General features: G+C 37.6%; 1 protein-coding gene across 1 annotated transcript; it reads left to right on the forward strand.

The window, feature by feature from the left end:
• The first annotated feature begins 29,676 nt into the window (after window positions 1-29,676).
• LOC110655866 (upstream activation factor subunit spp27-like) lies at window positions 29,677-57,353 on the forward strand. Its single transcript, XM_058149434.1, is given in 8 exon segments — window positions 29,677-29,889; window positions 52,177-52,475; window positions 54,596-54,710; window positions 54,789-54,963; window positions 55,270-55,326; window positions 55,872-56,041; window positions 56,910-56,934; window positions 56,937-57,353. Coding segments are annotated over 8 exon segments (1,146 nt in total). The 3' UTR covers window positions 57,029-57,353.
• Window positions 57,354-64,708: the final 7,355 nt, after the last annotated feature.

The following is a 64,708-nucleotide window of genomic DNA, read 5'->3' on the forward strand; positions in this document are numbered from 1 at the left end:
ACGATGACTCCACTCACCATCATGAGTCATAGTCACCCCATCTGAGCTGCACATCTATCCGATGCCTATGGCTGGCTTTCTGATCAAACACATCTTTTGATTCAGCCACAAGACTAGGCTTTGACATAGGTCCTTACTAGATAGGATGTAGCGCTGATCTTTAGAGATCGCCCAAATGATGTAATCTGACCTTTAAAGGTTCTTTTAATGATGTAATCCGATCTCTTGAGATCTCCCAAATGATGTAATCTGACCTTTTGGAAATGAAATGAAATTTTATTTGAAGGTTATTATTTAATTATCGCATTGGTTAATTTCTGATCTCTGATGTGCACATCCGATCTGATCTCTAACTAAATCGTCATTAGCCGATCTGCGGCTCTGAAAATTCGCACAACCTGATAACCCCAGCTAGCCGATCTCATTTTATTCGATTTTATTATTGTGTTTCTGGAATTTTCCCGTGACGTGTCAAGAAAGCGGGTCGATTCCGCTAACCAAAGCGCCGTTTGGGACTTCGTGAGCATTGAATGCTCAGACGGGTATAAATAGGGGGAGGGTCAGTCAGTTGCTCCCTTATGTTATTTTCAGCACTTTACAAGCGACTTCAAAATTCTCTCATTTCTTTAAGTTTTTCCGGCATCGATCACACTCCGGTAAGGGTTTTAATCCTTTTCTTAGTTAAACTTCTTTTATTTCACTGAAAATGAGCGGCGCCGAGGGTCAGGGAGCTGCGAGCCCGCCTTCTGTCCACGTTTTGTGGACCTCAGAAGAGGGCGACATAATCAAATCGGGTGGTCAAACCAAGACCCTCATTCGTGCAGGTCATTGCCGGTCGAGGTGAGGGGGATCTTTAAGGAGAGACAACTTGCCCATTGATGAGTTGCCTTCAGTTTTGAGGGAAAGCGATCTTCAAACTATAAGCCAAGAGTACAATCTGCGGATCAACTCATTTGAACTAATCAAATGCCACGGCGATCACCAAGCCGATCACTTCTTCGATGAGAACAATCTTATCATGGTGTACGAAAAGCAACTGAAGGCTCGGCTCCACTTCCCCTTGGATGACTTTTACAAGGCCGTCCTAATGTTTCACCATTTCTCGGTAGCCCAAGTACATCCGAACTCCTGGCGGACTCTAATAGCCTTCTGGGGCCTCTGCCGAGCTAAGGGACTGGAACCCACAGCTAAAGTCTTTGCTGAGCTACATAGGCTCGCCCACAGGAAGGATGATGAGTTCTGGTTCTTCCAAGCTAAGCCCAATTATTCTCTCTTTACCGATCTCCCCTCTTCATTGAAGAATTGGAAGAATCGGTTCTTCATTTTGAGGAGCAAGGTTCGGAATGGCTTTGAGGGCATTCCACGGAGTTAGCAACATCTGGCCACTTCGATCCCAAAAAAGATCGCTTTAAATAAGGACGAAGACGCCGTAGTGAAAGAGTTGAAGTCTCAGGCGTCCACCCAGAAGTTCTCTTGCTTTGACGCAGTGATGGCCGAACTGAAGTATTGGATGATGCGGCTAATCATCGACAAAGAATACGAGCTTCAGCTCTCTGACCTCGGCCCTACTACCTTCCATATCTCTGATCTCTGAACCTTAGTGAACTCACTGACTTTTCTTTGTGTAGGTATGGCAAGCGGCGATGCTTCAAAAGAGAGCCGAAAGCGAAAGAGGGAGGTCTCCAGGAAGGTACGAGAAATGAAGATCACCGCGGCATCACAGACGCTAAGGTGAGATTCAGGAGAAGCGCCAGGAGACTCGTCCTGTCCTTTGGGACAACCGGTCCTAGAAGTAGAGGTAGCTCCTTCTCCCCCTTGACAAGAGGAACCACCACCTCCACCTATTCCTTCTAGTGCGGAAGGTGGGCCTTCCCAACCTACTGTGAGGACCCTGTCTCGAGGTGCCCAGGTCCTCATTCATTTCCTAGAGAAGAACCGATCAGTTTGGGAGAATCTGGGCTTAGCCAAAGTTCTGGGAGCTTCCATCGACCTCCAGGATGATCGAAAAAGGCTGACCTCGGGTAGCATTGACGATCTCCTGGCTCTGACGATGAGTTTGAGCGTAGAGAGCCTGGTGAATCAGCATATAATCAGGGAAAAGGCTCATCTTCTGAGGCAAGAAATTCTAAAAGCGGTCTAGGACGCAGCTTCTGCCCAAGCCCAACTTTCATTTGCCCATGACTATGTTGCTGAAATCGAAGGTCAAATGAAATCCTATGAGGATAAGTTGGCCGAACAGGCTCGTGAACTTGGAGAAGCTCAGGCGCTCCGAACTGCCGATGTTGCTCGCCTTACCGAAGAAATCAAAGCGAAAGAAGAAGAGGCTGTGACGAGCGAAGCTGGTGCTTATGTGAACGCCCATAGCGATCTTCTAGCTGAGCTCAAGAGGCATTATCCTGGGGAAGACTTCTCGTGGATGGTGGATTTGGCTCCTCAAGACAAAGAGGAGAGCGAAGAGGAAACCGAGAGAGAGAGGGAGAATGAGCGAAATGTCAATGTACCTGGAGAATAGGCTGGGGGTGACCCTCCAGCCGAATGACTTGTAACCTTTTGTTTTAACATGAAATGAAATTCCTTTTGTTCAACTTCTTGATGAGATCGAAAAATATTCAAATTGTATGAGTGCTTGATTGTTTGAATGTATTAGGACATCAAACTTAAAAGAGATTATTAATCTAAGTATAAGAGGTCGAAAAAACATTGAACCATGAGATCGACCTAAGCTGAGACCAAACATTGGATAGAACTTTAGATCATTAAAATTGGAAACTTGATTTGAATACTTAAGATCGAAAACACCATTAAGTCGGACTGAAACCTTAACTTTATTAAACGATTTTCCACAATATTTATAAAGGAGAGATCGAAAATAAGACGGGATGGCATGAAGACATAATATTGGTTTGATCTCCTTTGATGAGAGATCAGAAATGAGATTGGATGGCATGAAGACCTGATATTGGTTTGATCTCCTTTGTCGAGAGATCGGCAAGCATTCGACTAGATGTGGGATCGGTTTATTTCCTGATCGAGTCACTTGTAACCGAAGAATATCGGTTGGGGGTTGATTTTCAAAGTTCATTGACTTCAGTGATCGGCCATAATATGGTATCGACAGCTGCCCCTCTTTAGATAATTTCTATTGAAGGGAATAAAATTTTCCGTATAGGAATTATGTAAAGATCCAGATTCATATTTTGGGCGATTGGGTATCAAAAATTAAAACGTTGAGACTCAAAATTCGACTTGGAAGTTAAAGTTGGAAACTAAAATCAACTTAGATTAAGGAACCAGAGGTTGATAGCAAGAAATTTAAATGCTAAAAATTAAAATCAACTTAGATCAAGGAACCAAAGGTTGATGGCAGGAAATTTAAATGCGAAAATAAAAATCAACTTGGATCAAGGAACCAGAGGTTGATGATAGGAAATTAAAATCAACTTGGATCAAAGAACCAGAAGTTGATAGCAAGAAATTTAAATGCTGAAAATTAAAATCAACTTGGATCAAGGAACCAGAGGTTGATGACAGGAAATTAAATCAACTTGGATCAAGGAACCAGAAGTTGATAGCAAGAAATTTAAATGCTAAAAATTAAAATCAACTTGGATCAAGGAACCAGAAGTTGATGCGAAAATAAAAATCAACTTTGATTAAGGAACTAGAGGTTGATGACAGAAAATTAAAATCAACTTGGATCAAGGAACCAGAGGTTGAAATTTAAATACTGAAAATTAAAATCAACTTGGATCAAGGAACCAGAGGTTGATGACAGAAAATTAAAATCAACTTGGATCAAGGAACTAGAGGTTGATAACAGGAAATTAAAATCAACTTGGATCAAGGAACCAGAGGTTGATAAGAAATTTAAATGCTGAAAATTAAAATCAACTTGGATCAAGGAACCAGAGGTTGATGACAGGAAATTAAAATCAACTTGGATCAAGGAACCAGAGGTTGATAGCAAGAAATTTAAATGTTGAAATTAAAATGCTTACAAAGCAAGCCTAACCTGACATGAGAAGTTCTTCAGCGACGAAGTGTACTTAACAGGATCCCGAAGATAAACGATTAATGGAGGACAAGTCTCAAGATTTAAACCCATAACTTTCCCTTTCTTACTCACTTCTCAGGATGCCCTTTTTGTTCTCGACTTTCTTATTTTGCGAAAAGCGTCCTTGCGGGATTTCACTTTCCCCTCTGCCCATCTAACTAGAAGCGCCCTTCCGAGTTTTCACCCCTAGTTTTTTATTTATTTATTTATTTATTTTTATAGATCATTTCCTGCAAATCTCTTAGCAAAGTACATGAGGTTATCCCCTTCCTTATTTCTCCATTTTCTGGTTCTAAGGGCACCTTTTCGGGTTTTTGCCCCTAGATTTTTTTTTTTTTAACTCTTTTTCAGGGTGCCTTTTCGAGTTTTCACCCTTCACTCATTTAACAGAAAGCGCCTTTCCGGGTTTTCGCCTTCTTTTGCACATTTTGCTAGGAGCGCCCTTTCGGGTTTTCACCCCTACCCCTTTTTTTTTTGTAGGCATAATATCTTTTGACAGTGTCGGCATTCACGGGTCTTGGGAATTCTTCGCCGTCCATATGGGTCAAGATCAGGGCCCCACTAGAAAATGCCTTTTTAACCACGTAGGGTCCCTCATAGGTTGGCGACCATTTGCCCCGGGCATCGTTTTGATTCGGAAGCATCTTTTTCAGGACCAGATCTCCTGGTTGGAATTCGCGCGGGCGAATGCCTTTGTTAAATGCCCTAGCCATTCTTCTCTGGTATAATTGCCCATGACACGCTGCTGCTAGCCTTTTCTCGTCCAGCAAATTCAATTGGTCTAACCTTGACTGGATCCATTCCGACTCATCGATTCCTAATTCTTTCAGAATTCTCAGGGAAGGAATTTCTACTTCAATAGGCAAAACAGCTTCCATTTCGTAAACCAGCGAGTATAGAGTTGCCCCAGTTGATGTCCTTACGGAGGTCCGGTATGCATATAGGGCATAGGGAAGCATATCATGCCAATCTCTATAGGTGACTGTCATTTTCCGGATGATTCTCTTGAGATGTTTGTTAGCGGCTTCCACTGCTCCATTCATTTAGGGATGGTATGGTGAGGAATTGAGATGTCGGATCCTGTATTGGTCACATAAACTTTGGACCTTCGGACCATTCAAATTCTTGGCGTTGTCAGTGATGATTTCGCTGGGGAGGTCGTGTCGGCAGATGACATTATTTCGGAGAAATTTGAGAAATGTGTTCTATGTGATGTGGGCATATGACGTCACTTTAACCCATTTAGAAAAATAGTCAATAGCTACCAAGATGAACTTATGCCCATTGGATGCCTTGGGATTAATGGGACTAATTATGTCAATGCCCCACATTGCGAAAGGCCATGGCGAGACGAGATTGAAAAATTGATGAGGCGGAACGTTTATCAGATCCGCATAGATTTGACATTTATGACATTTTCGAAAGTACTCGATGCAATCTTTCTCCATAGTAGTTCAGAAGTATCCTTGTCTCATGATTTGCTTGACCATCATATGTCCATTAGCATGGGTTGCACAATTTCCTTCATGAGTCTCAAAAAGGATTTTCCTTGCTTCTTTTGCATCCACGCATCTCAACAGTTCGCCATTGGAGCTCCTTTTGTACAGAATTTCACCACTGGGGAAGTATCCCAAAGCTAATCTCCTAATCATTCTTTTTTCGTTTTTGCTTACCCCTGGAGGGTATTCCCTGCTTTTGACGTAGACCTGGATATCATGGTACCAGGGTTTGCCATCAATTTCTTCCTCGGCCATGAAATAGTAAGCTGGCTCACTCCTTGCTTTGATTTGCAATATCTGATTTGTCTGCCCCTCTTCCATTTGAGCCATGATAGCCAGAGTGGCTAAGGCATCTGCGAATTGATTCTTATCCCGATTGAGGTGAGTGAAAGAAATCTCTTCAAATTTCTTGATTAATTCCAACAGGTACTTTTGATATGGGATCAGCTTCGGGTCCTTGGTTTTCCATTCTCCTTTGACTTGATAAATGATCAAGGCCGAATCTCCATATACCTCCAACTTCCTGACTTTTATTTCGATGGCAGCCTGTAAACCCATCACACAAGCATCGTATTCTGCGATGTTGTTGGTGCAGTCAAATCTTAACTTGATAGCTATCGGGAAGTGTTTTCCGTCAGGGGATACTAGCACAGCTCCGATTCCATTACCAGACAAATTGACAGCTTCGTCAAAATACATTTCCCACACATCAGCTGGTTCCCTACGCTCGCTGCCGACCTCGTTGACATGCTCATCAGGGAACTCGAAATCCAGGGCTTCATAATCTTGAATAGGGTTTTCTGCAAGGAGATCAGCGATTACGCTACCTTTTATGTAACACCCCTGATTTTTTATATATTATTATTGGGCTTCGTGTAGGTATCCTCAATTCGCGGAAATTCGACAGTTGTCCGGATCTGTGAATTTCCGGCCAGACAGACCAGCTACCGGAAAAGTCTCCGAATTGGATCGAAGTTTTGGCTACCCCACCATTGTCTGGAATCCCGAGCGCGTTCGTTCAAGTCGGAATCGGCAAAGGTAAACCCGAACCTTGCTTTTTCGTAATTTTCTAGTGCTTAAATATGATTAAAAATTCATAAAATATTCGTGGTAGCTTAGAAAATTACGATTCTTTTTGCAATAGCTTAGTAATATTGCTAAGGACCATGGGCAAAGTTTTATAATTTTTAGAGCTTGTTTGGGCAATTTTTGCAAAATGATCAATTATAAGGACTAAATTGAAATTTTCCATATTGTGATGAATGATTGATTTGATGGGCCCAGGATGGGCTGTGTGATGTGATTGAGTTGTGGATATATGGATTGTGGATATAGAAGTGTGTTTTGAGCCCTTTTGCAGGTTGGGTAGGTCCTAGGTATAGGGGAGACTCTGCCGGATTTTCGGCATGACTTAGGACGTATTTGGTCTTTTCTTTATTTGTATTGAGTCATTTGTGTTAAATAAATGTCATGTAATTGTCAGGTGAGCCGGGACCGCCTTCTTCCTCCGCCCAGCCGCCCACGGTGATTGTCGTTAAGTCCGTGAGTAAAATATTAATTTTAATTATAATTTCGATATTATTATATGTTCGGCATGCCCATGCATCACTTATATGCATATATTTATGTAGTTAAACTCTAGGCACGATTTATGTTGCATTCATAACATAATGTGCCATGAGTGTTGTTGTGGTAATTTGGAGCGGTGTGCGTGCGTTGGCGTGCGTGTGATGTGGTGTGGACTATGGATAGGGCGGGGTAGTCACGGCTTGAGTTCTTGGGACCCGTTCCTTGAGGGATAGTCACGGCTTGAGTTCTTCATTGGGACCCTCGATTTGGTTTATTAAGCGAAAGTCAGGCTTGAGTTCTTGGCACCGAGTTGGATCTAAGAGAGTCGTATAGGGATCGGCTCCCAATATATTATGATTGATGCTACGAGTGCGTGAGTGCTCCAAATTACCTTTTGATGCTATGATGTGAATATGATGTTGATGTTGCATTTCACGCTCAGGTGCATTAGTTCTGAGATAGTTATAGAGATTATGGTTAAAATTGATATTTTACTCTCGAGTCGAGCGCTCACTCTGTTCAAAAATTTTTACAGCCACGGGAGGATATTTTTGAGGTTAACTGCTTTCTCCTCGCAGTCGATTACTCTTGTTTGTATAAACTTGTTAAATCTTAGAATTTCCGCATGTGTTAGAAATGTTTATTTGATTTGGAGTGCATAAACTAAATTATTATTTTGGACTGTAAACTTAAATGTGCTATGCATGTTTGATGGATTGGATGAGGAGAGTGAGCTCCCATTTATTTTATGTTGATGAGTATGTGGAGGGTGGTGAGCTCCCCAATTGACTATATATTGTGTTTACAGTCGGGTGAGTCGAAAACTCCCGTTGGAAAGTCCATTTTATGGCGGACTCTGTCAGTTTGTTTTCTTGAATTTGGGCCCAATGGGCCTTAGAATTGGGTAAATGAGCAGTTAAGGCTTACTACGGGCCTCGGGGCTTTAGGGTGGCCAGTCCTAGTCTTGGTCCGGCCCATAGGTTGGGTCGTGACAAATGTGGTATCGAGCTTAGGCTCCAGTTCTTAGGGAATGTTTGTCTAAAATGTTGGGAAGAGTCTACTAGGAGTCACATGCGGAGTATAGGATTACATTTCGTCTTTTCTGTAATTCTTTGTTTCTAGATTCTACGTTATACCTCGGGAAATATAAGATTACCTCGGTTAGTGTCTTGATTTTCGTGGAGTACAGAAATGTGAAATAGAGTTAGTAGACATGTGAGATCTATCATGAGGATCGTACTCCAAGAAATGTTATATTTTTGTCGGTATGGGTTTAAATGGTGTGCCCATTTAGTGTAAGACACGAGTACATAAAAGTGAGTCTTAAAAATGCATTTGCCTAGATAAGGATGAGGATACCACTCTTGGCGGTCATCGATAGATGACCCGATCGAGAATAAGTTTGTGATAATAGAAGATTCGGAGAGATAAGAAATTAGGAGACCTAGTGCATCGGGGCGTATCGTAGTAACTATACAATGTTCTCGATGTGCGCTCTGTAGGCTGCGATTCTGATGCAGGCATGAGATTATTGTGTAGAGCTGCGTGCATCCCGTGGTGCTCCATAATGAGGTGTTTGAGATGGCTTCTGTTTTGGTACAGTTATGCCAGAGCAGAGTTCTATATTTGCAGAGGAGTTGGGAACTCCTGGCTAAGAGTCTAGAGTTAGAATATTGAAAGGTCACAGTTGGGTGATAACTAGAGTCAATGACTCGATTACTGACATGAGCTAGAGTTACATCAAGACTTGCCATCAGACCAGAGGTTTAGGACTAGTTGCAAAGAAATGCTGACACATATAGACTGAGAATAGTATACCTTGTCTGTATCAGTATGTAATAAAGTACAACTCTACAACCAAGACAAGGTCGAAACTAAGAATAGATGATTTATATAGCTATGATATTATAAAATAGTCATTAACTTGACATGGTTACGGCAAGGTGGTAGATGTAGTACCTTTGTTGCGACAAGTTAGGATATAGTCCTATCTTTTGAGAATGGATCGAAGGTTATTGCGATAATGATGACTTATGGAATAGTGTCCCAAATGGGATGTAGAGTGTGGTAGAGAGTAGTTGGCTCGGGTATCACGAGAGGATACAAGTTCAATTATATGATTCATATATAATCAGATCACGATGGATGTAAATCCTTTGAATTGGATGACGGGTTTGGGTGAACGAAATCTTAAGTTTTGGAATTGAGTAAACTTGGAAAATAATAATAATAATAATAGTGTTAAGAGTAATAAATTAGCGAAGATAAATCACGGAAGGCCAATGGATAAAGAAAGTGCGGAATGAAAGTTTGGGCAATTGATTGCGGATGCAATATAATCTAAATGCTAGTGGAAGTACTAGCTAGAGTGGTCAAAGGACCAAATCTGAGTATACAGACATATGATAACGCGATAGAGACTACGAAGATATAGTTAGCAAATGCTGGCTATTATGTTAGGAAGAAGAATGGAACCGAGGATAGAATAGTCAAGTTCTATTTTGGGTAAGACAAAGGAAATAAATGAAAGGACAACCTAAGAGCGCATAATAAAAGGAACAAAGTTAAGATATAGGATAGGCTAAGTGTTATTCTTGGCAAGGAGAATGACAAGGATGGAAAACCCAAAATGGGACCACATTAGTGAGAAAAGTGATGGAGGTATGGAATACAATAATAATGAGTAAATGTTAGAAGGTGTGCGATGGTATTGCGGACTACCTAAATAGGTAGAGAAAGAGAAGTTAGTAAGCGATAAGTTGAATAAAAGTCGGTCTAAGGGATCAAATAGGTATGATGAGAGGAAAAGAATGATAGATAATGACACATAGGTTTTAGGTTAGACTTTTGAGATAGTGAGAAGGTAGTTAGAGGTTAGTTATGAATGTCGAGCAAACATTTTTAGTGTGATCAACAGAATCACTTTGTAGTGAAGCAATAACGACGGGACAATAGTAGGGGTAGAGCGAAAAGTGACAAGTGCGGATGGTTATAAATCGTTAGAAAGTTCAAGGATCAAATTAATGACCCTAGATAAGGGTGGAATTAGTGTTGGAATAATTTATTAGTGAGAGAAATCTTTCGAGAATCAACAAAAGTTAATGGCACAATAAAAGCGATGATAGATATGAATCATAGGTCGAGTATAAGTAAAGTTAATAAATTATAAAATATTATGTCAAGAAGGAAAATGGTACAGTAAAGGGTTCATGCGGATGATACCTTATAGGTAGAGCATAATTGTGCTAGGAGATGATGAAATTTGGAGAGAAAGACCAAGAAACTTAGGTGAAACGTTATAATATGACAATCGGGTGTAGTTGAATATAAGAGGATATTTTCTTTCTTTTCAAGTTTAGCTTGTGCTTTTGGTTCTAGAAGGTTATATAAGGAGCAATGAGTCAAGGAGACCTAGTTATTGAGAGTTTAGTAGGCACAAATTCATACATAATTTCTGATATGAGAATGACAGTAAGTGCATACCTAGTATTAAGTATGAAAGGACAGAGTAATGACATGAGTTAAATTGAGTTAGCTACTAAGGCTTGCAATTTGTTTTAAACTATGAAATTTGGAGGAAGTACTATTTATGGTTGAGATTCAATAGATGAAATTGTTCTTGATGGGTAATTTGAGGTTGAAGTTTAGAAAGCTATGGGCGATATATATGATTATATTAAGGAGAATGAACACGTGAAGTATCTTGTTTGGAATTAAGGCATGACACATATTTCCTACAGTAGTGTTAGTTCGGATGGAACTTATAGTTTATGGGGCTCATATTCATCCGGGATAAGCAATTTCCTACTAAGTGATAGGGAATGATAATGTTACGATAGTTAAGTTGGAAAAAAAAAAAAAAGGGATACAAGAAAAAAAAAAATTTCTATGGGTAATTATAAGTGTTACATAAGGTGAAGAATGTCTTTGGTAGGAGTAAATCATAGGGTTAGAATTCTTGAAGTAATGAAACTAGTATTCAAGATAAGACTAAGAAATAAAAAGAAAGTTAAAGTTGATGATGGGATAGACATCTTTGAAGGAAAAGGTGTAAGGATGAGATAGGACTAAAATTAAGGAATAAGTACAAGAGTTGAAATGATACCAACAATACCAAAAATAGGAAAAGGGAAGTGGATAAGATGCAAAGGGACGGGAAGAGAGCTCGATAGAGTCGGTTATAATGATGAGGATAAGGAGTGTCTAACCATTGCCCTGTGTTAACACTACCTATGAGCGGTGAAGGATACACAGTGTCTTTGTGGCGCCTCGAGTTGGCCTAGGGTGTGTTTTGATGCGGAATGGAAAAGTAGTGGCTTATGCTTCAAGGCGGTGAAGAGGCATGAGCGAACTATCCCACCCATGATTTGGAAATGGCGTTTGTATTCTTTGCACTAAAAATGCGGAGACACTACTGTATGGTGAAGTGTGCGAGATATACACCGACCATAAGAGTTTGAAGTACATCTTCTAACAGAGGATTTAAACTTGAGACAGAGGAGATGGATGAAGCTTACGGAAGACTATGATTGCCCCATCCGGTACCACCACAGGAAGGCCAATGTAGTAGCAGATGCTTTAGCGAGAAAATCTTACAGCGTTTGGCGCACATTTCAGCAGAGAAGAGACTGTTGATTCAGGAGGTACATGAGTTGATGGATCAAGGTTTAATCCTAGATCTTTCAGATGATGGGGTATTGTTGGCTCACTTTTGGTGAGGCCGGACTTGAGGGCGAGTTAGAGTTTCCCGATAGAGACCAACAATTGATGAAGATCATAGAAAGAGTACAAGGTGAAGGTGGTGAGTTTGGGTTTGCCAATGATGGCGCCCTAGTGCAAGGTTCTAGGATATGTGTGCCCGATGTGGACAACCTCGGGAATGAAATCATGCGAGAGGCACACTATACACTGTACAGTATCCACCCAGGTTCCACCAAGATGTACCATGATGTGAAAGATAGCTATTGGTGGAATGGCATGAAGAGAGACATAGCCGACTTTGTGTCCAAGTGCTTGACTTGTCAGAAGGTGAAGTTTGAACACCAGAGACCGTCAATGAAGCTGCAAGAGCTCCCTATCCCAGAATGGAAGTGGGAAATGAGTACTATGGATATTGTGAGTGGGTTGCCTCGTACCACGCGAGGATATGATTCGATATGGGTAATTTTAGACCGCTTGACCAAATCAGCTCACTTCTTACCTTTAAATACTACATACTACGTAGCACGGTATGCGGCTCTACATTCGAGAAATAGTCGATTGCATGGAGTTAGGCTTCCATAATATCGGCGAGAGGGTCCCGATTCACTTCTCGGTTTTGGAGAAAGTTGCGGGAGGCACTTGGCACCTAGTTGAACTTAAATGCGGCTTTCCACCCTCGAATGACGGACGATCAGAAAGGACGATCCAAACAACGGAAGACATGCGTCGCATGAGTGTTTTGGATTTTTGAGGTCAATGGGATGAGCAGCTAGCTTTAGTGGAGTTTGCCTACAACAACAGTTATCACTCCAGCATAGGGTTGGCACCCTATGAGGCACTATATGGAAGAAAGTGTAGGTCTCCTCTGTGTTGGACAGAAATGGGGGAAGCAAGGGTGCATGATGTAGACCTCGTGCAGTACACTTCAGAGGTAGTTCCTTTGTCGAGAGCAGCGAGGGCGGCTTTCGATGAAGCAGAAAAGTTATGCACGGACCCAGACGGAGGATGTGGAGTTTGCGATGGCGACTATGTATTCTGAAGGTATCTCCAATGAAGGGAGTCATGAGATTCGGAAAGAAGGGCAAGTTGGCACCTCGGATATCGGACATTTTGAGGTTACGGATAGAGTTGGAGCAGTTGCCTACCGGTTGGAGCTACCACCCAACCTCTCTCACGTTCATCCCATGTTTCACATCTCCATGCTCAGGAAATACATTCCCGATCCTTCTCATGTACTGCAGCCGGGTGTGATAGAACTAAAAGAAAATTTGACATTTGAGGAGCGACTGTAGCCATAGTGGACTACCAAGTGAGGCAGTGAGATCAAAGCAGATCCCTATGGTTAAGGTTTTGTGGAGAGTCGATCGGTGGAAGAGTGCACTGGAAGTCGAAGCGGGACATGCGTAGCAAGTACCCTTATTTGTTCAATGTATAATCATGTGCTTTATTACGCCTTGTGTAAAATTCGAGGGCCGAATTTTTACGTAAGGAAGAATGTAACACCCACGATTTTTATATATTATTATTGGGCTTCGTGTAGGTATCCTCAATTCGCGGAAATTCGGCGGTTGTGGGATGCGTGAATTTCCGGCGAACAGACCAGCTAGGAAAAGTCTCGAATTGGATCGAGGTTTTGGCTACCCCACCATTGTCGGGCATCGGCGCGTTCGAAGTCGGAATCGGCAAAGGTAAACCCGAACCTTGCTTTTCGTAATTTTCTAGTGATTAAATTTGATTATAAATTCATAATATATTAGTGTTAGCTTAGAAAATTACGATTCTTTTTGCAATAGCTTAGTAATATTGCTAAGGACATGAGGCAAAGTTTTATAATTTTTAGAGCTTGTTTGGGCAATTTTTGCAAAAATGATCAATTATAAGGACTAAATTGAAATTTTTCCATATTGTGATGAATGATTGATTTGATGGGCGAGGATGGGCTGTGTGATGTGATTGAGTTGTGGATATATGGATTGTGGATATAGAAGTGTGTTTTGAGCCCTTTTGCGGGTTGGGTAGGTCCTAGGTATAGGGAGACTCTGCGGATTTTCGGCATGACTTAGGGCGTATTTGGTCTTTTCTTTATTTGTATTGAGTCATTTGTGTTAAATAAATGAAATGTAATTGTCAGGTGAGCCGGGACAGCCATCTTCCTCCGCCCAGCCGCCACAGTGAATGTCGTCAAGTCAGTGAGTAAAATATTAATTTTAATTATAATTTCGATATTATTATATGTTCGACATGCCCATGCATCACTTATATGCATATATTTATGTAGTTAAACTCTAGGCACGATTTATGTTGCATTCATAAGCTTTAATGTGCCATGAGTGTTGTTGTGGTAATTTGGAGCGGTGTGCGTGCGTTGGCGTGCGTGTGATGTGGTGTGGACTATGGATGGGGCCGGGGTAGTCACGGCAGGTTCTTGGCTGGGACCGTTCCTTCGAGGATAGTCACGGCTTGAGTTCTTCATTTGGGACCCTCGATTTGGTTTATTAAGCGAAAGTTCGGCTTGAGTTCTTCGCTGGCACCAGGTTGGATCTAAGAGTGCGGTATATGGGATCAGCTCACAATATATTATGAATGATGCTACAGGGTGCGAGAGTGATCAAAATTACCTATTTGAGGCTATGATGTGAATATGATGTTGATGTTGCATTTCACGCTCTGAGTGCATTAGTTCTGAGATAGTTATAGAGATTATGGTTAAAATTGATATTTTACTCTACAGTCGAACGCTCACTCTGTTCAAAAATTTTCTGAGCCACGGGAGGATATTTTTTGAGGTTAACTGCTTTCTCCCTCGCTGGTCGATTACTCCTGTTTGTATATACTTGTTAAATCTTAGAATTTCCGCATGTGTTAGAAATGTTTATTTGATTTGGGTCTGTAAACTAAATTATTATTTTTGGACCTGTAAACTTAAATGTGCTATGCATGTTTGATGGATTGGATGAGGGAGCTGAGCTCCCATTTATTTTATGTTGATGAGTATGTGGAGGGTGAGCTGAGCTCCCCAATTGACTATATATTGTGTTTACAGGTCGGGTGAGTCGAAAACTCCCCGTTGGAAAGTCCATTTTATGGCCGGACTCTGTCCGTTTGTTTTCTTGAATTTGGGCCCAATGGGCCTTAGAATTGGGTAAATGAACAGTTAAGGCTTACTACGGGCCTCGGGGGCTTTAGGCTGGCCCAGGTCCTAGTGCCGGTCCGGCCCATAGGTTGGGTCGTGACATTTTACTGCTTTCCTGGTCATATAGATAATGTCATATTGAGAAAGTATGACTTGCCATTTTGCTATCCTCCCTGGCACGAAAGGGCTTTCAAATACATACTTGATGGGATCCATCCGGGAGATGAGCCATGTCTTATGATTCAACATGTAGTGTTTAAGCCGATTCGCCGTCTAGGCCAACGCACAACAAGTTTTCTCTAAAAATGAATACCTGGTCTCGCAATCATTGAATTTTTTGCTTAGGTAATAAATGGCCCTCTCCTTTCAGCCTGTGTCATCATGCTGCCCCAAAACACACCCCATCGAACTCTGTTGGACTGCCATGTACAGAATCAGCGGCCTTCTTACCACTGGAGGAACCAATATCGGCGGGTTCGACAAGTACTGTTTAATTATCGTGAAAGCTTCTTGACAAACTGAATCCCATTGAGTGGTGTTGTTCTTTCTGAGTAACTTAAAGATGGGCTTAGCCTTAGCAGTGAGGTTGGAAATAAATCTCGAAATGTAGTTCAGCTTCCCCAGGAAACTGCGCACCTCCCTTTCTGTTTTTAGGGATGGCATTTCTTGAATGGCTCAAACTTTGTCTAGATCCACTTCTATTCCCTTCTCACTCATTATGAATCCCAACAGCTTTCCAGATCTAGCTCCAAACACACATTTGGCTGGATTCAACTTCAGCTGATACTTTCTGAGCCTTTCGAATACTTTCCTTAGCACTTGTACATGACTTTCTCCCTCCCTGGATTTGATGATCATATCATCCACGTACACCTCCACTTCTTTGTGCATCATATCATGGAATAACATGACCATAGTGTGTTGGTAGGTAGCCCCAGAATTCTTTAACCCAAATGGCATGACCCGATAACAGAATACCCCCCACTGAGTGATGAAAGAGGTTTTCTCTTTGTCTTCTTCATCCATGGGGATTTGGTTGTATTCGGATGCCCCATCAATACACAAACATCTACCCAATCCTGTAGCATTGTCTACTAGCACGTCTATATGTGGGAGAGGGAAATCATCCTTCAAGCTTGCTTTATTGAGATCCCTGTAATCAACACACACCCTGACTCTCCCGTCCTTCTTTATTACCGGGACAACATTAGCTATCCACTGAGGGTATTTAACTACTTCCAAAAATCCGGCATCATACTGCTTTTTTTACTTCATCCCTAACCTTGAGCAGGGTGTCGGGATTCATTCTTCTTAACTTCTGCTTTACCGGAATTGTCCCGGGAATTAAGGGAATTTTGTGCGTCACTATGTGAGGGTCTAAGCCGGTCATATCGTCATAGCTCCATGAAAATACATCCAAGAATTCTTTGAGCAAACTGACCATATCTTCTAATTCTCCACTCCCCACAACCTTAAGTTTCCTCTTTATTTCTTCTGTGCCTAGATTTATGGTGTGCGTTTCGTCCCCACAAGGCACTAGGGAAGGTTCGTCTCTTTCACCCCTTTCTTCTGCAAGTTCTTCTTCAGAATCACTTGAAGTAATGGCAGTTATGGGAGTTTCAAAATTAACAAGAGGAATTTCTGAGTCTATTGAATTATTAGGTGTTAATTGATGAATGGTCCTGAATAAATGAAAGTGGAATATATTATAAAAATGGATTTCAAGAGAAAAAGGAAAAGAGAATTGGATGCAAAATGTGCTATTAATTCATTAACATTCAAATCATAAGAAAAGGGTCCATTTACAGCATTGCACTTGTCACCATGGACAAAATGATCAAGTGTAGATAACAAAATGTACTTTACTCGAGATTAAGCACAGGAAGGTCCTCTGCTTCCCAATTATCCAGTTCTTGCCCCTCAGCAATTGGCAAGATCAGGGCTTCATATAGGGAGTCCAGTTGTATGACATCAACAGATGGTTCTTTAGGTGATTCTTCACCCTTCTCGGGTTTCTCAAGGATTGGTTTGGTGAAGACATCTGTGATTTTCGGGACAACCTTCATTTTCCCGACTCTCTGGTAAAATCTCTGATCCCGAAACATATTCCTCCTCCAAAATCGCCCATCCATAAGAGCATCTTCCTCAAATCCTAGGCCGAAATGGCCAATCTTCTGAATAGCGGGTATGGGTTCAATAATCCCCTGCAATGTGGTGCCGAGCCCCTTGCTTACCTCATATCTACTCTTAAGCATTACCTTTACAACCATAGTTGTAGCCCCTTCATCCCTCAGGGTAATTTCTTGCAACTCTAGAGCCTGGAAAGAACTTTTCAAGGACTTTTCAGCTGCTTCCACATAAGGAAATGATTGCGGCTTGGTGACCAGCATGGCTTCTTCCCCTTTTACAGTAATGATCCTGCTGTTCATGATGTATTTAATTCTTTGGTGCAAGGTCGAAGGTATGGCATTTGTTGAATGGATCCAAGGTCTCCCTAGAAGCATGGTGTACGCAGGTTCAATGTCCATCACCTAGAATGTGACATTGAAAGTGCATGCCCCGATTTAAAGGGGCAAGTCGATGTCCCCCAATACCTCCCTCCTCGTACCGTCAAAGGCCCTTACCACCATAGCACTTTGGCGTATGTTTGATCAGTCGATAGGTAGCCTTACCAAGGTGGCATTGGGCAAGACATTAAGGGCAAATCCGTTGTCGATCAGAACCTTAGCGACTATGCACCCCTTGCATTTAACTGTCATGTGTAAAGCCTTAATGTGCTTCAAGCCAGCCAGGTCTATCTCCTCTTCCGAGAAAGTGACAAAACTGGATGCTTGAATTTGTCCCACTATTTTCTCGAATTGCCCTGGTGTGATATCGGGGTTTACAAAGGCCTGATCTAGAATCTTCTGTAGGGGTTGGCGATGGACTTCCGAGTTCAAGATCAATGACAGCAATGAAATCCGGGCAGGCATCTTCCTCAGTTGCTCGACAACATCATATTCACTTTGCTTCTTTATTTGAAGCAATAATTCCTCTTCTCCACTCGATCCAGCAGGTTCTCCTTTCTCAACTTTCTCAACCTCCTCTTCTGTGTTCTCTTGTGGCTCTCCCATTTTTACTTTCCCTCTTTTCTTTTCCTTCTCGTCATTCCTGTAACATCTCCCACTTTGGGTTATAAATTCTACCTCTTGCTCAGGTGGGGAGGAGTTGCTGGTAGTGACAGGTTTGAGGTTTGATTGGGGAGTAACATTGTCGGAGGGTTCGGTATAAGTCATTCTGAAGTGCTCGTGGAGGGTGAAGCAGGAGGTGTTAGGGGTGGAGTATAGGTAAGGTTAGGAGCTGATGTACTGCTGGATGCTTCTTGAGTGAAGACTTAGAAATTGTAGTTCCAAGGCACAGCATGAGTGTTTGTGATTGGGAGCTGAGGCAGGGTTCGGATGACTGTTACTGGTGGTGGTGGTGTTGGTGCATTGGGGGCAGAAAATGTTAATACTGGATTGGGGGTGGAGGCGTTCTGGCCAAATCTGGCTGTGTTCACTTCGCCCTCCGCCTTCGACCTTTTTTGACATCTTAAAATCTTGAGGGACAGCAAGTTCTGGACCTCTTGCCGGAATCCCTCACAGTCGCGCAGCTCATGATCAGCTACTCCTCCATGTTAGAGACATCCCGTATTCCTTTTTGATCCTGATGTCTGAGGGAAAAGGTAGCCTTCCCTTACTGCCATAACAAAAATTTCCTCAAAGTGAGGAATCAGTCGATCTATTTCTGCAGTTGACTTTTCATCCCCGGATTCTATCATGTTCACACCATTGCCTGCACCATAATTGGGCAATGGGTTTGATGTGACATTGGGAAGAGACACATTCCCTTCAATCTTTAATCACCCATTTCTGATCAGGGCTCGTACCCTTCCCCTAAGGGCTTCACAGTTGTCAGTTGAGTGCCCGAGTGCCCCTCCATGATACTCGCATCGAGCACTGGCATCATACCACCTGGGGTATGGTGGCTGAATTGGATCAAGTGGGATTGGAACTATTTGATTTATACCTAGGAGGTATCAGTATATTTCGTTGAGTGGGAAGGGAAGAGGTGGATCAAGATTTCTCTGTGGTCTAGGATTATTTTAGGGTGGTCTTGATTGAATAGGTTGAAGAGGTGGTCAGGGTTGGTAAGCTGTTTGTGGTGGATACTGTGGGCGTGGGTGAGGATAATTTGGAAAAAAGGGTGGAATGTTTGCAATTGTCGGGCCATGAGCAGGAGGATATGGCCAAAAATTATTTTGAGGGAATGAAGATTAGGTTTGTCAAGTGATGGAGTGCACATCACCTTCTTTCTTTTTGCCAAAACTGACAGTTTTCTTTGTAGGATTCTCAGTCAACTCCTGCAATCGTCCTAACCTGAGGTTAGCTTCAATCCTCTCGCCAGCTTGAATGATGTCCGAGAAGCTGTTGGAGGTGTTTCCAATCATCAGGTTGAAATACAGAGCCTTCAATGTCTCAATGAACAAAGAGTAGTGTTCATTATCAGTAACTAGAGGATACAACTCTACTGCTTTCTCTCTCCACCTCTGGGCATACTCCTTGAAGCTTTCCCTTTCTCTCTGTACCAGATTTTGGAGGTCTCTTCTTGTGGGGGTGACATCACAGTTGAATTTGTACTATTTCAGAAAGGTGTCGGCCAAATCTTTTCAGGAGCGCAGTTTGCTCCTGTCTAACTGAATGCACCATCTCAGTGCTGCCCCGGAGAGACTTTCGTAGAAGAAATGGACCAGGAGTTTATCATCTTCCGTCAGGGTGGATATCTTGGCAATGTAAGTAGCCAAGTGAATGCGAGGGTCTGAGTTCCCGATGTTTTTATCGAAGTCCGGGACCTTGAATTTGGGTGGCACCACCACATCCGGTACCAATCTTAGTAATGACACATCAACTGAACCATACATGTTCAGGCCCTCTATTGCCCTTAATCTTTCTTTAAGAGCAGAAAGTTTTTCATTCTCTCTGGCTCTACTCTCTCCTGCTGGATGAGCTATTCCCCTAGTTGGGAAATAGGGGGCAGGGTGAACTGGAGGGATCGGGATTGAGAGGTGTGGCTCGGCATTTGAGACAGCCGGGTAGTAAGGGAAAGGTAGGTCATTATTTAGGGGGGTCGGATTGACAGTGATTGTCAGATCCGGAATAGGTGGTTGAAAAGTAAAAGAGGTTGAAGCTTGGTGAGAATCAACCATCCTAGGGGGTGGGGGAGGTAGTGGCAAGTTTGATTCTGATGCAGGTTTATTTTGGGACATATGCCTCATCAGTTTCATGAGCTCTGAGACTTGATCTCTTAATTTGAAAACTTGTCCCTGTAGGTTCTGGACTTCTTCCATTAGTTTCTTCGTTCGTGATCTTGTTAAGTACACTCGTCTTGGTCGAACTGCTTGTTCGGTCAGGCTTGCTTTGCTTGAAGCAATGTTGATTTTCTGTGTGAAAAATCATTAAATGAATTTCAAATTTTGTTAAAAATTAAAGGTCCTAATTTGAACAAAGGATACGGTGGCATCTGAAAGCTAGGAATGGGATCTGCAGAAGAATAATTGCATCAATTTTATCATGGCATCGCTCAATAGTCTAACAGTGAATGACCAGATCGAATGCGTGTCTAGGATACTTGTCCATATGGCACATTCATCTTTTCGCATAACCCTAGCGAGGATAGTTCCTACGGGAGTCATACTATTCATTCACAATTTCGCTAAACAATGGCCCAAAGTGATTTTATTAATCAAATAGTTCATACATAGCATTCTTTACATTGGCCTAGGCTCAGGGAGACTTTTTATAATGCAATAACATCTTTTGAGATACTCATAGAGTCGTTCTTCTTGTCTAGCGGGGTTGAATATTTTGAAGGCATATTCAGATTCTGGCAAAAGCTCCTGTTTGCCTAGTGCTATTATTCTCTCTAGCTGGTCAACATTTTCTCTCAGCTCTTGATGGAGAGTAGCTTGTCTTTCTTTTTCCTTTCTTTCTTTAGCACACTCCTTCAAAATATCATTGATAAGCTGTGCTTGCTCTTTCAGTTTAAGCTTCTTCTTTTTTCCTTCTTGTTTATACTCTTCCATGAGTATCTCCTGGTATTCCACTTTCTCTTGTAGCTTGCCATTCCGAACTCCTGCCTCTTTTATTGCAGCTTGGAGGGAGATCTTTTCCCTTTCCCACCGCGTTTCTTAATTCTCAAACTCTGCTTTTTCGATCATTGCCTCTTCCCTGAGCCTTTTTACCTCTCTTTTGAGGATTTGTTGTTGATCCTCCAACTACCTTATCTATTCTTGTAATTGCTGGTTCTCGATATCCGATTTTTGTAGGGAGCCGACCAAACGAGCATTAGCTTCTTCTGAAAGGATGTTCCAATGAGGGATGCTACCTTCAAGTTCTGTTGGCTCGGCAGTTGGGTGTCCTTGATCCCTACAGGCCCTCCATTTAAGATAATCTTCCGTGGCACTCGGACCTTTAGGCGATCTTTTCATCATAGTGATGTTCTCCCAGGATTTGTAGACTACTTTCAATTCCTGCTCGCTACCTAGCTCATGATAGAAATGACCTTGATGGTGTTCTTCAATACTGAGTGCGGATTTGGTTGAGCCGAACTGCCTCATTACCAATGCTGGGACGTAACTCATGTATCCGGTCACTCCGATTAGAGATACTGAATAATTACTCCCCGTGCTGAACAAAATAGGTTGACCCGACGTCCACAATTTCCTCTAGCAGTAATTATGGCTGTTGAAGTTTAGAATCCGCTCTTGCCACTGGAGCTCATCCTTTGGACTGATTACTAATCTGACCATTTTCTCAATAAGAGGCTGGTCAAGGTACCAAGTTAACCCCTTTGTCTCCATAGGACACATGTGACTGATGATCCAGAGGTGCAACAATTGAGAACAGCATTTAATAGATCCCCTACCTTGTTATCGACAATAAGTAAGAGTCAATAGAGTCTCTGCAAGGATTGCCGGTGTTGGGTTGACCTTCTATTTTTTTACGGCCCAAAACATCTCCGTGACACTGCAGGTTATAATTCCTAAAGGCCCAGGGAATAAGATCTGGCCATAGATCCCCAAAGCTAGTGCCAATGAAGCTTGCTCTCTTATTCACCCTGGACGTACAGGTCCAACCGCTTCTTGAGGTAGGTCCAATACCATCCATGTGTGTTCCCTTTGATGATTTCTCTTGCCTTTGCTTCCTCTGGGGGAATTCCCAACATATGCGCGAACCATTTCCCTGTCTACCTATGCTCGAGGTGTAGGTAGATTCGATTTTTTGCAACATAAGGAATTTCTAGCAGCGCCTGATATTCTTCCATAGTAGGAGTCGTATCGATGTCGTTGAAGGAGAACACCCCATACTTGGGATTCCAAATTGACAGCATGGCCTTTAGCGCCAGAATTTGAACTTTGATCCGTATCAAGGTCGAATCCTCCCATATTTTTCCTCGAACTTCGCCTTGACGTGATCGGGAAGCAACTTCCAACTACTAGATAGACCCTCGAGACCGGTCATTCTGACTTCAACCTTGCTTGGGTCTAGTGGAGGTAATCGGCCAGCATCTCCCCTGGTGACATCACTTCGTGGGGACACTAAGCTATGAGGCGGTCCGGACCACGGTTTAGCATTCTATTCTGGTCTAGAAACTTCTTCTACCGACTGACTCGAAGATACCATGTTAAAATTGATGTTTATTCTTCACAGACCCTAATTCTGTAATGCCTATGGAGAAAACTTGTTAGCAGGACAAATTTAGGTAATTTTGAATTATACTGTTGGCAGGGTGATACCCACACATTTGTCAAAGTAGGAAAATGTATAGATCCTCCTAATAGTATGATCCAAAATTACCCTCAAAAATTAAAAAACATAAGAAAACAAAAATAGAGTAGGGTGAGAGCAAGTATGTCCCTTTTGTCCTAAAATAGGGAAAACCTAGTACCGGGTAAGTGCTATCTAATTGAATAGTTCTATCTTATGACGTAGTTTGCTACGGCTTCCAGCTACTGTGATAGTTTAGCTCAAGGTCTAATTTTCTAAAAGCCACAGGTTCTCAAATTGCCCCTACTATAAACAGTAGAGCCTCATTCCATCACCATGATATTAACTGGAGAATTCCACGGGTATCACATTAAATGGAACAAGTTTCAATCTGAGCAGAAGCCTTCACGGATACTAACGGGGTAAAACCCACGGGTACCGCTACATGAATCCCTCCTACTTTCCTAAAGGGTATGAAAGCCCGGGTATAGGGCTGAGGTGTGTGAGGACATTGTGTAAGTACTCAGTGTGTGAAGGGACATATTTACCTCTTCCCTTCGTGGGGGAGTTTCTTTTTGCATTTTTGTCTTGATAATAGTTACTGTGTGAAATAAGACAAGCAAAAATGGTTAGAATAATAACAAATTGATATATCTAGATTTTCGAATTTTGCGAATTGAAACCACCCCCCCCCCCAATTACGATTTCAATTTATAAGAACATAACACTAAATTTATTCTTGGACATCTAAATGATGGTAAAAACCAAAACTCCCCAGTGGAGTCGCCAAGCTGTCGCATGGTATTTTGCTGTCACCTGGACGAAAGCTCTTCACTGAAGTGGGAAAAGCGAGGAGTCGCTACTTTAATTTTGAGGGAAATTAAAGAAAACCATTTGTGAAAACAGATCAAAAGGAAACCACTTCAAAAACAGATATTCTAGATTCAGGGTCCGTATACGGGTAGGGAAAGTGTTAGGCACCCCGCCTCGTCCCTTAATGAGGGTAAACAGATTTAATGTTATGCTCTTTTATAAATTAAAAGGGTAATTAGGGGATTGGGATAGTGATGATGTTATTCCTTTGTGCAAAATAAAGGAATGTTTGATATTTCACTTATCTTGGGTTGCCCAGGAACACGAGTTCGTGAGGTGGCCCTTTAGTGAATAAGTGTTTGAGTGAGATTGTCTTGTGTATTGAGGTCATGTCATTTAGTTTGAATTTTATTAAGAGAGCTCGGCAGGGAACTTCTCCCGATCTCTAGGTATATTTTATTAAGAGTTTTGAACGGGAGATTTCGGATAAGAACTCTCCTCCGATCTCTGTGTTTTTGTTTGAATGAGGATCAGGTAAGAACTCTCCCCTGACCTCTTAAAGTATTCAGCTTAAAGTTTTAATGAAGGATCTCGGATAATAACTCTCCTCCGATCTCCGTGTTTTTGTTTGAATGAGGATCAGGTAAGAACTCTCCCCCGACCTCTTTGGTTCAAAATTTTAAATGGAGGATCTCAGATAAAAACTCTCCTCCTATTTTCGCATTTTTGTTTGAATGAGGATCAGGTAAGAACTCTCCCCTGACCTCTTAAAGTATTTGGCTTAAAGTTTTAATGAAGGATCTCAGATAAGAACTCTCCTCCGATCTCTGTGTTTTTGTTTGAATGAGGTCAGGTAAGAACTCTCCCTCGACCTCTTAAAGTATTTGGCTTAAAGTTTTAATGAAGGATCTCGAATTAGAACTCTCCTCCGATCCCCATGTTTTTGTTTGAATGAGGATCAGGTAAGAACTCTCCCCTGACCTCTTTGGTTCAAAATTTTAAATGAAGGATCTCGGATAAGAACACTCCTCCGATCTCCTCGTTTTTGTTTGAATGAGGATCAGGTAAGAACTCTCCCCCGACCTCTTAAAGTATTCAGCTTAAAGTTTTAATGAAGGATCTCGGATAAGAACTCTCCTCCAATCTCTGCGTTTTTGTTTGAATGAGGATCAGGTAAGAACTCTACCCCGACCTCTTAAAGTATTCGGCTTAAAGTTTTAATGAAGGATCTCGAATAAGAACTCTCCTCCGATCTCCGTGTTTTTGTTTGAATGAGGATCGGGTAAGAACTCTCCCTCGACCTCTTTGGTTCAAAATTTTAAATGGAGGATCTCAGATAAATACTCTCCTCCGATTTTCGCATTTTTGTTTGAATGAGGATCAGGTAAGAACTCTCCCCTGACCTCTTAAAGTATTCGGCTTAAAGTTTTAATGAAGGATCTCAGATAAGAACTCTCCTCCGATCTCTGTGTTTTTGTTTGAATGAGGTCAGGTAAGAACTCTCCCTCGACCTCTTAAAGTATTTGGCTTAAAGTTTTAATGAAGGATCTCGAATTAGAACTCTCCTCCGATCCCCATGTTTTTTTTTGAATGAGGATCAGGTAAGAACTCTCCCCTGACCTCTTTGGTTCAAAATTTTAAATGAAGGATCTCGGATAAGAACTCTCCTCCGATCTCCTCGTTTTTGTTTGAATGAGGATCAGGTAAGAACTCTCCCCCGACCTCTTAAAGTATTCAGCTTAAAGTTTTAATGAAGGATCTCGGATAAGAACTCTCCTCCAATCTCTGCGTTTTTGTTTGAATGAGGATCAGGTAAGAACTCTACCCCGACCTCTTAAAGTATTCGGCTTAAAGTTTTAATGAAGGATCTCGAATAAGAACTCTCCTCCGATCTCCGTGTTTTTGTTTGAATGAGGATCGGGTAAGAACTCTCTCCTGACCTCTTAAAGTGTTAGTGACATAAGACTGAACTTTTCACCGATCTCGTATATGACTACCTTATCCGAACTCTTTGGCTGGCTACATCCGATCCCTCTCGGTTACTAGTCTGGGGTCTTATCTCGATTCTTACTCTATTATGCTATTTCCTAGACTCGCTTAGTAGCTCGATCTCATGACTTTTCTCCTGATTCCCTATTTATTCTTTGATTATTTTTACTTATTCAAAAGAAACTAATACGTTAGGATATTGCTACTAAATTACCTATAAGTTGCCCGTAACCGGAACACCTATATTCGAAGGAAATAAAACCTAAGAACACATAAATAACGTGAACTTATGAAGGGAAAAAGTAAACTCAAGAGAATGAATATCGGCCGGAGGGATCTACGTAGGATCTTTAATATGATTGGATTTAATGAAAATTTCGAGAATAAAAGCAAAGAAAGTAAAATGTGAGCGTTCAGCAAAATGACAGTCTAGGCACTTACCTGTGTGAGGTCGAGTCTATCAAACTGACTCTAGAGATCACAAGTATTGTAGAGTTGAAAGCTAGTGATACAAGGACCAATGCTTACTTTGAGATTGCAAAAACCAGGTTAAAATGCAGTTAAACAGAAGCAACGGAAACCGGGTCAAAATGAGATCAAGCTAAAAGAGTAATGTGTTGATGTTAACGATACTAAATAGAAATAGTGTGGTAGAGTGACGAACAAATTGAAAATGAAGGATTTCAGGGTTCGAAAACTCTATCAATAGAGATACTCGAGAAAATTAGTTTCAAGAGTTTATCAATTTTTGTGCAAGCTTAGAACAGCAAGACTGAATTAAATTTCAGAGCCTTTCCACTATAATTACCACCACCTTTTTTTTTGTCCGTCCCTTCTACAGTATTGCATGCAGGTATTTATAGGGAACGGGTGCTACTAATGAAGGGTCAGGATCTCCCCTTGGGGAGACGAAAGGTTTGGATTTAAAAGGACATAATCCGACGTCTAAAAATTAAAGGTAATCAAAATGGATGGCTGGGATCCTATTCAGAATATCTGTCCTTTCTCTTCTTAATCCAACGGCTCAGGATCTTGCCTATCAGGACAGATCCAAAGGCTGGGAATAAAAAGCGCCGGACCTGTCGTCTGCCTTTTGATCCAAGGGCTTCGGGTTCGTTCTTACAAGTATGATCAACGATGGAGATTGTAATGTACAGAACTGCCATAACTGTTTTTGGTGTCTATCAGCAATATGGGCGATTCTGCAAATGAGGCGTGTGGTGAAGATTTGCTCACACCTGCAATGCTTTAACTACCTCGGCTCTGATTATGTAAAGAGTTATTGGAAGTCATCTCATCCTCTTCGTGCTTTTCGATCTCTATTCCTTTCGCTCTCTATATTATGACCCTCTTCTTTTCCGATCTGTCTCATATCGGGCCCCTCTTCCCGATCTCTCACATTCTAGAACTTTCTTCTTTACCTAACCTACCTTAGTCAAAGCAATTAATTCTTCGGTTACCGATGCATCCGCTTCAGTTTCTGTATGCAATAAATGCACAGGCCCCTATATATATGTAGCAGCGAGAAAACTCCTCTACACTTCATTCCTCCTCCTTCCATTTCTCCATTTCTCTTGTTCTAGCTTCTCCGGTGACAATTCCGATTATGGTGACTGCATTTGATCTTTTTCCGACTGTTCTCTTTGCTCCTCGACTGAAAATTTATGATCCCGGTGATCAGAGAATCATGAGAACCATATCTGATGACAATGAGGGAACCAGACTAATTTATCGATCAAGATAAAAAATGTCGACTGTGCCGATTTCGAATTGGTCTACCGATATAATCGGTGAACCGATCTCGAGCGAGAGGACTGCTAATTTCCATCTTAATATCGATGACCGCCTCTTGAAGTTCATTTGGCTCCTCACCACATCGAGTGTCCCGACTGCAGCTCGATTCTGGTTGATGACATCGACGATGACTCCACTCACTATCATGAGAGTCATAGTCATCCCATCTGAGCTGCACATCTATCCAATGCTTATGGTTGGCTTTCTGATAAAAAACATCTTTGGATTCAGCCACAAGACTAGGCTTTGACATAGGTCCTTACTAGGTAGGATGTAGCGCCAATCTTTAGAGATCGCCCAAATAATGTAATCTGACCTTTAAAGGTTCTCTTAATGATGTAACCCGATCTCTTGAGATCACCCAAATGATGTAATCTGACCTTTTGGAAATGAAATGAAATTTTATTTGAAGGTTATTATTTATTTATCGCATTAGTTAATTTTCAATCTCTGATGTGCATATCCGATCTGATCTCTAACTAAATCGTCATTAGCCGATCTGCGGCTCTAAAAATTCGCAAAACCTAACAACCCCAGCTAGACGATCTCATTTTATTCGATTTTATTATTGTGTTTCTAGAACTTTCCCGCGATGTGTTAAGAAAGTGGGTCGATTCCGCTAACCAAAGCGCCACTTGGGACTTCGTGAGCATTGAATGCTCAGACGGGTTTAAATAGGAGGAGCGTCAGTCAGTTGCTCCCTTATGTCATTTTCAGCACTTTGCAAGTGACTTCAAAATTTTCTCGTTTCTTCAAGTTTTTCCGGCACCGATCACACTCCTGTAAGGGTTTTAATCCTTCTCTTAGTTAAACTTCTTTTATTTCACTGAAAATGAGCGGCGCCGAGGGTCAGGGAGCTACGAGCCTGCCTTTTGTCCACATTTTGTGGACCTCGGAAGAGGGTAACATAATCAAACCGGGTGGTCAAACCAGCACGGCCCTCATTCCGGTAATCGGTCCGGCTGCCAGACCGAGGCGAGGGGGATCTTTAAGGAGAGACAACTTGCCCATTGATGAGTTACCTTCGGTTTTGAGGGAAACCGATCTTCAAACTATAAGCCAACAGTACAATCTGCAGATCAACTCATTTGAACTAATCAAACACCACGGCGATCACTGGGCCGATCACTTCTTCGATGAGAACGATCTTATCATGGTGTACGAAGAGCAACTGAAGGCTGGGCTCCACTTCCCCTTGGACGACTTTTAAAAGGTCGTCCTAAAGTTTCACCATGTCTCGGTAGCCCAAGTACATCTGAACTCCTGGTGGACTCTAATAGCCTTCTGGGCCTCTGCAGAGCTAAGGGACCGGAACCCACGGCCAAAGTCTTTGCCGAGATACATAGGCTCGCCCGCAGGAAGGATGATGAGTCCTGGTTCTTCCAAGCTAAGCCCAATTGTTCTCTCTTTACCAATCTCCTCTCTTCATTGAAGAATTAGAAGAATCGGTTCTTCATTTTGAGGAGCAAGGTTCGGAACGGCTTTGAGGGCATTCCATGGAGTTGGCAACATCTGGTCGCTCCGATCCCAAAAAAGATCGCTTTAAATAAGGACGAAAATGCCGTGGTGAAAGAGTTGAAGTCTCAGGCGTCCACCCAGAAGTTCTTTTGCTTTGACGCAGTGATGGCCAAACTGAAGTATTGGATGATGCGGCTAATCACCGACGAAGAATACGAGCTTCAGCTCTCTGACCTTGGCCCTGGTACCTTCTATATCTCTGATCTCTGAACCTTAGCAAACTCACTGACTTTTCTTTGTGTAGGTATGGCGGGCGGTGATGCTTCAAAAGAGAGCCAGAAGTAAAAGAGGGAGGTCTTCAGGAAGGTACGAGAAATGAAGATCGCCACGGCATCATAGACGCCGAGGCAAGATTCAGGAGAAGCACCGGGAGACTCTTCCCGACCTTCGGGACAATCGGTCCCAGAAGTAGAGGTAGCTCCTTCTCCCCCTCCACAAGAGGAACCACCACCTCCACCTATTCCTTCTAGTGTGGAAGGTGGGCCTTCCCAACCTACTGTGAGGACCCTGTCTCAAGGTGCCTAGGTCCTCATTCATTCCCTAGAGAAGAACCGATCAGTTCGGGAGAATCCGGGCTTAGCCAAAGTTCTAGGAGCTTCCGTCTACCTCCAGGAGGACCGAAACAGGCTGACCTCAGGTAGCATTGACGATCTCCTGGCTCAAACGATGAGTTTAAGTGTAGAGAGCCTGGTGAATCAGCATATAACCAAGGAAAAGGCTCATCTTCTGAGGCAAGAACTTCTAAAAGCGGTCCAGGACGCAGCTTCTGTCTAAGCCCACCTTTCATCCGCCCATGACTATATTGCTGAAATCGAAGGTCGGATGAAATCCTATGAGGATAAATTAGCCGAACAGGCTCGTGAACTTGGAGAAGTTCGGGCGCTCCGAACTGCAGATATTGCTCACCTGACTGAAGAAATCAAAGCGAAAAAAGAAGAGGCTGTGACGAGGGAAGCTGGTGCTTATGTGAACGCCCATAGCGATCTTCTGGCTGAGCTCAATAGGCATTATCCTAGGGAAGACTTCTCGTGGATGGTGGATCTGGCTCCTCAAGACGAATAGGAGAGCGAGGAGGAAACCGAGAGAGAGAGGGAGAATGAGCGAAATGTCAATGTACCTGGAGAACAGGCTGGGGGTGACCCTCCAGCCGAATGACTTGTAACCTTTTGTTTTAATATGAAATGAATTTCCTTTTGTAAACTTCTTGATGAGATCGAAAAGTATTCAAATTGTATGAGTGCTTAATTGTTTGAACGTATTAGGACATCAAACTTAAAAGAGATTATTAATCTAAGTATAAGAGGTCGAAAAAACATTGTAACCATGAGATCTGCCTAAGCCGAGACCAAACACCGGATAGAACTTTAGATAATTAAAATTGGAAACTTGATTTGAATACTTAAGATCGGAAACACCATTAAGTCGGACTGAAACCTTAACTTTATTAAACGATTTTCCACAATATTTATAAAGGAGAGATTGGAAATAAGACGAGATGGCATGGAGACATGATATTGGTTTGATCTCCTTTGACGAGAGATCGAAAATGAGATTGGATGGCATGGAGACCTGATATCGGTTTGATCTCCTTTGTTAAGAGATCGGCGAGCATTCGACTAGATGCAGGATCGGTTTATTTCCTGATCAAGTCACTTGTAACCGAAGAATGTCAGTTGGGGGTTGATTTTCAAAGTTCATTGACTTCGGTGATCGGCCAAAATATGGTGTCGACAATAAGTAGTGTCTCCAGATCTTTAGAGCAACTACTATAGCTGTAAGCTCCAAGTCGTGTGTAGGGTAGTTTCTCTCATGTGGTTTCAGCTGACATGATGCATAAGCAAAGATATTTTGGTCTTGCATCAGTACACAGCCTAACCCATTGTGAGAAGCATTGCTATAAACAATGTATCCAATAAGAAAACTTTATCTTATCATAACTGTATCAAAACAGATGTCGTTTGTAACTATTCTTATTCTTGTGTACTATTTGGTAGTACATAGCTCTACACAATAAATCTCAAGTCAGTACTGTAATCTGCAGCTTACAGCACAAACATCAAGAATATTGCATAGTACTATGATACATCCCAATAGAACAAACTTCCCTATATCTTATTTCTTTTAAATTCACTAATATCTTGAACTTATTTTGATTATGGTACCCACTGACATCTATCAGCAGTAATACCCTTACCCGCATCTAAGGTAGCTATATTACTATAACTTACTTTTAGGTTCTCTTTCCTTACATAATTAGGCATACTAATCAACTTTACAAATTCTTGTGTGCTAGCAAATACTTTTCACTGACAAACTCTTCCAAAATTAATTTTAAAAAGACTAGTCACTAACATATCAAAATTTTTTATTTTTATTTTTTACACATATACATATCTCAGTTAAGAATTGAGAAAATATCAACAACCATACCAGAAGTCTCATCCTCGTCCTTCTGTCGCATAGTGTATACTCTCACTGGAGCATCACCTTGTCTTGGTTGATTCATAGTACTCTGACTTCCAGGTGTACTACCCCTACCTCTGCCTTTGCCTCTACCAACTGTTGGTAAACTCTTCGGGGTAAAAACTTGGGCTGATCCTTCTAATGTGGTGAATGATCCATAACGGCGTGGACTTACACAATCCTTAGCAAAATGACCAGTCCCTCCACAATTGAAACATGTTCCTATAGCTCTATAACGTACTCCACTATGTGGTTTACCACAAGTCTCACAAAGTCGATCCAATAGCATATGTCTGCGTCTCTGTTGAGTTTGCTGATTGGATTGGGATGATTTCTGTCTAGAAGATATACCTCTACCCGATTCGCGCGAGCTAGATTCTCCAAAATGTTTTCTTTTCCTAGAGCCACTCTCAGTAGCTTAACCAGTCACCTTTTCAGTTTTCTCTTTCTCTTGTGTACTCTTTTTCATTGCCCATTCTGATTCTACCCTTTCCAGTTCTAGGGCTTGTGAAATCAATTCAAAAAAATTTTGGTGTCGGAACCCTACCACTTGCATTCTCAAGCTAGGCCTCAACCCAGCCTCAAACCTTTTATACCGGTCTCTGGGGGTGGAGACTAAGCTTCCAGCATAATGGCTTAGCCTTGAAAAGTCCCGCTCATACTCTGCTACAGTTCTATCCCCTTGCTTCAACCTTAAAAACTCTTGTAGCTTCATGTTAACTTAAGTATCGGGGACCCACTTTTACCGAAATTCCCTTAAAAAGTCTGCCCATGTGAGGACTGGTGGCTCTACCAGACTGTAGGGAATGGTCTTCCACCACTCATATGCATCCCTTTGGAGAAGTGATACTGAATATTCGAACTTCAACTCTTCAGCACACTGTAGTTTTCTGAAAACCCGTTCCATCCTCTCTAGCCACCATTCTGCTTCCAGTGGATCCACTGTTCCTTTGAATTTTGTAGCCCCAAATTTCATTAATTTCTCATATTATCGAGCCGGAGGCTGTGGTTGTGCTGCAGGTGCTTGTGTCTGTGCTTGAGGTGGCACAATTTCTGCCATTTGTTGAAAAAACGCGGCCATCTGCTGTGCAATCTGAGCAGGGAACTGCGGTGCTTGAGGAGGAGCTGAAGTGGCTGACCCACTCACATTCTGGAGTGCTGGGGCTTCTCCTCGGGCCTCAGCCTCGACAAATTGCTCTACGGAATGATCTCCCTCTTCCATTCTGTTTTCCAGAAATTTTCTACTCTCTGATAACAAACACAAGGAGGTTGACCTCCGTTAGTGCATATTCATGATGTAAATATGTCATATATATCAAACATTTGAGCAATTGTATTTACCGACAAAATATTTCAAATTCACAGTTCAAAATTTATTTTAAAACCTTGCTCTGATACCACTAAACATGTTACACCCTACTCCTCATAAGATGTAACATGTTCCCATAGTACACTTAATGAATTACCGTACTTCACCTACCGATAACCCATTAAATATACTACAAGGGATTTTAAAACAATTTTCGTTCATTTTGGAATTGTGGGTAAAATTTTTTTCAAATTTTAAAAACCTTTATTTAAAGTCCAAACATAAATTAAATTCTTAGATATTTAAAATCTCCGCAATTTTTACAAAAATTTCGGCAGAGTGCCGTCTGTATTTTGAGAAAACAATTCTTCAAAACCTGAAAATAGAAACACTCCCAATATATTTCTCAATCACAACTCCATTTGTAACCACCAAACTTCAAATCAACAGCAATAGCAACACTTCAATTCAAAATCCAAATTTCAAATCAAGAATTAATATCTCAAAACATTTCATAACTCATGCACATTACATTTTAAATCATTAATTTACAGTCATAAGTTAATTTACAGATGCAAAATCTCAAAAATAATATTATTACAATTTTATCTGTACAACTGCTCAAATTACAGAGATACATATGCATACTATCATATTTGCACCAAACTAAACTACCAGGGTATAGACAAATACCCATACAAAAACTCCTCAATTGTGCTCTTCTCTAACTGTAGCAACTCACTCTGCTGCTATGTCTTTTTTTCTATCTACGACAGCAAGTTAAAGCTATCGCTGAGTATATAAATACTCAGTGGTGCACAATAAAGCATAAAATGCATAATATAAAATATTTATGAACAAATCATCATTCAAAAATTTCATAATCGCATTTCACAATTTTTTTTCTCAAATCACATTTATAACAAATCATAATTTTCAAAGCTTAATATAGCACAACTTGATCAAACAATTTAATAAACATAGTGTTGCCAAACAATAACACATCTTAGGCCATGACACAAAATTTTCGAACATGTCGTGTGTACATCACGACAAGGCATACTCACCCCACAAATTGAAATCAATGAGGGAGGTTGCTAGCTAGCTAATGAGTACTCATCCAAACTCGCCCCTCAGACTGGAAAGCCAGAGGGGGAGGAAAGTGATCAAATATCATACTCACCCCACAAGTGGAGGAGGAACATCTTAGTATTGCCATGCCAAATGTGAATTAAAAACAATTTAAATCAAGTTATTCAAATATTTTATACAATTCACAAATCATATTTCACTCTAAACTTTTCATTTACAAAGTAGGCAACACACTATTTTTCAAATAAGATTTTCAAAGCCATAACTAAATTCAAAACCATATTGTTCAAATATTTCATACAAATCAATAATTAATTTTTCTTCCAAATTTCCATTATAGAATAGGCAACACAACATTTTCGAAATTCATAATGAATAAACACATTCACAATGTATAACAAATCAATTTCCATTATGAAAACTATAATTTAAAATTTTTGTGCACAAACCTGATGTGAGTCGCCTCTAGGCCTTGACTCAGTCCCTTATACCTTCCGGGTCTTTTTCAGCTGAAACACAACATTTATAGAGTTTCAGTATCTTATTTCATAGTAAATCTAATAATTAATTCATAAATACTTAATTCTAGCCCAAATATGCTTAAACTAACATTCTTGAAAATTTTCATTTTAGAGTTACTATTCATGGTACTATTCAAGTCAATTTGTTGACTTTCTAAGGCTTAATAGGTATGGGAACTTCAACTTCACCCACATACCACATTTTGGTCATCAAATTTGTTGGTTTTGGTTGTTTACTCAAATTCTAAGTCTTTTAGGCAAATTTGCAAATTTTCAGTTTTGGTGTCCTAAGTTGCACTGTTCCATTGGTCATTTTACTGTTAGACTTTTGGTAAAACTTTCTTCATAGAAAATGTTTCCTATTGTCTTAAGTTTATTCTGCTTTTTGAATCACTCCAATTGGAGTTTTGTAGCTCAAGTTATAGCCATTTGAACCATGGCTGCCAGATTGGACTCAACCCAGATTTTTTGGGCAATTTTTGGTGCTGGCAGTTTTAGGTTACCAACTTGGGGTGGCCAAATGACTTTGTTAATAGCATAATTTGGGTTTGTGCTCTTCATAAAAGTTTTATTTCTATATCTCATCTGTCCACTGGTAAAATTTCAAGTCATTTAGATCTGCCTAGCTCAAGTTATGGCCAAATGAACAAACACTGTTCATTTGGTCAGTTTGTACGGGGACAGACTGAGATTTTCCAAGTTTGGTCAATTTGTTCACTAGGTTTTAGTCACTTTTTGGGCATGCTTCCTAAATGCAAATTGTGTCATTTAGTGTATTTTCATCCCCAATTGGTCTCATACCAATTGGACTTGTAAAATTTCATTTTTGGTCCCTCAAAGGTAACTTGGTCATGCTACACTCAATCCGAATTTGGCCTTAACTCTAACCATTCCAACACACTTCATTGGGTCACCATTGACCATTTCTCACTTCAAATTAGGTCAAAGACAACATTTACTAATTTTTTACATTTTTGTCTCTAAACCCTAATGTCCAAAACCCTAATTCACAAATTCTTGCATTTAACCAATTCAATGCTTTTAACTATAATTACTCAACTAATTGAGGTTCATATACTCATTCAAATCCATCAAACCATGCCAATCACACTCTCCATCATGCTGGCTGAAATTTCAATTTGGTCCCTCAACAATGTTTTTATTTCATTTTAGGCATATTTCTAAGTTAACTAAGCTATAAACATAACTAATTCAACTAAAAAATCAAATTTAATTTACTAACCTTAGTGCAGAATTTCTTTCCCTTCAAACCTCTTCCTTTCTTCTTTCTTTATTCTTCAATCACCTTTTCTAGTTGCCAAAACAGGCTTTAACCATGGTAGAGTAATTTTCTATGGTGAGATTTTTTAAAGATGAGCTTTCATGGTGATTTTGTGAGGGAGAGGATGAGGGAGAGAGTGAGGCGGCAACCAAGAAGAAGATAGCTTTTTTTTTTCTTTTTTTTTATGTCTTTAGGAAGACCAAAATTCAATTTAATTAAATTTATTAATTATAATCTTTATGGCATCATGCATGATGTCATCTCCCTACACCTTTTTCATTTTCTTTCTTTTTTTTATTTATTTTTCTATTAGTTCTTTAATTTAATTCCTGACTCCGAAATTTTCTTTTCTCCGATTTTATTTGACAGTTAGGTCAGGAGTCAGCTCTCGGGGTCAATTGACCAAATTGCCCCTCGCTGGTTCAACCCGGTTTGCAAATAATTCAATATTTCTTTCGGCTCCCTGACCTAATTATTTGACTGGTTTAACAACCTTTTTCCGTGATTTTCTCTTTTCCACTGTGTTCGTAATGGTCTTAAGGACCGTGGTGTCATATTTTACGGTTCGAAATTTGAGTTTAAATCGACTTCACAGTCATTCCCGAGAAGGTCACCCATCGCTGTGACTCTCAGCTCATTTAACTTCTTGTGTTCTGTTTTTCTTATTTATACTTAACTATTTGGCAATTACTAATTATTTGTGTTTATAGCTTATCTAGTTGTCTTAAGTGTGGTCCTAATCCCCTTAATTATCCGGACCGACTTCGGTCACCGGAATAGTGAAATATACCAGGCTATGCAAATAGGGGTGTTACAGTGCACTTGTACAATCCTTAGCAAAATGACCAGTCCCTCCACAGTTAATACATGCTCCTGTGGCTCTATAGCATACTCCACTATGTGTTCTGCCACATGTCTCACATAGACGGACCAATAGTGCACCTTTGGGTGTCTGTTGGGTTTACTGACCGAATTAGGGTGGTCTCTGTCCAGAAGATCTGCCTCTACCAGACTTGCATGAACTGGATCCCCCAAAGTACTTCCTCTTTCCTTATCCACTATCAGGAGCTTGACCAGTAGCCTTCCCACTTTTCTCTCTCTTCTGAACCCTTTTTAGGTGCCCCTTCCATTTCAATCCTCTCTAATTTCAGGGCTTATAAGATTAGCTCTGAGAAATTCTAGTGTCGAAACCCCACTACTTGCATTCTCAAATTAGGCCTTAACCCGACCTCAAAACATTTACACCGATCTCTGGTAGTGGTAAACAGGCTTCAAGTATAGTGACTAAGCCTGGAGAAGTCTCTCTCATACTCTGCTACTGTTTTATTCCCTTGCTTTAGACTCAGAAACTCTTGTAACTTCATATCAACATACGTGTTGGGGACCCATTTTTGTCAGAATTCCCTCAGAAAATCAAACCATGTGAGGACTGGAGGCTTAACTAAGCTGTGGGAGATGGTTTTCCACCATTCATAAGCATCCCCTTGCAGTAAAGAAACTGAATACTCAAATTTCAGTTCTTCTGTGCAATGCAACTTCTTGAATACCCATTCCATTCTTTCAATCCATTGCTCTGTCTCTAGTGGATCCACATTACCCTTGAATTATGTCGCCCCAAACTTCATTAGTTTGGCATACTGCTTGGCTGAAGGCTGTGGTTATGCCACTGGGGTTAGAATTAGGGCTTGGGTGGGCATACATCCAGCCATTTGTTGAAACAGTGTAGCCATCTGCTGAGCGAATTGAGTAGGAAACTGCGGCATTGAAGGAGCTCGAGTGGTTGACCCACTCACATTTTGGAGAGCTAGGGCTTCCTCTGGTGCCTCAACCTCAACAGACTGTTCAACAGAATAATCCCCTTTCTTCCATTTCACTTTGCAAAGATTATCTACTCCCTGATAACAAACACAAGGAGAATTATCTTTATTAGTTCATATTCATGATGTAAATGCATCATATGTACCAATTAAGGACACTTGAGTAGCTATACTAATCAAAGAAAATAAATCAAATACATAGTTCAAAACTCATTCAAAACACAGCTCTGATGCCACTAAAACATGTCACACCTTACTCCTCCATAAGTCATAATATGATCCCATAGTATACCTAATGAATTACTAAACTTCGCCTACCGATAACCCATTAAATACACTACAAGGGATTTTAAACAAATTCATTTCATTTTTAAATTGTAAAGTGATGTTAAAGCATTATTTAAAAGCCTTTAATTGGAGTTTAAATTATAAGTGAAAATTTTGATTAATTCAACTTTCCGTAAATTTTATAAAATTTTGGCAGAGTGCCGACTATAATTTGAGAAAAAAGTTCTTCAAAACCTGAAAAGAAAGCACTTCCAATAAAAATTTTCCCAATCTCAACTTCAATATTCCCCAATTCAACACAATTTCAACACAATCTCAATACATTTTCAATATCTATCAATTCTCAATTCAACACAATTTAAAATAAATATCAATTTTATTTAATGTATCCAATATAAACACAAAAGTCTAAATTTTACAGAAAAGAAAACAAAAATAATATCATTACATATTGTACTGTACAACTGCTCAACTAGTATAAAAGAGACATATGAACAAAAATATTTATATCATACTAAATGATAAGGGTGTAACTAATATACTTGTACAAAAATCCTCAAACTATGCTCCTGTTGTGACACCCCTTACCCGTCTACAGTGTAGCCAAGCAAGATTTGCCATGCAGTGTACTGGAACACCCTATTTTAATTCAATCATTTTTTTTTCTTCCTAATTTATTTTTTTCATAGTTATAAAGTACAATTTATGAAATATAATTCATTTAAGTCATTTATTGAAATTATAATTTATTTGAGGTTCTGAAAATTTTATAGAAAATCCGGCAAAGTATCGGCTAAAAATGGAGAAAACAGTTCTTCGGAACCTGTGAAAAATACTTCCAATAATCATTTCCAATCATTCTCAAACTCCAATAACCATCAACATGGTCTCAACATTAGCAATAATTTCAAGTTCTTAACATTAATCCACAATTTCATTCAAATTCAAAATCAACTAAAATTTCATGAAAATATTCTCAAATTATATTAATTAACAAAATTCTTCAAAATATGTACATCAACATATGATTACATAAATTTACTATTTACATGAGTTCATAATTTACAAATCACAAACTACTACCTATTACAAAATGCAAAAACCATAATTTCAAAAGGGACCTAAAGGTCCTACCACTGATGCACTGTAGATGAGAGGTGACTCTGACTCTAGGCAGATTTGTGACCTCACCCAGTCTGTGATCTGCTGGGCTCTCTGTCTGTCTCTCCAGAACCTACGCGTGGCAAAAAGCGACGCTCTAAGCAATAATGCTTAGTGGTGCCAATAATAAAATAAAAAGAACTAATAAAAAAGTAAATATGCAATGAGTGTATTGATGTCTCATGCAGACAAATTTTTTATAATTATTGGTAGTCTTATTTATTTGGTACTTGTTATATTCATTATTTCATTAAATTTATCAACTTTCATTTTTGGTTGCCCAAGTAACCTATACTGGATGACTGGACTGGATAAATGGATAAACTGGCATTGGGTATCAAGTACCTCGGGCCGTCACACCATCGGTCATATATGTGTCTCCTGGTGTGCAACAGAACAGCTAATAAGCTGTAATAGCATTAGAAACAAGGCCAAGTCTCAACACAATGTCAGAATGGCTAAAAGCCATGAAATCACAGAATGGCATAATGCCATGTGCAGTACTGCTAACTGAACTCTATTGGCATGCCAACCTATCCAAACCAATCTTGCTAGGTGTACTAGGGCATGTTACACTTTTAAACTTTACAATTCTTGAAATTTAAGTTTAGGTGTTACTATTCATTTCATTAGTCAACTAAAATGTTGACTTTTGCATAGACAATAGGTACATTGGTTCTAATACTCCCAACATACCACATTTTGCATTCTAAAGTTGTTGGTATTGGTTGCCAATACCATTTCTAAGCTTAATGTTAGTTGTTCAAAATTTTCAGATTTTAAACCTTGTGTTTACTGTTCCATTGGTCATATTTACAGTAGGAATTTGGCAAAGTTGTCTTCATGAAAGTTATTCCTTATTTTGTCTAGTTACATTTCCTTTTTTGAATCACTCCATTCGGAGTTTTGTAGCTCAAGTTATGTCCTAAACACCATAACTGGCCAGATTGGACAGAATCCAAAATTCTGGGCAAAACTGGTTCTGCCAGATTTGGTAACCTAAGTTTGGTTGGCAATTTGACTAGGTTATGGTCAAAATTGGGATTTGTGTTCCTCATGAAAGTTTTACGTCTATGTCTCAGCTTTCTGCTGGTAAAATTTCAGGTCAATTGAACCTTTCTACACTGAGTTATGACCAAATGAATAAATACTATTTATTTGGTCATTTTGCCCAGGTAGACTACAAGTCACCTAGATTAGGGCAATTTTTAGGTCAACTTGACTTGGTTTTCTAGGCAGGGTTTCTATACCAAAGTTTTTCCATTATGTGTCTAGTTTCAGTCTAATTGGCCTTGCACCAATTGAACCTCCACAACTCCATTTATAACTGCCCAAACTTGCTGGACTCATGCTCAGTCCTGCAAGTCAGCCAAGGCAGCTCACCCACACTCAATTGCCAAGCCTCAACTCACTTCATTTCCTCATCATACACATTCAAATGGTCCCTAATTGACCATTACAAGGTTAATGAACCATTACATGAGCAAACCCTAATATTGTTCAAATGTCCAAGTTTTCAAGTTCCATTTATGCATTACACTTGCCTTACACTTGCACTTAAATGTTCAGTCACTCATCTCATGTCAAGGGTAGCTCATAAACCCTTTGCTTCAAGAAAATTCATCAAACCCTAATCATCCCTAAGCTGCCAAAATTGTAGGGATGAATATACATAAATTTTATTTTGTTTTTCTTACAATTTCCACTTATCTCATGGCATTAAACATGAATTAAACAAGAAAGGGAGGAGATTGGTCACTAACCTCAATTGATCTCTCTTCCAAGTTCCCAAATCTCCCTTTTTCCTTCTTCTTTTTGCTAGCTAGATGTTGTTTACGGTGTGAGGAAGAGGTTTTGTAAAGCAAGATTAAAATCTTATGGTGGTTTATCAAGGAATTCTAGTGAGAAGTTTTGATCAATAATGGTGGAAGGAGTGACATGAAGGAACACGGCTGAAATGGGAAGAGAATTGCAGAAATTGTGTTTGTTTTTTACTTTATTTTAGTTGTATTTATCTCATTTTAATTGGCTTGTCAATTTCTAATTGGTGGGAAGCTTTTTAATGATGTCATCCTATGTCATAAATCTAATTTAATTCCATTTTCTTTTTCTTTTCTTTTCTACTCAATTTCAATTTAATTTGTAGCAATATTTATTCATATTTTATGTCATAATAATTATTTACTTAACTGGACAAGTCGGTCAAAAATTATCTCTGAAGACAAAATGACCAAAATGCCCTCTGTTTGGCTTATTGAGCCAAAATCGTCTGTACCGATTGAAAAATTTTCGTAAGCATTTTCTTGACATTATAATGCCATAGGAACCTCAATGACCCTTCTCTGGAGTCCCAAAAATTATTTTATGAATTTTCCCTCGGGTTTAGGGCTCCTAGTTGCGAGAACCACAACTTCCCACTGGGTTACCCATCGCTAGGGCACCGGCTCATTTAACTTGGTTGTATTTTATTTCTAAAATTTTTCCTAAATTTTTCTTATTAATATTTGAGTTAATTATGGTTCCTCACTTTAGTTTAAATATTTTTTCAAATGTTCTAGCTGTCCGGACCCACATTAATCACCGAAACAGTATAATGTACGGAGCTGCTACAGGGAGGGTGTTACACCTGTCACTGTAGTAGCTCACTTTGCTACTTTGTCTTTTCCCTTATCTACGACAGTAAATAAAAGCTATCACTGAGTAACTTTTACTCAGTGGTGCACAATAAAAATTTAAAGTTGTTGAACATAAAAGCATACATTGATAACACATATTTAAATCCTTTCACAATCACATTTCATGAAATTGATGTCAACTTTTACAATACCATTTTATCAAAATAATTTATAAATCACAGTGTTTCCAATCAATACACAACTTAGGTCATGACATAAAATTTTCAATCTATACCGTGTTGTACACCATGACAAGTCAATCTCAACCCCACTAATCGAAATCAATGAGGGAGGTGGCTAGTTAGCTATATAAGTACTCATCTAATCTCAACCTTAAATTGAGAAGCCAGAGAGGGAGAAATATAATCAATCTCAACCCCATAAATGGAGAAGGAATACAATGATACTGTCATGCTAAGTGTGAATCCAAAACCAAATTCAACATCATACTATTCAAATATTTCATACGAAACACTAATCAATTTTCATTTCAAATTCACATTTACAAAGTAGGCAACACAACATTTCTCAAGGCATTATTTAGCACAATTTGTTCCAAAATGTGTTCAAATAATTTTCTAATAGTAAACTAAAAGTGAAAAGTTATTGTGAACAAACCTATAATGAGTTGCCTTTCGGCCTTGACTCACTTGTTCCATATCCTTTCCACTATCTTTTTCTACTGAAATACACAATTTAAAGCATTTTAATATTCATTCAACTCATTTCCCATAATTGATTCAATAATTAAATTTATGCATACTAAATTTTCCTTATAAGTTTCCTCTAAGGGTTGAATTCTTTGTATGTGGTATGTTTATGGTTACTATTCAATTGACCAATTGGTCAAAATATTGACTTTCTCACAATAAATAGGTATACTAATTCTAATCATCCCCACATACCACATTTTAGGTCACATTTTTGTTGGCATTGATTGCCAAATTAAATTCAAAGTTTCCTAGGAGGAATTATAAATTTTCAGTTTTGGGTCACTTGATTTTATTATTCTATTGGACCTTTTACAGTGGAAATTTGGCCAACTTTCCTTCATCAAAGTTGTTCCTTAATGTCTTAGCTTTAATTCCCTTTTTGAATCACTCCATTTTGAGTTTTGTAGCTCAAGTTATGCTATTTCTAATGTGGCTGGCCAGATTGATAAAATCAAGAATTCTAGGCACAATTCTGATTCTGGCATATTTGAGGGACCAACTTTGGTTAGCAATTTTACTAGGTTATAGTTAGAATTTGGGTTTGTGTTCTTCATAAAAATTTTTCTACTATATCTAGTATTTCCATTGGTATAAAAATCAGGTCATTTGGATCTTTCTACATCAAGTTATGACCATTTGAATAAGTATTGTTCATATGGTCAATTCTGTACAGTGGCAGGGTGTGTGATCCGGATTCAACCTAATTTTTCACCAACTTAAGGTCCGTTTTAGGGCTAGATTTCTACATGAAAATTGGAGCTTTGGGTCTTACTTTTCATTTCCAATTGGCCTCACACTAATTAGAACAATAGAATTTCAGTTATACTCATTTGAATGGGCATAGGTCAAGTTGCCAGAATTGACTCCTACACATACACCATTCAATTTTAGTTTCAATCACATTCCAATTCACACCAATTGACCAATTTAAGCCTCAATTAGGTCAATTTGCATCAATTCACCAAATCTCTAAATTTTCCCCTAAATTTCCAATTGTCAAGAACCCTAATTTCCCAATTGATTAATTCATATTCAATTCACTACACTAATCACTTCCACATACTTAGTTAAGCCTAATTACACACTTAATTCCATTTAATTCACTTCAATCACACTTTCCTCTTGGCTGGCCGAAATTTATGGGATTCCATACTTACATGATTTTTTTCAATTTTGCTAAGTTAATTCTACTTATTCAATTCCCTCTCCATACATATTACTTAATTTAAATGGAAAGAAAGACTTACCTCACTTGATGAATTTCAATCTTCTTAAATTCTTCACTTTTCTTCAATTTTCTTTCTCCCAATCTTTTTACCAAGACCCAAAAGCAAGGTTTGATTAAGGAAACTAGAAAAATTATAGCTAAAGTGGGTGATTATTCAAGCTCAAAATGAGCTTTAATAGTGGATTTGTGAAAAAGGAAGAGAGAGAGGGGGTGACGGCAACACAAGGAAGGAGAAGACTTTTCTCTTTTTTTTTTTTCCTTTTATTTATTTCCTTTTATAATTATCCCATAAAAAAATGATTTAGTTAAATATTAAATATATTTGGTTTATGACATCATGCTTACATGAACATAATGATGTCATAAAGATTTATTTAAATTTTCTTTTTCTTTCTTTCCACACACACCTTTTCATTTCTAATATATTTTTCATGAATTTAATTTTCTACATTTTAATGGACATTTAGGCCATGAGTTACCTCTAAGAGTGAATTGACCGAATTGCCCCTTACCGGTCTGATCCGTTTTTCCAATAGCATTAAATTGCTTTCGAAACCCTGATTTAATTATTTGACCTTGTTCCCAACTCTTTTCTGAAATTCTCTCATTTCCACTAACGTCACAATTATCACAAGGCCTGAGGTGTCACAATGTCCCATATGAAATTAGGGCAGCAACTGATCTCGCATTCACTTCCCGGTTCGGTCACCCATCGCTGTGACCCTAACTCATTTAACCCTTTATTTCTTATTTTCTTCATTTGTATTTAACATTCATGTAATTGCTATTAATTTTTGTTTGTGGCTTTTTTAGATGACTTAAATATGATTTTTCACATCCCGACTGTCCAAGCAGACACTGGTCACCGGAACAGTGAAATGTACGAAACTACTGAACATAGGGGTATTACACCAATTGGTGTGAGGCTAATTGGAGATGAAAATAGGGTCATAATGCCACATTTTTCATGAAGAAACCTTGTCCAAAAACGTACCTCAAGTTGACCTAAAATTAGCTTGAATCTAGAATTAATGACCTAATTCTGGATACAATTGACTAAAAGAACAGTACATGTTCAATTGGCCATAACTTTGTGTAGAGAGGTCCAAATGACCTGATTCTTGAACCCATAAAAAGCTTAGACATAGTAGAACAAACTTTCTTGTAGAATAGAAGCCCAAATTTTAACCATAACCTAATCAAATTGCTAACCAAATTTAGCTCATTAAAACTGTCATAACCACAATTTGCCCAGAAATTCTGGACATGGACTAATCCGGCCAGTCATGATAAAAATGCCATAACTTGAGGTATAAAACTCCAAATAGAGTGATTCAAAAATAAAATTAAAGTAGAGACATTAAGGAACAATTTTGATGAAGAAAGTTTAGCCAAATTTCTACTGTAGATTAGTTTAATGGAACAGTAAACATTGGTGACAAAAATTAAAAATTTGAAATTTCTTCTAGGAAAACTTGAATTGTAATTGGCAACTAATGCTGACAAGTTTATAACAAAAAATGTGGTACTAGCATGAAATTAGAATTTGTATACCTATTAATTATGAAATAGTAAAAAAAAAATTGCATGAATAGTAATGTGAATAGTAACCACAATAACATCAAATGCAAAGAACTCAAACCTTATGAAATTTCATAAATAACTTAAGTATGAGTAGTGCAATTATTGGATTAGTTATTGGAAACATCTAGGACAAGTATTGAAACACTTTAATTACGTGTTTCAATTGGAAAGGAGCCCTCTAAGGAAGGAGGAAGAGTGGATTAAATCTAAGCAAGCAAAGTAGGTTTGTGCACAATAAATATTAATTTCTTGTTTCTACTTGAAAATTTATTTGAATAAGTGATGAGAATAATTTTTTTATTGTTATGGCTTTGAGAATTTTATTTGAGAAATAGTGTGTTGCCTATTTCATAAATGAGAATTTGGAGTGAAATATGATTAGTGATTTGTATGAAATATTTGAATGATGTGGTTTTGAATTGGATTTTGAAATCATAATTGGCATGACAATTATATTGTGTTCCTCCTCCATCTATGGAGTTGAGTTTGATTATGTTCCCCCCTCTCTGGCATGCCAGTTGAGGTTGAGTTTGGATGAGTACTCATATAGCTAGCTAGCCACCTCCCTCATTAATTTCGATTAGTGAGGTTGTAGATTGCTTTGTCGTAGTGTACAACACGGCATTGATCGTGAAATTTTGTGTCATAACCTAAATTGTGTTAATTATTAGCAACACTATTGTTTATAATTTATTTTGATAAATTATTATTAAAAATATTGGCATCAGCTTTGTGAACTATGATTGTGAAAATTTTTAAATTTGTGCTTACCAATGGATGACTATATTTTTAGTGACTTTTAAAAATTATTGTTATGCACTACTGAGTAAATTACTCAGCAATGGCTTTTTCTTGCTGTCACAGATAGAGAGAAAAATAAAGCAGCAGAGTAAGCTGCTTATAGTTGCAGTTGAAGAAATTTTTGGATCTTGTACGGGTATAATGTTTATACCCTTATAAATTTCTTTTTGATATAAATTGTTTGTTCATATGTATCTATAGAACCGAATGAGCAGTAGTACAATAAAATTTGTAATAATATTATTTTGTTCTCTTTTTCTTGAATTGAAAATTTTATACATGAGTTGAACTAAATTAAATGATATTGAGATTGATTGAAATTATGCTGGTTGAGATTGGATTGTATTGGTTTAAATGGAGTTGTGAACATTACATGTATTGGAAGTGTTTTTAACAGGTTTTGAAGAACTCTTTTCTCAATTTTTAGCCGGCACTCTGCCGAACTTTTTGTAAAATTTTTTAAATCCCGAATTAATTAAAATTTCAGTTCATGACATAAACTTCATATAAAAGCTCTTTAATAATTATTTAACACTATTTCAGAATTTAAAACAAATTGAATTGGTTTAAAATCCCTTGTAGTATATTTAATAGGTTATCGGTATGCGAAGTTTGGTAATTCATTAGGTATACTATGGAATCATGTTATGCTTTACAGAGGAGTAAGATGTGACATGTTATGTATTAAAGGACAATCAGAGTAGTGACAAGAGTTAAAACAAGTTAGTTACTAGGGCTTGCAACCCTTCTAAACTATAAACTAGAGGAAGTGCTAGCTGTGGATAAGTTTTAGTGGATGAAATTGTTGCTAATGGATAAATTTAAGGCTGAAGTTTGGAAAGCTGTAGGCAGTACATGTGGTTATATTATGGAGAACGAACACGTGAAGTTTCTTGTTTGGAATTAAGGCATAGCACACATTTCCTACAGCTATGTTAGTTCAGATGGAACTTATAGTTTCTGGGGCTTCTATCTAACCAGGATGAGTAATTTTCTACTAGGGGTAGTAGGGAATGGTAATGTTCTAACGGTCAAGCTGGGAAGGAGGTACAAGAAGAATTTTCTATGGTCAATTACAAGTATTGCATAATGTGAAAGAAGTGCTAGTAGGAGCCAATCATAAGGTTAGAATTCCAGAAGTAATGGAACTGGTAATCAAGATAGGACTAAGAAATAAAAGGAAGGTTAAAATTGATGATGGCATGGACATCCTTGAAGGAAAAAGTATAAGAATGAGAGAGGACAAAGGTTAAAGAATAAGTACAGTAGGTTGGAAAGATATCAACAATAGCAGAAATAGAAAAAGGAAGTGGATAAGATCTAAAGGATAGGAAAAAAAGCTTGGTAGAGTTGGTTACAATGATGAGAATAAGAAGGAACAAGTATGCTAGGGACACACTAAGAGATGTTTAAAACAAATTATGGTGAAATGGTAAGATAAAGGAATAATGGAGCTTCGATTTAAGCACCAGTGTGTCAGGAAGCACGTCAAATAGTAAGAAATTTCAAGCAGAAGGCAAGTAACTCTCTTTTTAGAAAAGGATTAGGATATGATAAGTTGTTTTGACTGGATGGCTTAGGAATACGTAGACTTTTGTTAGGTTAGAGAAGAGGCCCAGCCCACTTTCTACTATTAACAGATAGAATATGAACGCTCAACACTTGGATAGAGCTCTACATAACTAGTTACATAAGATGGACAGGGGTTGATTTGAGGACTTTAGTAATGAGACAAGTAAATTGGGAATTCAAAGTATCATCGGAATGAGAAAATACATAGGTGTTGACCAATGGGGCCATAGGACAAGTAAAGATATCGAACAAGATACCTATGATAGGTGCTACAGAAAAGCATCTCATAGGATCCTATAGGATAAGGGACATAAGTCATGTTTATAGGAAGCAGAGATTATTGAAACAGAGGTATGCGGACTGAAGTCACTAAGAGATATGTTAGGGCACAATGAAGGAGAGGTAAGCACCAAAGCTAATAGAAGTTATGAGATATCAAGTCAAACACAGTGGAAGTATAGTGAGTATTGAAGGTGTCAGAAAAAGATTAAGGAGTTGTTTGAGGTATGAGCTTCGCTGTGAAATGACGATGATAACTAGGATACTATAACAGACAAAAGAGCTATGCAGATCCTAGGCAAAAGGATATAGAGTTTGCAGTGGATGATTATGTATTCCTAAAGGTCTCTCCAATGAAAGGAGTCATGAGGTTTGGGAAGGAAGGCAAGCTGCCACCTAGATACATAAAACCTTTTGAGGTCATTGATAGAGTTGGAACAGTTGATGACCAATTGGAGTTACCAACAAGCCTTTCTCACGTCCACCCAGTGTTCTATATTTCTATGCTTAGGAAGTACATACCTGATCCTTTCCATGTGTTACAATTCGATACAGTGGAGTTGAAGAAAAACCTAACCTTCGAGGAGCAACCAATAAGCCATAGTGGACTTTCAGATGAGGCAGCTATGGTCAAAACAGATTCCTATGGTTAAGGTTTTGTGGAGGAGCCAATCGGTAGAAGAGTGTACCTAGGAGTCAGAGCAAGACATGTGTAATAAGTACCCGTACTTGTCCACTGTGTAATCTTGTAATTCTTTATTCTGTCTTATGTAAGGACAAATTTTCTGTAAGGGGGAGAGACTGTAACACACCTAATTTTCAAATAATTATTTTATACATAAACATAAATATTTTAGTCTAACCCCTGGTATTGTGAGCTTTGTGTAGGTACTTTCGTTTAGTGACAATTTGACCATCACTCGGATCTATAATTTTAGGCTGAGCAGATAAGCTGCATGAATAACTTTAGAACCGGGTCAAAGTTATAGGCTACCCCACCATTTTCAGATGCCTTGGACGCGTTCCAAGTATTAGAATTGGCATAGGTAAACCCGAACTCTGAGTTTTCTCAATTTTATAGTGCTAGGTTTATAATAAAATTTCATAAAATATTTGTGGATAGTTAGAAAATTATAATTCCTTTTGTATTAGCTTAGTAATATTGCTAAAGACTGCGAGGCAAAATTTTAGAATTTTTAGAGTTTATTTTGATAGTTTTTGCAAAAAGTATTAGTTGTAAAGACTAAATTATAATTTTTCAAAATTGTGGTTATTGACTGTTTGGATGGGCCCAGGAGGGGCCATGTGATGTGATTGAGTTGTGTGACTTGTGGATATAGAAATGTATTTTTGAGCCATTTTGCAAGTTGGGTAAGTCCTAGGTATATGGGGAACTCTGCAGGATTTTCGACACAACTTAGGGTATCTTTAGTTTTTTTTTTTTTTAGCTTATATTGAGTCAGTTATATTAAATAAATGTAATGTAATTATCAGGTGAGCCGAGACAGCCTTCCTCCTCCGTCTAGCCACCACATTGACCTCGGTTTACATTTGTGAGTAAAATATTGATTTTAATTATAATTTCAATATTATTATATGTTCAGGCATGCCCATGCATCACTTATAATTATATATTTATTTAGTTAAATACTAGACACGTATTATATTGCATCTTTATTTAATGAAATATTATGGATGTTGTTTTATGGTAATTTGAAACAGTGTGCGTGTGTTGGCGTCCGTGTTGTGTGTGATATTGGATATGAACAGGACGAATAGACACGGCTGGAGCTTGACTCGCTGGGACCCGATCCTTTTATGGATAATTCAAGGTAGGCACAGCTTGAGATAATCTCGTTAGCCCCTGCATTTAGTCTATTAAGAGAAAGTCCGGCTTGAGATGTACTCGCTGGCAGATGTTAGATTAAGAGAGCTATACAGGGGATCAGCTTCCATATATGTACTGTTTGAATATTATATGGGTGTATGAGTGCTCCAAAGTACCTTTTTGTTATTTATGATGTTATTTATATGAAAACTATGAAGGTGTTACATTCTACTCTTCAAGATGCATTAGCTTTAGATAGCTATAGAAATTGTACTTAAAATCGGTATTTTACTCTCTGAGTCGAACGCTTACTCCTGTTCACCTATTTTTTCAAGATACAGGAGTCCCTTTATTTAGTTTAATCCGCTCTCTTCTTCGCAGGTTTATTATTGGCATTTAATTATATTTTATTCTTTATTCTGTTCTAGAACTCCGCATGTATTATTATTATTAGTGATGTACTCACTTGGATTTGTTATGTGTGTATTAACTGAAATTGTAAGCATGATATATGAATATACGTGGATGATCATTGGGTTGAATGAGAGAGCTGAGCTCCCATTTGAAATAGTATTGTTATGAGTATGTGGAGGGTAAGCTAAGCTCCCCAAATTATTATATATATTGTGTTTACAGGTTATGTGAGTTAAAAACTCTCCGCTTGATGGTTCATGTTATGGTCGGACTCTGTCCGGTTGATTTCTTGAAATTATGCTTAATATGGGCTTTAAAATTGGGTTAAGGAATAGTTAGGCTTACTATGGGCCTCAGTAACTTTAAGCTAGCTCAGGTCTTAATGTCGGTTCGGCCCATAGGTTGAATCGTAACATAATATAAGAAATGGCAAGACTATTCAAATTCATTTATTAATTTAATTTCATAATACAGTAAATCATTATTATTTAAAATTTGAAATAGGATACTATGATTTTCAATTAAATTTTTAAAATATAGTAGCTTCCATACTTTGAAAATTTTCAATAAAAAAATAAAATTTTTTTCAATAAAAAATTACTTACCTTGTGCCATTAAATAATTACAATTTAATTTTTAATTATTACCAAAATTAATTTTGGATAATGATCACAAATGTAGACCAAAAAAAAATTCCATGGATAGCATATAGATTTCAAGAATAATCCAGTAGAATGTAGCTTCCTTCTTCCAGATTCAGGTCCCCATCATTTCCCTTTTATCATCACTTTACTTTACTTCAACACCCACCCCCTTCTTTTTTTTTTTTTACCTTTTGTTAAAGTACTGTTTCATGTTAAAATAATATCACTACCAAACAGCTTAAAATTATGGGTATGTTAGATATTAAGTATATCACTTAAATTATATTGTTGACTTTTAAAATAAACAATTGTAAGAACTCGATTTCACTGAATACAGTTTTATTAAATCTTACAATAAGTTAAATTAAAAAGTAGATAAAATTTAGATTAATTGTTTGGAAATTAATTATAAAGTTAAAGGAAATTAAATAATAAGACTTGAGATATTAAATGCAATAATTGAAAAATAAAGACTAATAAGAAAGAATAAATTAATTGCTAAAGTTTAATTTAGTTGATTTGTTGAGTGCAAGTCATAAACTTTTATAGTTTTCACTTGAATTCACCTGAAAGCATTTGGAAGCCACATATCACGTTCTACAATATGTTACTGCCTACTGTAAACTCTTCCCTAGTTCCCATGTGCAGGTAACCTCTTATTCTTAGCTAACTTCTCTCCACAATTATCCTCATTAATTATCAAAATAATTAATGAATATTTTTTTAAAAAAAATATATTCTATCTTTATTCTTAAAAAAAATTATAATAAATTTAAAATGTGCATACAAATTATATAAAATAATATGATTTAATATTCAACAAATATAATTTAACGTAATCGATGACAAATGTTTTTCAATATTTTATATAAGGAGATTAATAATTATTTATAATATAAGAAAAAAAATTTTAGTTTTCTAAATCTAATCATGTGAGATTTATATATTTAATAGGTAAATTTTAAAATATATTTTATATTTTAAATTTATGATAAATTAAATTTAGATAAAAAAAAATTACCTACTCTAATAATTAAGCAGTTTGAGATAAATTTTATATTTTGTAAAAAGATATTTATAGCTCAAAAATTACAGTAAATAAATAATGTAATTATAATTGAATATGAAGTGATAAAAAAATTCAAAATTAAAGTGGAATCAAGTTAAATATTATTTATTTATTTTTATTTACATAAATTAATATATAAATTTATTTTATTTATAAATTTATTTGCAAAAAGATTATTTTATGTAAACATTTTTCTTTTCATAAAAAATTGGGCTTCAGAGCAAACCCTTAGCCCATTATTATTATTCTTTTTAACATAACAAAAATCATTTATAGAGACACAAAGAAGAGATCACAAAGCCCAAAATCCAAACCCATAAACCAGACAAATGGCAACTTCTTCAGCTGGGGACTAAGGGCAAATATTTCCACAGAAACCACCATTGCGGGGCCTTCGCTGCCCTTAACTTTTACTCCAACCAGCAACCACTAACCGGTAAACGAACGTTTTCATATTTTCACATTTTTCCCCTTCCTGCCCCCAACCCCAACCCTTCCTTACCAAAGAGCCTACATGGCCCTCCTCCTCTCAACTAACTCAGTCGGCTCAACCCAAGCTGACCCGAAATATAGGATTATTAGAATTCGGACCTCAACACGACGACTACTGGTATCATACGTCAGAAGCTGGAGGAAGATTTCGGCGTCGATTTATCAGATAGGAAGGCGTTTATAAGGGAACAGGTTGATTTGTTTCTCCAAAGCCAGTTTGAGGAACATAGCAAAAACGAAGAACTAGAAGTTGGGGATGAAGAAGATGATCAATTGGTTGACGTTAAATCAGAGGAAGCCGGCCGCTCTGATTCCAAGGAGGATGGTGGTGATGGTGAAGAAGAAGAAGAAGAAGAAAGGAGTAATGAAAAAAAAAAGGCAAAACGGAGGTCGGTTGCTAGTATTATTTTCACTTAATACTATCATTATTAATAATGGCTTCAATGTAAGCATTTGGAACCTGTGTTCTTGCTAGTCAAGTTTGTTTTGCATTCATCTTGACTGAATTTAAATCGGTGATTCACGGCTTCCTTTGAAATAAATCATTTGCAAGAAAGAATTCTTGCACAGTCATGATTGATTTCTGTTTCTTTTAAAATGTTTTTTTTTTTAAGTTAAAAAGAAATGAATTCTTTCATTCCAACATGAGAATTGATAAAAAGAAATCAATTGAATTGAATTATTGTAAAATTCTAGTTTCCAAACAAGGGGTTAGGGTTTTGCTGTTTCTGTTTCAAATGTATAAAATTAATGTTGGAAGTTTAGTAGTTTACTTCAACTCTTTAGTTCATCAGAGTTTAGATAACTTGTACAATTATTAAAGATTGCATAATAGGGTTTCTTTGAGAAAAATGTGATGATATGTTGTTTCATGTGCATATTCATGCTGTTCTTTGCTTTATCTTTTCAGTAAAGTGTAGTTAGCACCTGATTTGTTATAGATTATGGCTTTACTTTTGCTTTGTATGCAAAAAATTAGGGTTAAAAACTTCTGGTTAGCATAGATTGAGAGAATCTGTTTGAATTTGAACAGGTCCTTGATTAATTCGATCATTGTCTATCATTGCCGTGGAACACATCGCTGCAAGCTTAACTACATGCTTTAGAGTGCAAATTATTATCCCATTTTTCAAAATTTTTCTCCTATGATCTTTTAATAATTCAGGATTCCCTTTTTTTTTTTTGTTGGGGTTGTGGGGAAAGGAATGAGAGGAGTGTGGTTTGTTGAGGTAAATAATTATGGCCATATTGAATCTCTTTCAAATTCACATTTTATTTGTTCAAACAAATCTAACTGATTTCTTTTCTAGTTTTAGAAATAATGACCTCTTCACAATAGTTAAAAAAATATGTATTTCTTCATTTATCAATGCAAATGAATCTCTTTTGTCACTCTCGACATGTGGATATTTTAATCTTAACATATTCCAATATCATCAATCCTGCCATAAACTTTCTGAGTTTGGCCTTCCTACTGCATTCCACTATTTTTCAGAGGTTACTGTTGCCAGTGGTTTGCGATACAATCATGCTAGAATTGCTATCGGTTTCAATAAATAAAATCACTCGCAAGGTTGTGTTGTATTGAATGTGACATGACAATGTCAAAATATGCTCATTTGGCCTCCGCCCATTTCAGTCCAACATTTTTTCTTCAGATGATAAAAGGCCACATGTTATTCTAGTTCATTTGTTATTTGTTTTGCAATTTTTCATCATTTCATGGTTTCTAGATTGAAGGGATGGGCCATGGGTTTGGGGCTTGGAATAGCAAGCAAGGAGAAGGCTGCATAAGATGGATGACTGATAACCCACTTCCAGTTCTCACCAAGCAAAGAGCTTTTTGCACTGGGGATCACTTAAAAAAGTTACTTCTCATGAACCAAGAATGTTTCTTTTGTAGCTAATAACTTGCCATATATGAGAAACTAAAATTAACGATGTAAAATTATTAAAAAAAAAAAAAAAAAAAAAAAAAAAACTAGATAAAACAAAGAGCAAATGGCTTTTCTTCATCCATACAATTCCATCAACTTTATCTGAAAAGAACCTCTTCAGTTTATGTTGAAAAAAAAAATTGTGAATGTGCCATTAATGATTCATGCAGTTTCTGAGTTAAAGTATTCTTATCTGTTTATATTTGTTGATGCTTTAGTATAGAAAGGCATTTAATTTTTAGATTTTAACAGCAAAAACAAAGGACGAAGAAACAGGTTTTGGTATTTTCTTTTTCCATTCCCAATGGCTCAAAACTTCCCTTCCTTTGGGATATTCGACTTTTTTCCTTTTCCAGCCTTTCATATCAGCTGCTCATTCATTTTTGGACAATGGTAAGCGTTTGATATAAATAAACAAATTTTCTGAGTATCTATTGTCTCACAAACTGTTGCTTTGCATTTCCATATATATACTTTCAAGGGTTTATTGGATTTGGTTCTGGTCTGCACTTATTCTACACTTACAACTGCTGCCCTTGTTTTTTAATTTTTTTAATTAATATTTGAGTTAGGTCTAACAAGCATAAAAATGAAGGCAAGAAAAGAGGAGGTGGTTTTAGCAAATTATGTAGTCTTTCTCCTCAACTTCAGGAATTCCTAGGGGTGCCGCAATTAGCTAGAACTGAGGTGTGCCTAAAACTTCAGGAGAAGTTATTCCTGCTTTGCCATTATCAATATTGTAACCATGTATTATCTTTGTTCTAGGTTGTCAAGCAACTTTGGACTTACATTAGAGAAAAAAATTTGCAAGACCCAGATAATCGGCGGAACATAATTTGTGATGAACCATTACGTGCCCTTTTTGGTGTTGATTGTATCAACATGTTTCAAATGAATAAAGCCCTATCAAAGCATATTTGGCCCTTGGATTCAGATGGTGGTATGCTACTACATCCTTAGTTTTAAAACATAGCTCAATATTATTATTATTCTAAATGTGGATATGGAACATCTTTGTAGTGTACCCTTTAGTAAGCTATGGGTAACTATCTGTGACCCTTGTAAGTCTTAAGATGAAAACTTCTCATATAGGTTCCTTGATTTCAGAAATATTTATTTTATTGATTTTACCTGTAAATCTGCAAAATACTGTGAATGCTATCATTAATTTAATTTCCCCATTTTTAGCATCAACAAATTTATGTGTGTGCTTACAACATCTGTTTTACTGTTTTTTATGACAAAGTTGTTCTAGCCAAGTCAGCACCAAAGGAAAAGCAGCGTAAGCAAGAGAGAGAAGAAGGTAGCAAATGAAGTTATTTTCCAAATTATTTCATGTGCATTCTTCAAAAGATGATTTAAGCTAATACAAGTACTTAGTTTGATCCTGTTTATATGGACCTCATCACCCCTTGCGTAGTACAATAACTTGGGATCAAAACTTAATCTTACCCCTTTCATTTGATTTAAATTCAGAATTTAATATTAGCTAGGTCTTATGCTATAGTGCACTTGACAGAAACTGTTCTGTTATATCTATTGCTTGAAGCTTTGCTTTATGCCTGTTGTTTGCTTTCAAATGTAAAAGTTTTCCCTTCATTTTGACTCATTTTTCACATGAGGATGACTCGGTATTTCACTGAGATTTACTTGATGCAATATCCACTTAGCAAAAGCATTTGAAATGCAGTAACGTTTTATGATCTTTATGACATATTGTGACCAAAATAATTGTACATGTTGGAAAATGATTTCATTTCCTTAGCTCTTGTCACAATATTAGCAGTAAGTTGCTTTTTAGTGGTCATATGGAACCTTCTATTAACCTTAACTACATGTCACAGCCAGATGAGCCAAAAAGAAAAGAAAAACGACAAAAGGAAGAAAAATTGGGTTTTCTTGCTCCCCTTCAACTTTCAGATGCTCTAGTAAAGTTCTTTGGTACCGGAGAAAGTGTGTTATCGCGAGCTGATGTTGTCAAGAGAATGTGGGAGTACATAAAGCAGAACAACCTCCAGGTATGTGGTTGTGGGCTTGAAGCCCTTAATGTACTACATGATGTGGTACTTGTTGGTAATCGACCTTAACTTGTGCACTATTAAATGCTTGTAAGCAACTAGATGAGTGCTTTTGTGCAAAGTTTTCTTTTATACATTTAATTTTTCTCACAACACAAAAATATTATGACACCTAAAATATTCCTCACTCTCAAAATAATCCGTTTCATCATTTCTGCTCATTTATCTTTAGATCTTGAGATGCAAATGAAGTTGTCATTTTTTCTGAAAGTAGGGAGCCGAATTAATGTGAACAGTGCAATAACTGGACTAATATAATCGAAATGTTAAACTGAGGTTAGATTTCTGAATAATTGATGTGGTTCTCTGAAGTGGGCACCTAGAGGATTATGATTTTGGTTTAAAATTATATTATCAACCAATCTGCAAAGGTTAAAGATGTGCTTTAATTTGTTTAGAAAGGGAAAACCAAAACAATTTTTCCAGATGAGATTCCAATTGTTAAAGTTTATTATCTGTGTAATGTTACTGTTTTGACAACCATATCAAGATTAATCATTAAATGGGGGCATTGTGTTAAGTTGGCCTTATGATGTACAATCTGTAGCTATTTTTTTTATACTGTCATCCTTGAGAATGACTTTGCATTACAGTAAGGGGTTAGCCTTTTGAGTGCTGATCTCAATCCCACAACAAGGTTGCCTGAAATTCTAACTACCTGCAAATTGGATTTATGTGAAACCTTTCTATTGGGAATTAATAGAAAATATTAGGTAAAGAAACTTGAGGATAGTGTTTATAGAGATGCTTAGTATTTTCGCAGCTTTGTTTTAACCTGTAGCTAAAGCCGTTCTTTGCTTATTTGAAGGACCCATCTGACAAGAGGAGAGTAATATTGATTAGAAGCTGAAAGAACTCTTTGATGTCGACTCCTTCAATGGCTTTACAGTTTCAAAGCTCCTATCTGCTCATTTTGTAAAGACCTAATGCTGAGTTGTTACTGCATATTTCCCAGTTCTGACTAAGCTCAAGAGGAAATAGGGTATTCCCTGCAATTTGTCCAAAATTTTCCTTTTTTCTCCCTGAAGGACAACAGCATGACTAGTAGAAAATATGAAATTTATTTGACTATTTTGTAGGCATTAATGAGATTTTTCATATCTTACAAGCATCCTAATGGCGTTTTTGGAATTTTATTTTTGATTCTTTTTATTCTTGTCCTTTTCTTTCTTGGGTTTAGGCTCCCAGGCTTTAATTGTAAATGTATTGACGATTTTTAGATAATTCAATAGAGAATGTGATTTTCTTTGCAGGGTGTGGAATTAGAATACTCATCAAAGGCATTCAAAGAATAGAGAAGGAATAGATTACCTATTCCACAAAGAATAATTATTCTTAATTTTTGTCAAAATTTTATTAAAAATATCTATTTCACAGAATATGCATTTCATAAGTCTTATTACTTTTTTTTTTTTTAATATGACCTGATTTTAAATCGGATCCTTCCATCGCTTAAACTTTTTATTTTTATTTTTTTATAAAAAAATTGTGTAGTTAATGTTAGTAGTATGCCTTAGAGCATATCATTTAGTATGTATCTTGTACATATTTTTATTAATAAAAGGCATTTTCACTTTTTCGTTTACATAATATATTTATGTGTAATAGAAATTGTTCATTGATATTTTGTTAGAAATTCTATTCTTAAGTTGTTAAGAATATGAGTGATAGTATTTCTAGTACAAAGTATCATAAATAGGTTCACAATCGAGGATACTTCATAATAAGGACATGACTTATTCAGAAAGATTGTATTCATGTTTGTTACCAAGTTATTTATATGAGATATAAATAAAATGGAATGGTGAGTCTCATGCCATATAGCAAACATGATAGGCACTTATAAATGATAAGTAGGCCAAACCAGTGATACTTATGACAAGCACATGGAGTTTACTCTTGTCAATGTTTTGTCATAAATCATATCAGTGCATATAATCTTTAGACCTGAGATAACACAGTTATCTTGTATATAGGTAGTTTGAGTTTGATACTGCTTTCATACTTGTACTGTGTATGGGTATATGGACATGTGTTGGCTCCTACTAGTTATATATGGAGGTAGGTGTTGATAAAGATGGAATTTGTTCCTCTAAGTAAATAGAGATAAAATCATATGTTCATTTAATTGTTCTTGATGTTTCAGGTTCCTGGCCAGGACAGATAGATTTATTCAGAAAAGAGTTTCTGATGAGAAAATCTTTTTAATCAAGAACTGGAATTAAAAGAGAACATAATATTCATAGCAAATAGAGTTTGACATAAACCATGACTCCAGAAGATGTCTGAGGGACAGAATGTTGGGGATCATGTCCACAAGATGATTCAGCTGATTGAGCAGTTGGAACATCTTGACTTCAACATGGATTTCCAACTACAAATAGATTTGATCATTCAGTCCCTTCCTGAGTCTTTTGGGAATTTTGTGACAAATTTCCATATGACTAAACAGAAATGCACCTTAGCTGGTTTACTCGACATGCTGGTTATTGCCCAAAAAAATATGCCGGGCAATAAAGAAAAAGAGGTAGCTTTGATTACATCTTCTTCTGCTGGAAAGTCCAACAAGAAGAAGGGCAATAAGAAAAAGAAACCTCAGATTCCTGGTCCTTCCAAGAAGATAGCCAAACAGAAAAACAAAGATCAAAGTTGACAAAGGTAAAGGAAAGTGTTTCCACTATCAGCAGAAAAGTGTTTCCACTGCCAGCAGGAAAGTGTTTCCACTATCCAGAGTATAGTAATCTAAAAGAATGCAATGCCATGATGAAAATCAATTCAAAATTCAAAAATTTATTTGGCACTTAAGATTAGGTCATGTTGCAGAAGATAGGATTGCAAAATTGGAGAAAATGGGGATTTTATCCTCATTGGGTTCTGAGCCTACTCCAACTTGTGAATCTTGCCTTCAGGGCAAAATGACTAGATCACCCTTTGTTGGACAAGGGCTAAGGGCTGAAAATATTTTGGAGCTAATACATAGTGATGTATATGATCCATTTAAGGAAATGGTTAAAGGCGATTTTCATTACTTTATTACCTTTACTGATGATAAATCAAGGTTAGGGTATTTGTATTTGATGAAATACAAACATGAATCCTTTGAAAAGTTCAAAGAATTTAAATCTGAAGTAGAAAATCAAACAAAAAAGAGTATTAAAGCTCTTCGATCAGATCGTGGAGGAGAATATTTGAGTACTAAATTTGACGAATACTTGAGAGAGCATGGCATTGTTTCCAACTGACTCCTCCAAGAACACCACAGTTGAATGGTGTATTTGAAAGGAGAAATCGTACCCTATTGGATATGGTACGTAGTATGATGAGCTATACTGATATGCCAATCTTCTTTTGGGGATTTGCATTAGAATTAGCTTTGTATATTCTGAATAGGATTCTATCAAAATTAGTTTCTTCCACACCTTATGAGATATGGCATGGAAGAAAACAAAGTCTTAAGCATGTTAAGATTTGGGGTTGTCCAGCTTATATCAAAAAGCTGAACACTGATAAATTGGAAACCAGATTAGAAAAGGATCGATTTGTTGGATATTCAAAAAGATAGTTTTGGATATTATTTTTATTTGCCTACATCACAAAAGGTTGTGGTGAGTAGAGATGCTATATTTCTTGAACAACAGTTTGTCCAAGAAGGAGGCAAAGGAAGGCAAATAGAGTTGGAATTAGAGAATTCTAACCAATCAACAGATCAGATGGATATAGATCCATCTAGTCAACCTATACCCATTGATGAAACATCTACAGCTGTTCCTCGTAGAACAACCAGGGTATCTCACCCACCAATGAGATATGGTTTCCTTCATGAAGAAGAACAAGAGTTATCTACTAATGAAGAAGTAAATCATGGAGATGATCCACTTACCTATGAAGAAGTTATATCAGATAAAGATTCTTCAAAATGGATTGATGCTATGAAATCTGAAATTGATTCCATGTATAAGAATCAAGTTTGGGATCTTGTTGACCCACCTGAAGGTATTCTACATATAGGGAACAAATGGGTTTTCAAGAAGAAAATTGGTTCTGATGGAAAGGTAGAAACCTATAACGCAAGGCTAGTAGCGAAAGAGTTTCGCCAAAGGCAAGGAATCGACTATGAGGAGACTTTCTCACCTGTTGCCATGCTTAAATCAATTAGGAATCTATTAGCAATAGTTGCATACTATGATTATGAGATTTGGCAGATGGATGTCAAAACAGCTTTTCTCAATGGATACATTGCAGAAAACATTTTCATGGAACAACCTAGGGGTTTTGTATCCCAAGATGGTTCCAAGGTATGCAAGCTAAAGCGATTCATTTATGGGTTGAAGTAAGCTTCGAGGAGTTGGAACATCCGTTTTGATGAAGCCATTAAATCCTTTGGTTTTATCAAAAATGAGGATGAGCCATGTGTATATAAGAAGGTTAGTGACAGTGCTATCACTTTCCTTGTCTTATATATGGATTACATACTGTTGATTGGTAATGACACATGTATGTTAACAACTGTAAAGGTATAGTTGTCAAATACATTCTCCATGAAAGACTTAGGGAAGGCAACCTATATTCTTCGGATTCGCATCTATAGAGATAGAGCGAAAAGAATAATTAGTTTATCCCAAAGTCTATACTTGGAAAAGGTGTTAAAGAGGTTTAACATGCTTGATTCCAAGAGAGGATTGTTACCAGTGAGACATGGTATCCATCTTTCTAAAGAGATGTCTCCAAAGACACCTGAAGAAAGAGATAAGATGGCCAAGATTCCATATGCTTCAGCTATTGGAAGTTTAATGTATGCAATATTGTGTACTAGGCCGGATATCGCATATGCTATTAGTTTGACTAGCAGGTATTAATCCAATCCAGGTTTGGAACACTGGATAGCTGTCAAGAATATTCTTAAGTACTTGAGAAGAATTAAGGATTTATTCTTGATCTATGGAGGTGGAGACTTGCAATTGGATGGTTATACTGATTCTGATTTCCAATCAGATATCGATGATAGAAAGTCTACCTCTGGATATGTGTTCATTTGTAATGGAGGTGCAGTAGTTGGAAGAGTTCCAAACAGAGCACGACTGCAGATTCCACTACCGAGGCTGAGTATATTGCTACATCGATGCTGCAAAGGAAGTTGTTTGGATAAAGAAGTTCGTGACAGAACTTATAGTAGTTCCTTCCATTGAGTCAACAGTTTCATTACATTGTGACAATAATGGAGCAGTCATATAGGCTAAGGAACCAAGGTCTCACCAAAAATCCAAACACATAGAAAGGCGCTACCACATTATCAGAGAAATAGTTGAGCAAGGCGATGTAGCCATGCAGAAAATAGTATCAGCTGAAAATCTAGCTGATTCATTCACTAAGCCTATGTCAAAGACTCAGTTAGACCGTCATCTTGAGAAGATGGGTCTAAGATATTGTAATGAATGGCTCTAGTGCTAGTGGGAGATTGTTAGTAGTATGCCCTAGAGCATATCATTTAGTATGTATCTTGTACATATTTTTATTAATAAGAGGCATTTCCACTTTTCCGTTTACATAATATATTTATGTGTAATAGAAAAGGTCCATTGATATTTTGTTAGAAATTCTATTCTTAAGTTGTTAAGAATATGAGTGACAGTATTTCTAGTACAAAGTATCATAAATAGGTTCACAATCGAGGATACTTCATAATAAGGACATGACTTATCCAGAAAAATTGTATTCATGTTTGTTACCAAGTTATTTATATGAGATGTAAATAAGATAGAATGGTGAGTCTCATGCCATATAGCAAACATGATAGGCACTTATAAATGATAAGTAGGCCGAACCAGTGACACTTATGACAAGCGCATGGAGTTTACTCTTATTAATGTTTTGTCATAAATCATATCAGTGTATATAATCTTTAGACCTGAGATAGCACAGTTATCTTGTATATAGGTAGTTTGAGTTTGATACTGTTTTCATACTTATACTGTGTATGGGTATATGGGCATGTGTTGGCTTCTACTAGTTATATATGGAGGTAGGTGTTGATCAATATGGAATCTGTTCCTCTAAGTAAATAGAGATAAAATCCTATGTTCATTTAATTGTTCTTGATGTTTCAGGTTCCTGGCCAGGACAAATAAATTTATTCAGAAAAGAGTTTCTGATGAGAAAATCTTTTTAAACAAGAACTGAAATTAAAAGAGAACATAATATTCATAGCAAATAGAGTTTGACATAAACCATGACTCCAGCTTGAGTTGGGATTTTGTAACAGAGAGATTCTGGTACATGGTAACATATGATTATAGGTTCATTTAAGGTAAATCTTATTACTAATTGGGTGGCCATGGCATGCTATGCTAAGTGTTAACCATGGTCTATGAGGTGCATAAAATGATTTAGAGAAATCATTTATGGTAAGAAAGAGTTCTGATGATATTAAGAGTTGATATCATATCTCATTGCCTATTAGTGATGAGCCTAGTAAGTCACACACGTACACAAGTTATCACCTAATTAAATATGATTTAATTAATTAATTAATTAATTAGGTTTGGTTTACAATTATATTGTAAAGTCCCTAGCATGACTTGAAACCAAATCTAGATTATTGGATGTATAGTATAAGTTAAATTTATATTTAAAATGTTTAAATATGAATTTAATTAATGAGAAATTAATTAATATAGATTAATTAATTAATTTATATTTGATATAAATTGATTAGAAGAAAAGAAATAATTATTTTGGGTCAAAAACTCAAAATTAAGACATAGGGGCATTTTGGTCATTTCACAGGGTGACATGTGGCACCATGAAATGGTGACACATGACATTACACATAAGCTTGCCAAATGTCTTTTAAACATGTAAGATGATTAAAATTAAGATTAAATATAGGTTTGACACTTGGCACAATATAATTGAGTCAATTAAACCTAGAACCAATCAGAGAATGACATGTGGCAAGGGTTTAATGTATTGACCTAGCCATATAAGTGTTGTTATGAATTAAAAATATGACAACCAGCAGCCACTCCTTTGTCACGTCATTTTGAGGCTCTCCATCTCTTCTTCTTCATCTCTCATCAATTTAAAGAGATTAGCCATCAATCTCTTGAATTAAATATACTAGAAATCGTTTCTAGTGTCCTATTTACATCTTTAATCTCTTAAAAGGCAGAACTTGATTTTCTAAATAATAGAAAAAGCTTTAGAAGCTGTTCAAGGGCTGTCATAGGTGTTATTGGTGTGGACAAGCTATAGGGACAACATCTGGTGTCCTGAAGACGCATCTCAAAAGCGCAAATACACTGCACTGCAGCAAGAGGTTAGTGTGTTTGTTCTTGATTTAATCTAGGGTTCTAAAATTAATCTGATTAATTTTAAAATCTTAGATGGCAAATACAGATCTAAAAACATATTAAAAGAGTTTTAATATATTGTTTATCATTGAAATCAAATAGATAAAAATAAATCTTGCATGATACATGTGACCCTAAGTGAAAATTTTGATTTCAATGGTATAAACTTGTGTTTTTCACGCTTCCGTTCCTTCAGTTAAGATCCACCAAAAAAACAAAATTGTATAATTAAATGCTAGGAGTTGATTATTTTTTTTTTCTTATTTAATTTGAATCTTTATAAAAGGAGAATAAAAATATAAAAATAATTAACTATTGAATTTTAGTTTATAATTTAAATGAATATTTTATTATAATTTGTATTAAAATACTAATTTCTTTAATTTTACCAATTTTAAAATCAGTACTAATTTATATTATCTCAAGTATGAGTTTTTTTTTTTAAAACATCAAGAAAAATGTTGATAGAAAAAATAAACTTTTAAACATAAAAGCAAGAAATCCAATGTTAATTTATATGAATAATAAAATTAATGTAAAAGAATATTATGGTGATTTTATTTTATTGTTTATTTATGTTATATGTGACATTAATAGGAATGAAATATTCCATTATTTTAGAATAATTTTTTTATTTCTTAATTATTATACTCCGAGAACCAAACTTGGCCAAACAAAAGCCATGAATTTGTGAAATTAGAGCCAATTCCTGCCAACATGAAAACAGGCTGGAAATATCTATAAAACATAATTTTAAACTAATGTTTTAGGTGACTGATCAGGATTAAATTTTGCACAGAAATATATATATATATATATATATATATATATATATATATATATATATATATATTTAAGAGATAAACACGAAAAACGCACACACACTGGAGTATAAGAGTTACTATACCAACACTCACACCCAAGTAATTACTGACTAGGAGGAGCCTTAGCATATGCCTATAAGCCCCACACATGCATTCACAATTGATGTGGGAGCCCGCAGGCTCAATCTTGGGCACACCCCACATGGGATCTCAAGCAAACCATACTGGCCAACTCAAACCGACTCAAGGCCTTTTATGTTTTTTTGTCGAAGAAGACACACGCGCACACACGAAAGTGTAGGAGTTACTGTACTAACACTCACACCCAGACAATTGCTGACTGAGAAGAGCCTTAGCACATTCCTATAAACCCACACACCCGCATCCACAACGGATGTAGGAGCCTGAAGGCTCAAAATTTATAATTTGGTCTT

The sequence above is a fragment of the Hevea brasiliensis genome, chromosome 7, assembly GCF_030052815.1.
Source record: "Hevea brasiliensis isolate MT/VB/25A 57/8 chromosome 7, ASM3005281v1, whole genome shotgun sequence".
In the NCBI taxonomy this organism is placed as follows: domain Eukaryota; kingdom Viridiplantae; phylum Streptophyta; class Magnoliopsida; order Malpighiales; family Euphorbiaceae; genus Hevea; species Hevea brasiliensis.